The sequence below is a fragment of the Pan troglodytes genome, chromosome 4, assembly GCF_028858775.2.
Source record: "Pan troglodytes isolate AG18354 chromosome 4, NHGRI_mPanTro3-v2.0_pri, whole genome shotgun sequence".
In the NCBI taxonomy this organism is placed as follows: domain Eukaryota; kingdom Metazoa; phylum Chordata; class Mammalia; order Primates; family Hominidae; genus Pan; species Pan troglodytes.
The window spans coordinates 93398301-93470389 of record NC_072402.2 but is presented as its reverse complement, the minus strand read 5'-3'; the positions used below and the strand labels follow the sequence as shown (position 1 = coordinate 93470389).

At 34.8% G+C, this 72089-nt stretch overlaps 1 long non-coding RNA gene across 1 annotated transcript; it reads left to right on the top strand.

Moving 5' to 3' along the window:
• Positions 1-21760: 21760 nt before the first annotated feature.
• On the top strand, positions 21761-54916 carry LOC134810021 (uncharacterized). Its single transcript, XR_010157087.1, has 3 exons — positions 21761-21939; positions 39495-39605; positions 54810-54916. It is a non-coding gene; the product is annotated as an uncharacterized LOC134810021 (long non-coding RNA).
• Positions 54917-72089: the final 17173 nt, after the last annotated feature.

Below are 72089 nucleotides of genomic sequence, written 5' to 3'. Positions count from 1 at the left end.
GAGGCCGAGGTGGGCAGATCACGAGGTCAGGAGTTCAAGACCAACCTGGCCAACATGGTGAAATCCCATCTCTACTAAAAATACAAACATTAGCCAGGCATGGTGGTGTGCACCTGTAGTCCCAGCTACTCAGGAGACTGAGGCAGAAGAATTGCTTGAACCCAGGAGGCGGAGGTTGCAGTGAGCCGAAATCTCGCCACTGCACTCCAGCCTAGGCGACAGAGTGAGACTCCATCTCAAAAAAAAAAAAAAATCATTTAGCAAAGGATGAAACTTTGAGGAAATGAACATAATACAGGTATGCAGAAGAGGTAACAAAGCCCTTATAGAGAAGGTCATTGATGATAAAATAAAGCTTGTGTATGCATAGTTAAGATAAACTACAAATGAAAATAGAAAACTTAAAACAGCAGGGCAGCTACTGCAGATGATCAATGTTGCATGGAGCATAATTTTTTTCTGGTCTATTTTTTCAAATAGATTAATGAAACAAGACTATAATAAAACTACAAAGTTCGTACTCTTTATTGATGATTATGAAGATATTTTCACATATAGGCTTGAACAATCAAGCAAAGAGTAAACAAATACAGATTATTGAGAGCAACATCTTAATGTTTAATGCATAAGGCATTAAAACATATACACATTATATATTCTTCAGAACTCATTTTAAGTTTTTATTGTAATAAACTGGAAGAATTTTTTATTCTATCACATATGGATTTAAAAAAATCTCTATATGAAACATGGAATGAAGTATATTAATTTAAAACAGGCTGGTATGCTTGGCTGTGTCCTCACCCAAATCTCATCTTGAATTGTAGTTCCCAAAACTGGGAAACAAAGTGACTGACAAGGATCACCCTTTAATTAAAGTATAAATTCCATTAATACATTTGATAGCAATCAGTAAAACAGAAGAGCATTCTTTCTTGATATAATCACCCCACTTTTATACAATTATATTGCGTTTATCTTGCTTGTTTATATGCTGTTAGAATAGTGCAGGATGGTTTTTGGCTGAATTCTAATAAGGGTGATTTTTTTGTTTTTAATTTGTCTTTTTTGTCTTTTTAAGACCTCTAAATCAGAATCTGGCCTACAATATACTGATCTAGGAATAACAGTTTCATCGTAAGAGGAACTGTCAGAATAGGTATTAAAGCATGTACCTATAGTTACCTCTGGTAGCACATAACCAAATTAAATGAGGCCTATTGTAATATTCAAGTCAGCACACTGTAATTTAAAACAGAAAGTAAACAATAAATGTCTATTATCCAGATGAAACTAGAGAAGAAGAATCATTACTCTTGGTTGATAGTTTTGACTATTTTTAATTTAATGAGATGTAAAATATGAACCTATCTTTAAGAATATGTGAGATAACAGATTTGCATAACAAGTCTTGACAATTAAGAAAGTTACATGCATTCCTGATCGTTTTTTAATTCAAACTACATAAAGATATATTGTAATTAAAAATGCAGGATAATATATTTTATATTATAGCTACTGCAATTTAAAAAAACAAAGTTAATATAGAGGTTGCCTTTTCTTAATGAACTTGCACATTAAGTTCTAATTAATGGTATGCAATAGACAAGCTTTAAGTTAACATTTGAATGTTCTCTGTGCAGTAATACATCTAAAAGGAAGTTTAAGGGGGTTTTTTTGGTGGCTTTATTAACAGAAACCAAGTCCCATTCTTTCCCTTTATAGGATTAGAAATAGCAGTACCCATGGTTAGATTCCATTTCAAATTTCTATTCCAGCCATTCAATTTAATTTAAATTGAAAGCGATGATTAGGACAATAAAATTACCAACTTTGTGGCTCAGTTGTCTTTGGCTATCTCCTCAGCCAAGAAAATTAGATTGACTTAATGTGAAGATAAAACCATCAACACAAAATTAAACCTGGAATGTCAATCCATTGCCTCATATATGGTCTATATTAGTGTTTTCATTTACCAGTTTCTTCTATTTCTAGTTTTTAATTTATTCAAATAATAATCTTCAAATACATTTTATTTTAAAGGGGAAATCTAATGCCACATAATATTTAGCTTTGCTAAAATTTTTCAGAATGCATTGAATTTTCAGTAATATCCCAATTGCTTGAAGTTTTTAAAATTCATAATAGTGCAGGTAATTTAGTTTATGTATAATTTTCGTACTATATGAAGCACAAAGTGATTTACACATAAGACAGAAATTTAACAGAAGAACAGGGACCTAGGAGTTTCAGTTCCTCTGGTCCATTTTTGGAGCCATCCTTCTTTTCTATTCCACGCAGAATAGCATCATTGCTCCTATAATTTGATGGGCTTTAAGAAAACATTGTCTGAAGATCTAGAGATATCTTCTTCCACTAGTTTTATCAACATTGAAAAATGGTATTTTGTTTTCCTTGGACCATCTTGTCTTATTTCTTCATTAGTTCCAAAGTTGGGAGGAGAAGAAAAAGATATTTATCATTGGAATCAAACACCAATATTTTATTTTACCTTGGTGGAATTTAGGAGTATTTATTCTGCAATTCTATGCTTAATATCAAGAGAATTCTTGGGAAAAAATAGATGTTTATCTCATTTTTTACTTGAAAACTTGGAATCTAAAATAAAATTATTTTGGTTAACTTATACTTCTTTCCAAAAAAGGAAGAAGATCTTCAATAAAATGCCAAATGAACTTGGAAAAAAATCACGTTTTTTCTCATTTCATGTCAAAAAAATTAAATTAAACTTCAAGAGAAAAGGAATGCAATAGAACCATTCACACAATACTGAACAGGAATTAATAGTCCAATCTGGCTAATTACTTCTATTTTCAACTTTAAAGATACAATATGAACACAAATCTTTAAATAATTTAAGGAAAATATTAACTCAATTACTTGTTTTGGAAAAATATATCTGTGAAATCTCTGAAAACTTGCATTTGTTTTCTATTACTATGTATCCATATTGCCACAAACTTAGTATCTTAAAGATTATGTTTATTATCTCACACTTTTCCTGGTCCTTGAGTCTGGTCAAGCTTTGGTCTCTCACAAGTTAGGGTCTTGGAAGGCTACAATACAAATGTTATTTGAGAAATCTCAAATCAGTGTGGAGATTTCTGATGGTTGTGGTTATGTGGTCTTATTTCTGTGTTCTCTGTTCTGTTCCATTGGTCTTTGTGCCTGTTTTTATACCAATAGCTTGTTTTTGTTTTTGTTTTTGTTTTTGCTTTTGGTTACTGTAGCCGTGTAGTATACTTGGAAGTCAGGTACTGTGATGCCTCCAGCTTTGAATGTTTGCTTGGGATCGTTTTAGCTATGTGAACTTTATTTTTGGTCCTATATCAATTTGAGGATTTTTTTTCTAATTCTGTGCAAAACGACATTGATAGGAATTGCATAGAATTTTTAGACTGCTTTGGCCAGTATGACAATTTTAATTATATTGATTCTTCTGATCTATGAACATGAGATGTTTTTTCCATTCATTATGTCATCTATAATTTCTTTCATCTGTGTTTTAAAGTTTTTACTTGTAGAAACCTTTTACCTCCTTGGTTAAATATAGCCATAGGTATTTTTGTAGCTATTGTAAATTAGATTTACTTTTTGATTTGGTTCTCACATTGATCACTATTAATGCATAAAAAAGCTACTAATTTTTGTACATTGATTTTGTATATTAAAACTTTACTGGATAGTTCTCAAAGAACTAAAAATAGAACTACCATTCGATCCAGCCATACTACTTTTGAGAATTTACTCAAAGGAAACAAAATCATATGTCAAAAAGATATCTGTACTCACATGTTTATCACAGCACTATTCACAATAGCAAATATATCCATCAATGGATGATTGAATAAAGATATACATACATGTATATACTCATATATTTAATGGGATGATACTACTCAGCCATAAAAAAGAATAAAATCATGTATTTTACAGCAATGTAGATGGAACCAGAGGGCCGTTACGTTAAGTGACATAACTCAGAAAGTCAAATACCACATGTTCTCTCCTGTAAGTGGAAGCTAAATAATGTGTATGCATAGACATAGAACGTGGAATGATAGACATTGGAGGCTTGAAAGGGTGGGAGGCAGGTGAGGGTTGAGAAATTACTTAATGGGTAAAATGTACACTGTTCAGCCCAGATTTCATCACTACTCAATATATCCATGTAACAACATGGCATTTGTACCCCTTAAATTTATATAAATAAAAAAAACTGAGGAGGAAAAGAAGTCTATAAAAATGTTGGCCTGGGCTGTGTTCTCAACTGGAAGTTTAACTGGGGAAGGATCTGTTTCCTCACTCACATCATTGCTGGTAGCACTCAGTTTCTTTTAATCATAGGGCTGGGAGATTTTGTTCTTTGCTGGCTGTCAGATGGAGGCTAGTCTTAGCTACTAGAGGCAACCTGAGTTTGTTGCCATTTGAGGTTTTCCAGGACAGTGGCTTGCTTCCTCACAATCACCAACCATGATGATCTGTTCATCATTATACAAGTGTTACAATCTTATGTTACATCATCATAAATGCATAATGACAAATGTCATTTCAACTTGCAGATATATTATTTTTCAACACAAGTCACAGTTCCTGTCCATACTCAATCATGATGGATTATATCATGGTATAAATACCAAGGTGCGAATATCAGGAAGTTGGAATCATGGAAGACATAGTAGCTACAAAGCTGATTTTTCTTACTTTTACAAAAATTCTTCATTTGCTTTGAATCGTGATTTTATAATATGTAAATCCACTCAATGTGGAAAGTTTACTATTAAGTTTCTTAAGTTGATACAATAAGTATAACCATTTAATATTTAACATCCTCCCCCATACAATTATCCCTATTTATCTATTTTTCTGTCTTCGATTACTTTACAACCCTCATGATCTACTGTTATCTATTTAGACCCCAAACAAGCTTTCATGTATTTAATTTTTTAAACTGTGGTACTGATGTCGAAGGCTATTCAGTTAAATTATCTCCTCCCAACCACTCCTTCCATCATTCTATTACTTCCCATTAACACCCTTATAAGATCGAAAGACTGATAATCTTTGCGTGTTCAAACTGGGTTCAGGATTCTGTTTATGGGCAGAGGAATGAGACAGCCACCAAAAGGTGAAGGGGAAGAAGTGAACCACACTCAAGGAGAAAGGGTGGTGTACTTTTCTGGAGCTATATTTTGCTCAGGGCTATGTAGTATCCACCTAAATATTTCTTTTAAGTTGTGGGAAAAAATGTCTGCATGAATTGATTATGATTTATTCTTTCTTAACCCATTTACTATTTGCCCAGAGAATACTCTTGTCTCTAATCCTAATGTAAAATATTATACATTTCTATTGCATTAGGATTAAAGTTCTGTTTAGAAATAACTCCAAGAACAGTTTTTATATTTTATTTTCACATTGATAATCAGTCAGATTTGCTTCAGCCTCAAAGAGCATGTTTATGTAAAATTAAATGAGCACTGGCAATGAGCTGCATTTTTTATAAATGGGAATGGGTTAAAGATGTCAGTAGGCAATATTTTATACATATAAAATAATATATGTGAAATATATGTAAGTAATAAAGGAACACTTTTTAAGAAACCTAGAGGTCATATAGGAATCTCCCATTTCAACTCCTACTTTGAATCATTGATCAAGCCTGGCCTTTTTCAACTCATTGTTGATCTCAAGTGACATCACCTCTACCTTAATGAAAACTACTATAGTCTCTTGTTTTAGTCTATTCAGGCTGCTATAATAAAATAACATAAACTGGGTAGCATCTAAACAACAGAAACTTATTTCTCACAGTTCTAGAGGCTGAGAAGTTCAACTGAAGGTCCCAGCAGATTTGATGGCTGGTGAGGGCCCCACTTCCTGGCTCACAGATGCTGTCCTCTCATTGTAACCTTACATGGCAGAAAAGTGAGGATCTCTCTAGAGTCTCTTTTATGAGGCCACCAAATGTCATTCTTGAGGACTCTGCTTGTATGACCTAATAACCTCTCAAAAGTTTCACCTCCCAATACCAACACCTTAGGTTAGGATTCCACCAGATGAATTTGGAGTGGTGGGGTGCACAGGGGGACACAAGTATTCAGACCATACCATCTCCTTTTAAAATTGCTGCAAGACTGTACGAGCGTTTCTTCCTCCAGTGTTGTTAACTTCTTCCTATGCCCACCTACATGACAGCCAGATAAAATTAAACCTCCTCAGCATGTTTTACATAGATGTCTCCACCTATCCTACCTCTCCAGACTCTCCTCTGAGGCCACCTCCATCTCCAGCTTTCACTTTCATGACCATACTGAGCTTCATGTTTTCTTTGAATCCTGAATTTTACCTAGGATTCTCTTACAGGTTTCCTGATATGGCGAGGCCCTATTTATAGACTTAGAATTAATCTCCACCAAGATGTTTTTCTTTACATGTCAACTTTATGTTCTGTTTGTGGTGCAAGATATATAATCATTCACTGATATTTCTTGTTTACTCACTTGTCTTCCTCTTGATAACGTGTTCCTATAAGGGAGGGGTTTTATAACCAATTTCTTGTCATGTCTGGTAACTTTTACTTAAATCCTGCCATTGTGTATGATATGTTGTAGGTGCCTGATGATGTTAATTCTGTCAGAAAGCCTTCACTCTCTTGTCTGTTCAGCAAAAAGAATTGTGGCAAATGTCTTATTTCAATTAGAGATTGAGTCAGTTCATGGCTGGGTTTATAGTATTCACAAAGATTTGCCTAACTCTTTATTTCACTGCTTCTAGTGTTCATGGAACCCAACTAAGATCTTGCATTGTTTATTAGTGCCTAACCACTTTATGAATCATAAATGCCAATTTTGTCTCTTCAGGATTGTGAAATTCACAAGACAACATTCAGATTTTAGAGGCTTTTTTCCCTAGCTGCTGGTCTAGATTTCTGCCCAGTTAAATAATAACAATAATAATAATAATAATAATAATAAAAACAAAGAAAAAAAGACAAACACTCATACTCACTTTTCTGTGTCTCTTTTTATTGGGAACTTGACCATCCCATGGGCTCCCATGTCAAATACTAGGTGTCGTCTCTTCAGTCCAAAGCGCACAACTCTTTGTTGCTGTCTCTGCTTCTCAGCACTGCACCTTGGCTTGAGTTCTTGATCCTCTACTCTGTCCAAAGTTGGCAAATTCCATGAGAGAAAATGCATCTGTAGGATATTAGCGTGCTTTCTGTGTTTTATATTTATCAAGTCTTGCCTTGATTATTTGCCAGTTGTTTGCCTTGATATTTGCCAATTCCTTCAAACAGCTTTATTTGTACTTACTCATCTTTCCAGTGGATCTTGATGGAAGCATTCATTTGCATCAAATTCTTAACAACTAAAATATGATTGTGTATGTATGTGTGTGTGTTTAATGTGTAACATGAACAACATTAATCCAACATGTTTCACTCTCCGAGAATAATAATGGGCATTAATATCAAAGGAATCTATATACTAAAAAAAGAACATAATAATTTTAATGTGTTGAATTCAAAATTTGTCAGGTATATTTGAACTTAATTCTCTACAAATTTTCTTTGTTCACATATACTAAATATTTTCAGGGGCTAGCATTTGAAGAGAAAATTCAAAATTACTTACCAAGATAATTTTTATAAATTGAATATTTGTGTCTTTCTCCCCACATTTAATGTTGACATCTATTCACAAAAGTGATGATATTTGAAGGTGGGGTCTTTGGGAGGTAATTAGATCATGAGGCTAAAGCCTTCATGAATGAGATTAGTGTCCATATAAGAAACCAGAGAGCTAGCTTGCTTTTTTTTGTCCACCATGTAAAGATACAAAAAGTTGGCTGCCTGCAGCCTGGAAGTTGACCCTCCACAGAACCTGACCAAACTGACGTCCTCATCACAGACTTTTGGCCATGAGAATTGTGAGAAATAAATGTTTGTTGCTCAAAGCACCTAGTTTATGATACTTTGTTCTAGCACTTGGAATTAATACAATAACATTTGCCAAAATTACATCTCATCATATCATATGTTCTCTAGAAGCATTAATGCCGTCTCTTGTATGCACTGAATTATATACTGGCTACCTCTGTATTATTTAGCTTCTTGAAAGTACTGTCATATGGAGAGTTGTTTATCTTGATTAGATATAACTGAGTATTTTTGAATATTATTATTCCTAAAAATAGATTCTCCCATGAAATTTGATTTAGTTTTATTTTTTCTAAATTGAATAAATTTTCAAAATACTATGATGTTAGGGCAATTTGGATACCTGGAATTGTTGTTGAACCTTTTGACATCTTCACTCTGGAAAAGATACAGAAGGCATGAATTGATAAATTTAGCAATGAGACTTAAGCATAAACACTCATATTACGGAAGCTGATAATACTTGTGTTCAGATGTCAGAACATAGGGATTCAGGAGTGTCCAGTAGTGAGAGAGAAATTCTCAGATACAATTCTTCCTTGGTATCTGAGAATTTGTATCCTTGTATCTAACCATTTGATGTATCTGTAGTATGCCCCTTCATACACACTACCTCTGAGATAATAAACTGTATTCTTTTCCCTTCTTGATTTTTTAACTGCAGTATGCTTTCAAAATAAAATTTCATTTATTTTCTAAGAGAACTAATTGACTTCTTATTTAAGCAAATGAAAGACTTTATTACCATTTAAACTATTTCTTTAGGAGCAGAGTTGGAATACTATGCTCTTGCTTAATATAACCAGGATTCATATGTAACAATAATGATTGATAAATATATGCTATAATTTGCCAAGTCAAAATATTAAAAAGAAAAGTTAATTCTTTAAATGTTTCATATCATTTACTTTTTGTTTTAGATAATTAATATAATTATTTTCTTCTTATGGTATATTTAAGCTATCTGTTTTCACTAAATTAATAATTTTTAATTTATATCTTTAAAGGTTATATAAACTATAAGGACTATAAATGCATAAGAATATATGATTTTAAAAAGACTTTTCAAAATTTGGGTACAGATTTTAAAAATTAACTAGTAAGTGCCAATGCAGCACCTAAGTCAGCATCTGTAATTCTGACAGGCTGACATTAAAAAGAAATTAATCTTTTTCTGAAAGTCACTATTAATTTATAAAACATAAAGAAGCTAATTTACATGAATTGCTTTAAAATGTATTTATTTTTCTGATTTTACTTGGACTAATATATGAAATATATTTAATTTTTCATATAATTTAAAGACCTAAAAACATATTTTGTTTATTAGGTGGTCTTTACTACAATGATTTTAAGTATGAGTCATCTGAAATGCACAGAAAAACATGTAATTTTTCAGCCCATATTTACTAAAATATAAAATTGAATAGGAAGACATTTGTCTCATAAATGAGAGTATTGATTAGGGGTGGCAGTGTGTGTTATAAATTTATAATCAAAATCTAAGAGTTTTAGACTGCTGATTTTTACCCATTGGTGAGCACTGCAATTTGATGGAGCTCATCCAAAATTATTAAATAATAAAATAAAGCATAGCATAAAAGAGAGTAAAATAAAATGGAATACATCAAATATAGTAGAAATAAGTATTATTTTGGAATTTTTTTGTTTGAATTACATGTATATGTGTATTCATACATACATTCATATACATGTGTATAGTTTACATCACAATATTAATAATATAGTTTACTGTTTGTTAGGTCAAAACATTTGAAAAACAAAGTGACAGAATTTTTATTATTTCAAAAAATGCAAGTTTATCTTTCTTTGCACTCTAATTTAATTGCACTTTCTATTTTAAAATGCTAATACTTTATTATTTTTAACACCTTGCACTAATTATGAATACACTTACATAGAATTAGTTTTGATAACTTATCCTGAACAAATTTTAAGTATACATGAATAATTTTTAGGTCATGGATTTGGTATGACATTTATTCCATTGTACCTTCGTATAGGCAGATTATATCTCTACATTCATCATATGTGTTTGCCATTTGATTGTCGCATGCGATGAAACTGGAACAGACTTCATGCCATCCCTTCTGAGAGGGCGCTTTAAATGAGCTTGGAGGATTTGGGTCAACTTCTTAGAGTCTAGGAAAGCATAGTGGAGCCACACACAACCAGAACCTAGCAGAGTCACCGGCAACAGCTGAATGAGAAACAAATTTTCATTTCTGTAAGCTAACACATGTGTGTGTTATTTCTGTATTGAAACCTGACTAAACAGAAATTTCTACCAGGAATACAATTTGCCTGTAATATCAATGCTGGTAGTGAGTGTTGAATGCTGGTAGAATGCTGGTAGTGAGTGTTGACTGATTCATTTTTTAATTGATGCATAATATTTTTACATATTTATGGGATACATGTGATAATTTATAGCATACATACAATGTGTGATGGTCAAATTAGGGTCATAGGACTATCCACCACCTCAAGCATTTATCATTTCTTTGTGTTGGGGACATTCCAAATCTTCTCTTTTAGCTATTTTAAAGTATTATAAATGATTGTTAACTAGAGACCCTGCTGAGCTATTAAACACTAGAACTTATTCCTTTTATTTAACTGTATTTTTGAACCTACTAACGAACCTCTCTTTACTTTATGTGATGAAGTGCTATAAAAATATGAGCTCAAATAGTAATTGGCCTAATTGCAGGGAAGAATTAAAAGAAAAGTAGACATAAGTACTAGAAATTCTGGATATTTTGTGATTAGAAAAATAATTGATTCTCATACATTATTTGTAAATATTTGTATTTATTTTTTTATTTTTTGATTTCTAACTTTTATTTTAAGTTCAGGGATACATGTGCAGGATGTGCAGGTTTGTTACATAGGTAAACACATAAGTAAACACATACCATGGTGGCTTGTTGCACAGATCATCATATCACCTAGGAATTCAGCCCAGCATCCTTTGGCTATTCTTCCACATGCTGTCCCTCTCCCCTTCCACCCTGCCATGGACAGACCCTAATGTGTGCTGTTCCCCCGCAAAGTGTCCATGTGTTTTCACTGTCCAGCTCCCACTTATAAGTGAGAACATGTGATGTTTAGTTTTCTGTTTCTATGTTAGTTTGCTGATGATAATAGCTCCCAGCTCCATTCATGTCCCTGCGAAAGACAAGATTTTTTTCCTTTTTATGGCTGCATAGTATTCCATTGTAACTGCCCTGTGGTTCATTTTGCCTTCTGCTTAGGCAGAGCCGATCTCTCAAGTCAGGTGAATTGCAATAGAGAAGGAGTAATTCACACAGAGCTAGCTATACCGGAGACCAGAGTTTTGTTGTTACTCAAATGAGTCTCCCTAAGCATTCAAGGAACAGAATTTTTAAAGACAACTTAGTGGGTAGGGGAAGCCCATGAGCCAGGTGTGCTCATTGGTCAGGTCAGAGATGAAATCATTGGGAGTTGAAGCTGTCTTCTTGCAATAGGTCAATTCCTGGGTGGGGGTCTCAAGATCAGATGAGCCAGTTTATCCATGTGGGTGGTGCCAACTGATCTGTCAAGTGCAGAGTTTGCAAAATATCTCAAACGTTGATCTCAGGATCAGTTAAGGTAGGATCAGAATCTTGTAGTCTCCAGCTGCATGACTCCTAAACCATAATTTCTAATCTCATGGATAATGTTGGTGCTACAAAGGCAATCTAGTCCCCAGGCAAGAAGGAGGTCTGCTTTGGGAAAGAGCTGTTATTATCTTTGTTTTAAACTGTAAACTGTAAACTGAGTTTCTTCCAAAGGTAGTTCAGCCTACACCCAGGAATGAACAAAGACAGCTTGCAGGTTAGAAGCAAGATGGAGTTGGTTAAGTTAGATCTCTTTTACTGTCTCAGTTTTAATTTTGCAAAGGTGGTTTCACCATGCTGTATATGGACCATATTTTGTTTATCCAGTCTATTATTGATGGGGCATTTCAGTTGATTCCTTGTCTTTGCTATTGTGAATAGTGCTGCAATGAACCATACGTGTGCATGTATCTTCATAATAGAATAATGTGTATTCCTTGAGGTATATATCCAATAATGGGGTTGCTTGGTCAAATGGTATTTCTGTCTCTAGGTCTTTGAGGAATTGCCACACTGTCTTCCTTAATGATTGAACTAATTTACACTCTCCCCAATAGTGTAAACATCTTCCTTTTTCTGCACAACCTGGCCAGCAACTGTTGCTTTTTTGGCTTTTTAGTACAAGCCATTCTGACTGGTATGAGATGGTATCTCATTGTGGTTTTTGATTTGCATTTCTCTAATAATGAGTGATGTTGAGCTTTTTTTATGTTAGCCACGTGTTTGTCTTTTTTTTGAGAAGAGTCTTTTCATGTCCTTTGCCCACTTTTTAATGAGGCTATTTATTTGGGTCTTGTAAATTTGTTTAAATTCCTTGTAGATGCTGGATATTAGACCTTTGTCAGATGGATAGATTGCAAAAAATTTTTCTCATTGTGTAGGCTGTCTGTTTACGCTGATGATAGTTTCTTTGGCTGTGCAGAAGTTTCTTAGTTTAATTAGATCTCATTTGTCAATTTTTGCTTTTGTTGCAATTGCTTGTGTGTTTTCTTCATGAAATCTTTGCCTGGGCCTATGTCCTGAATGGTATTGCCTAGATTTTCCTCTGTGGTTTTTATAGTTTTGAGTTTTACAGTTAAGTCTTTAATTCATATTGAGTTGATTTTTGTATGTGGTGTAAGGATGGGGTCCAGTTTCAATTGTCTGCATATTTGCTAGCCAGTTTTCCCAGCACTGTTTATTAAATAGAAAATTATTTCCCTCTTTCCCCTTGCTTGTTTTTGTCAGGTTTGCCGAAGATCAGATTGTTGTACATGTGTGGTCTTATTTCTGGGTTACTTATTCTGTTCCATTGGTCTATGTGTCTGTTTTTGTACCAGTACCATGCTGTTTTGGTCACTGTAGCCTTGTAGTATAGTTTGAAATCAGGCAGTGCAATGCCTCCAGCTTTGTTCTTTTTGCTTAGAATTGTCATGGCTAATTGGGTTCTTCTTTGGTTCCATATGAATTTTAAAATGGTTTTTTTTCTAATTCTGTGAAGAATGTCAATGATAGTTTAATGAAAATAGTTTTGAATCTATAAATAGCTTTGGGCAGTATGGCCATTTTCACAATATTGATTTTTCCTATCTATGGCCATGGAATGTTTTTCTATTTGTTGGTGTCATCTCTCATTTCTTTGAGCAGTGGTTTGTAGTTCTCCTTGAAGAGGTCCTTCACTTCCCTGTTAGTCATACCTATGAAGACTAATTAAAATTATTAGTAATTAAGTGCTACTATTTACAAATGCCTATTAAGATCTAGAATGAAACTTAGACTCAGGAAAAACAAATTCAAAAGGCTGGCTAGTATCCCCTTTTCTAAGATACAAAATTACCTTACAGTGGTTCCCAGTAAATATTTCAGTTATACAAAATGAAACAGAGAAGTTAGAGCATTGCCATACTTCCACTGAAACCTGATAGGCTCAACATACTTTTTACCAAGTTGAAAGAAAAACAGAAAAAGTGTGCGACAAGATTCTCAAAAAGAATCATAGATATGACTAACAATGGAAGTGAAGGACCTCTTCAAGGAGAACTACAAAAATAATGTGCAAATAGGTATGACGATTGGCACATGGGGCTGCATGGAATAAAAAATTATAATAAATAATAATAAATTTCCAAAAATTTATTAATTTTTTAAAAAGTTAACATTTTGGCATTATTGTATATTTCACACTGCCATCAGATTAAGAATATCCGTGACCATTTCAGAAAAACATATCACTTTATTTTCATTCATTTCTACCTGCAAAAAGTTCACCTAAAAAGTTTGCTTAGCTTCCAGAAATAACATAGTCTCTCAAATTCAGATGTTACCAAGGAGATGAATGGAAGAACGATGGTCTCCCAGAGGCAGAAACAAGAGCCATAGAGAAAAATGAACAGAGTTATGTGCTCCCAGGGAGTGCAATGGGCTTAACAGGAAAACATTCTCTATCCACGAATAGGAGAAACTTACTATATTATCCCAGAGGGATTTCAGAATTGTTATGGACCAGTAAACAAGGTGTGCTTTTTCTCTTTTCTGAATGTGCTAATTTTGGCTATTCTGTATTATTGAATGTTGTGTTTGAGGAGAGTTATGTAACTTGTATTATTACTTGTTAGCCAGCTAGAGCAGGAAGAGCTGCATGTGGAACTGAGGCATATTAAAAATCTCTGGTCTTTGAGCCTCATATCATGATTGAATGAGACATTTTTTGGGTTAATTCCTGCAGAGAAGAAGATTGTATTTTCATATGGGAGATAAATGGATATTTAGAACTAATAGAGCGGAGTGGTATATTGTACAATTTTCTCCAATTGTCTTCATCTTCTCCTGTAAGAGTATTTTACATACCACCTTTGGCATACCCCTTGTTGACCTTCACTATGTGTCTGTCTTTTTCTAGGGGGTTATGTGTATTTCATATCTAAACTTTTCAATGCACCTCTGTGCATTTGTTCAGCCTTTTTTTCTTGCCTTCTGCAATCAGAACACCGTGTACTAGCTGGGAGCTGCTTCTTCAGCCTGAAATCTAGGATGTAAAACATAATGAGCAGAGCCAAATAGAGCCACTGCCAATTTGCAGAATCATGAGTGGGAGATGAGTGTCTGTGATTGTATCCACACAGACTATCTGTAATTGCAAAAAAAAAAAAAAAAACAGAAACAAAAACAAAACACTTTCTTATACATTACCCTATTGGTGATTTTTTGGGGGGTTCTCAGATTACATTGTATCTTTTGGTTTGTCTGTTTATTTTAGGCATAGTTCTTACTTAGATTTATAATTGTTTTATTCATTTGTGTATTTCTTATTTTAACTTTATCACCCGTTAGCTTCAATGCTCAATGAAGACATAGTCTGCTCTCGTTCTCACTGTGATCCTAAAATCTACACATTTACTGGTACATAGCAGATATACAAAAATATTTGTTAATGTAATACATAATTGAAAAAATCTTCCCTTTCATGGTAATATCTCTATATATGAAAACATGTGTATATGCACAACCCAGGTAGAAGTTAGCAGTGTATTGAAACAACTCTTCAATGTGAGTCTTGCATTTCATTTAAATTTGAATGTGTTTAAACTTTATTTCCACATTTAGAGTTTAAGATCTTTAATGGTAGTGGCTATTCCTCACAGTGCTAACATTATTAGCATTCCTGCACCCACATAACTTTGGAACAGTTTTTAAAACATTACTTATTGCTTTTACTCTGAAAATAAAGCTGGGGAATCTCTCTGATACTGTATACCTGCAACTGTTTCTACAGGACTCATTTTCTTTTTAGTTGCCATTCCTAGAATTTCCACGGTATGAAAGTGGTGCATCTCACTGAAGTGATTACCAAGTGACATGAAGACGTATTTCATCTAGTCCCTGAAGTACTTTCTTCATTGCTTTAGTTGTTCCTTTGTTCTTTATCACTCAATGCCATTCTGACTCTTTACAGCTTCCAATCATTCCATTATGAAATTTGGAATACTTCTTTCACTAGGATTTTAGTCACTGTAGAGAAACAAGCTGGTAGAATAATGACTGGTTTTGCTCTTATATGACACCAAGCAATCATTTATGAACCACATCATGTCCATATAGCATATCAAATGTTTTTTTCTTTTATATATCTCAGCTAGGATTGGAAATACACATTTTTCTTTTTCTGATAGGATTCAGTTAAATATTCTAAATTTTCTCAAGATAAACTGGAGGTATATATATATGCACACACACGTATATATATATGTATACACACATACATATGTATATATGTATATGTGAATGTGTGTATATATGTGCATATATATGTATATACATATATGTATATCTGAATGTGTGTGCGTGTGTGTGTATATATATATATATATATATATATCTGAATAATAAAATAAACCACCATGCCTAATTTATATGTCTTTAGAGTTTCTGGCTTTGTACGCATCACTTTTTGTGGCCTTCGGAACAACTCTATAAGATAAATACAAGTAATCACATTTTAGATATAAGAACCCAAAGATTACAAAATATAACCCAGTTTTCCAAAATCACGGGTTTATATGTATTATAGCTATGACCCAAACTAGGAAATTATATATGAAATCCAGTGATCATTTCATAAGTTCACTTTGCAGCTCTCTTTGCATTATTCACTATGGATAAATATGCATGGGAATCATTACAGTAATCTTTTCTTAATAGTGGGGAAAGAAACCATTTTAATTAAGTAGAAAGAATTTGATGATTTTCTCTAGTAATTTACCTGGGATAGACTGTACTTTCATGAAAAAAATAAACTACTAGATGTTCCTTGATAAGGAAAGTTTGCTCATCCCATCCTAGTGGATCACATGTTTTGTTTCTATCAATGCAATATGTACAATAGTAAAATATCCCACTTATGGGAAGAAGCCTTACGGAGGCACTTTGTGCATCAGTCCTCTTACTCCCACCTCTGTGATCATGGAAGCCCGTGGCTGCTTGCAGCCCCATCAGCCTTGTTTCTTCGGTAATTTCAGCAAGGTGAGTCCTCAGCTGACACGGTATCGGTATGCCTCATGTATACTGTGTAAACTTTAATGTTTTAAGTTACTAAATTTAGAAATTGTTTTATTGTCATACCATAACTCAGCCAATCACGATGAACTGAGATCATACCTTAAAAAGTTAATAACAATGCATGTAAAACTTTTGATCATCAGAAAGATTCCCAAATCTCAAATAAATGCATCACTATAAAACTGAGTCTGATAAATTTAGATAGAGCCCGTGTTTCCAGTTCCTTCTTAAGCTGAATATTATATGGCACAGTGATTTGCACATAAAATATTAAAAGTTAATATTCTTTTTTGTTTAGATTAAATATGATAAAGCATGCCATTGTAATACATTTTGTGCATCATAATTTAGGAAATGGGTGTAGCTTCTAAGAATAATAGAAATAAGCAAATAATACAATGAGTAACAAAATGACAAAATTACACCCCAAGGACACTTCCTCACATGCTGTATGCATGTGAATGTATTCATGTGAATGTTTCCTAATTTGTCATTTGTAAATTTAGAAAAAGTATATCTCTAAACTTTGATCAAATAGGAAAACTTTTAGAAAAAATGTTCAATGAATTGTACTTTGCTAAAGCACTCATATTCAAACCTATTTGAATTAAATTTATGCAATGATGTAAAATGTTACAAGTTAGACTTTCAATATGTCTATTTACATAGAGGTGTTATGAACTTTAGATGCATATATTAGTTTTCAAGATTTCAATAACTATTAATAATTTAGGTTTTTAATTAAAAATATATTAGTGCCATTCAAAAAAATCAAAAAGATTTTTTTAAATCACAAACGTGCTCTATAAAATATGCATAACTTCTGTTCATTAAAAACATCAACATGTCTTCTCCATGAAAAAGGGTAATCAATCATTTTGCCAGGCTTTATCTTTGTAAATTTTCCCAAATGAGTTCAGTCAATTGAAGAATAATGAGTTACGTATTTACAGGCAATTTAAATCAACAAAATCTGTGTGGCTAAATTCCCCTCAATGAAAATAGTTGCAACACAAGACACTAGAAGTTGTATCACCTTTGGTACCTCTATTCATTAACCTCTGGTTGTTAGAGACAAATCAACATGATAGATGTGGTCTTTTTGACAGGGGGCTAGAGAATTCTGAAGACACAAACATCACTATTAAATCACGCTTCAATACGAGCATAGAAGAAGTAAATATTAATGGGCCTTTTGTGGCTAAGAAATTAACTTACTGTTAGACATTCCCTTTGTAGGAAAAAGGGAGATATATAGAAATTTCAAAAATCAACACTATAGGCAATTGCTTCTGAATTACAATTAAATGACATTACTATCTTGCATGCCAGTGTTAATTCCAGAGAGATTTGGAGCCACTGTACTAGTTAGGTGTGAAATGAGAAGTGTTTGCTTAATTTCTATCTGGGCCTGTGTTTCTCCCAGAAAGCAATGTGGATAAGTGTTTTGGATTTTGAGCTTGCTCTTTGGCTCCTTTGAGACTGCCTCATATAAATCTTTGTGTCAATTCCTTCAGTATTAAATGCAGAATTCTGCTGTGGTTTTTTTTCATTTTCATAATAAATCCCTTTGAAAAACTAATGAAAGTTTTTCTTCTTTCCCCAGACAAGTCAAAATATGCACACACCTCTGAGCGGGTAGTCTCAGTGGGTTCGCCAGCAATCCACAAAGTTCATCCATGTATCATTACAGAAATCCTGGAGTTAGTAGCTACAACTGGTTTTTAAACCTGTGCTAATAGTTGGTATAAAGTTTTATCCCTAGACCCAGGGATGCGTGGGATGTCCCTGAATTTTCATGCTTCTAGAACTGATGTGCAGAGTAGAGTGAGATGAATGAAAAATGGAATGACCACCATGAGTTTTTCTCTGGTTTTTAGAATTGTTCCCTGGAGTACTCCTGATCAAGAAGTTGCTGCTGCACTGGTAGTATGGTCTTGGCTCATGTGCCTACAGGGGCTCCCTGATGAGCGTGGCATATAAAGAACGTTAGTAGATGGAGAGGTGGCTTCCCTGAGCTGAAGTGGTCTGTACCTGCTTCAGATTCCTCTCTTTGGGGAAAATAAGAGGACCAGTAGGGTGGAGGGCTTCAGAGGCTGTGCTTGACAAAGGTGGGACCTCCCAACACAACTATTTCCTCTGGGTTGTTTCACCTTCTTTATATTCTTTAAGCTAACCAAGCTAGTGTAAGGAACATATGTCCTTGGAGAATCTTTTGGTCAATTCCAAATGTATGTCCAACTGGTATTGATTTCATGGCTCTGTAGTTACAAGAATGTATGCTCTCTAATATGTCTCTTTTGAAGTTTTCCAGTTATACTTTGGAACTTCTTTTTTATTTGTTCAAGTACATGCTAATAACATACTTTCTTATATTTCTAAAATAAATAAGATTACCCTGAAGTATTGTATTGGGGAAGTATCTATTATTTCCTAGGCTCACATTCCATTTTAATGAAATCTGTTTCTGCCAGAAACACATTGCAATACTGGAAAGTGTGAAGGTTGGTTGAAGGCAGAATAAATCTGATTTTCTTTTTTCTGGAATTTGCCTTCCAATATAAAGGGGGTATTTTCTGGAAGTGAGAGATGGAGAGAACTAGTCTTCATAAGTAGAAAGGCCAGAGTAGCCATTATAGATATGTGGCCAGCTATAGTTAGAAAGAAGTGTGAACCATGAATAACAGACAGAGGCTGAGTGAAAAGCAGATAATTAAGTGGGAGTATGGGAAGAAATTGTGATTTCAGTAGATAAATGTCACAAATCTTGTAACTCTGAGAGGTGCAGAGTAAAGGTGAGAACAAGAATGAGCGCCAGCTATTTCCCAGAAGTCTCCTTCCCTCCATACAGCTTCCTAATTTCCTCTTATTCTGATTATAAAGCATCTTTTCTGAGTCTATCTCTATTTCATGCATTTGAAAACAAATCATAGAAGAAAAAGAGCTCTTTTATTACAATCTTTTGTTTTGTGTTGACTTTCTTTAAAACCCATACCGAGAAGCCCATGTGAATTAACATGGTAGCTAAGGGAAATAATTTTAAGAAGACAAAAATGTTTTTTCAGAAGAATAAATGCCACCACGATCAACACTATGGTATAATAAGAGCCATAAATCTTTATTTTTCAGTTAATAAAGAGACATCATCTGGTTTTTAATTTCTTTGCTTCCTGTTGAATTATTGGTTTTATTTAATAAGCATACATTATAGAATGTTTTACTTGATGGTACTTATTTTGTTTTATGTTACATTGTAATTATTTGTTGTTTGTCTTTCTAAATTGACAGTATGTTTCTCATGAATAAGATAATCTCATTTATTTTGGTGTATATAGAACTACCTCAGGGTGTTCAAATAGAAGGTGTTTATTCCATGTTTATTGAAGCAATAAGTTAGTCATCATATTTATAAATACGCAAATTCATTTTATATATTATCTTGTTTCAAGGAGTTTCATTTCAATACCTTTTTATATGAAAGAAAAAATAAGTAGATTATTATCTATAAGATATGAGTGTGAAGAGATGAAATGAGGAAGAAAATACATTACTGGGAAATTGTTTTTGTTGGCAACCAACATGAAACTTTGGTACTTATACTTACATTTTATTCTCCACAGGAGATGGTATATTTCTTGTCTTCCTCCACATAGTTCAGCAAACAATGAAATTTGTGTCAATCATATCTTAGTTGGAGGCATTTTTGAAGTAGTGTATGAGCAATATTCTGATAAATCAAGAATACCTCCAGGTTAACTATTTTATGTGTATACCCTAAAAGAAATGTGGAAAACACAACCTTTTTTAAAAGTCATGATTAATGTTAACAGGTTAACAAGAAGGCTGCATAGTGTCAATCTTTTACTACTGCAAAAATTGAAGGAAATTGAAGAAAATAAGATATTTTCAAGTGTTGACCTGTAAAAAATACTTTCAGAAGAGGAGATTGTGTTGATTCTTACATGTCAACAATGTATTTTGTAACTATTTAATAACAGAAAAATTTCATTCATAAAAAAATGAGTTGTAATAGAAAGATAAGTAATTATCAATGTCATTCTTCATTGTTTTGTCAGTTTATATTATATTCATTCTATTCGATTCTATTCTTTCTATTATATTCTATTCTATTTCACCATTATTATATATCCTGTAGCTTAATAAACTTATCTAGTGCTGTGCCTCAAAAGCCAAGAAGGTTAGAACAAACAACAACAACAACACAAACTTACAAAAACCAGGTAAGTATATTGTTGAAATTCAGGACCAATTTATAATATATCAAAATCCAATATAATTATTTTACAATCAGAATACAAAGTGACTATGTATACAAGAATTGTGTGACACTTATTTAATCTACAGATATTTGACTCTTCAGTTACTCTCACAGAATGCGCTTCTAAATAACATGAAGGCCAGACCAGTGGCTTTATATTCTTAATACTCAATCTGTTCTCTGTTTCTCATATTGTTTTTTGCCCCAGGAGGAAAACCAATGCTTAATAAAAGCATGTTTAGCTCTGTGTAACCAGCTTTGGGAGAAGAAAAAGCAATTATGTGTAGTATTTGCCAATATCCACAGTGTAAATATTCTCACCATTATGGGTCAAATTGTATTTCCTTTCAAAGATATGTTGGAGCCCATTCCCCCAGTACCTCAGAATGTGAGCTTATTTGTAGATAGTGTGTTTGGGGCAATCATCAAGTTAAAATGAGGTCATTTGAGTAGGCCATAATTCAATATGAATGCTGTCCTTATTTAAAAAAAAAGAAAATTTTGACACAGAAACAGATACATACACAGAGAAACACCATGTAATGTTTGGAATTATGGTGCCATAAGACAAGGAATTACAGGAAGCTAGGAATGAGGAAGAGAACTAATCCTTCCTAGAAGCTTCAGATGGAGGGTTGCTCTGCTAGCACTGTGATCTCAGCCTCCAGAACTGTGAGATCATCAATTTCTGTTGTTTACATCACTCGATTTGTGTTACTTGTGACACCAGCCTTAGGAAATAAATATACTCACTATTGTTGATTTCAAGCTACCACTATGATGTCAACTGGCTTACAAAATTTCTGAAAATTTAAATATTGTCTCTCACAAGCCGTTACGAGTCAGCTCTAGCACAGTTTCAGACCATTACTATTTGTTAATCGTAATTTTGTCTTTGTTTTAGCCAATTTCATGGTTATTGTTTTAAGGTTTTCTTTTAAAAAGTGATGTCATGGAAAGAAATTTTAAAAAGCACTGGGTGGGAAAGTAAGAGAAGTCTTTCCGAAGAATGTGAGGTGAGTAGAAATTAAATGATTTGCTGTGTTGGTTAGACAGAGATGTCAAAAGAGGAAACACAGGAAAAGAATTGCTATGTAGTTGTCAGCTATCACATAAACTAAAGAAAACAGCAATCTAAAATAAATTGAAACCTTTTATTGGTACATTATAATTAAACATATTTATGGGGTACAATCGTTCAGCAAACCATGCCTCTATTTATTGTTTTGCTTTGATCATATCCCCCATCTTTCAATTTTTCAAGCTTATCTATTTAAGTTTGTATTATGTTTACTTTTATCTTTCTTTTTAACTATCCTTTTATACATCTCATTTATGCATATGTGTAAATAAACACGTCATATTTGAATATGTAACATTTATAAATGCTATTATACCTGCTATTTTTAATCATCAACATCTATGTTTTTGATCATCAAAATCCCCATTTCTATTATCAATATTAACAACATCGTGTATATGTGTGATATAATTATATATATATTTATAAATATATATATACTCTTCCCAACAGTGTTAAAATGAAATACTAAAATTTATTCACAAAGTGCTATAATTACATAACAGATAAAGAGAAGAGATACTGTGAGGATAAGTAAATTTTCCAAGACCAAATATATAACAAGTGTTGGATTCTAGCACGTGCATTCTAGATAAGCACAGTATGTAGCATCCCATTTTCACTATAACCTGGTAGATTTATTTCTTTGAATCTGATTCCCAGGCATGAGATTACTCAGTTTAACATTTGGTGTATTTATAACTTAAATAGTGATAGATGGCTTTCCAAAGTTATTTATCATATTTCTTCCTCCTTTTTCCTTATCTCTGCAAGAGCTTAGCATTTTTTTTCATTTTTACCATTTTGATAAGTGATAAAATATATTTTATTTTTTCATGAATTTGCATTTTTCAGATTTAGGAACATGAGTAATTTACCGTATCATTAGATATTTGGTTTATTTTATTCTAAATTTCCTACACAATTATTCACTCATTTTTCATTTAGCTCGAATATCTTATTAGAATCCATCTTCATATACCTAATATATTTTTCAATTTATCATATTCTTTTCATTTACTTTAGAAAATTCTAGATGTACATTAAATATGCAATCAAAAGTTTATCTCAATTTTAATGCACCAAATTTGTTTATCAAACTCATCACATCCATAATTCAGAATAAGTAAAGAAATATTTCTAATAATTTTGAAGTTCCCTGTTTCCCGTTATCTGGTTGCATTTACCCACCCTCAGTAATAAGTACTATCTTGTATTCTCTACTAATCAGAGCTTCATTTTCTTTACAGTCACCAAATATGTATGTATTCTTAAACTTTTCATTTAATTTTAAAAGTTGTAAAAATTTACATGGGTAAGTTTGAGTATTTCCTTGGTTAACTAGTGTTTTCCACTTAACATATGATGTGTTATTATGCTCAGGATTTTATGAATATTCAACTAGTGTTTTCCACTTAACATATTAGGTGTCATTATGCTCAGGATTTTATGAATATTTACAATTTATTTACCTACTCAAATGACAAAGGACAGTGTTATTGGTTAAAGTGCCTAGTTCTTATCAATAATATTGCTGTGAATATTCTAACAGTTTGCTCCTGTGTGCTATGTGTGTCTTCAATTTTGCTAAAGACAAAATTGTCTTCAAGAATTGTTACTTTTTCCCTTCTGTGAAATTCCTGCCTATCCTTTTGTCGGCTGATACATTTATTTAGTCATATTTTACGTTTTTAATGAGTGTAATCTATAATAGCTTTTATTTTTGAATTTTTATTTTTTTGAGACAAAGGGTCTTGCTATGTTGTCTAGGCTATTCTAAATCTTCTAGGCTCAAATGATCTTCCCACCTAAGCCTCCAAGTAGCTGGGACTACAGGTTTGTGGCACCAGGCCCAGCTCAATTTTTTATTTTAAAAATTATATTAAATGCTCAAATATCTAATTTCATGTTTCCATATAGATTTATTTTGGCCTTTTCCCAGATATTAATTATATTTAACTTAATTTTTTTCACTTTGTTTACTATATTTTCTTGGGTGTTACATCTTCTCTGTATTCAGTTTTAAGCAACTCCTTTTGATATTAGTCTTAATGAAGTCTATTAATTGAACATGACTTTTTTTCATTTGCTAAGAGCTCTGGTCTCTGTGCTGGTTAGAGCTGGCTGTAGGTAGCTTTCTCTGTTGACTTTTAAGGAGAGTAGGTAAGGCACCAACTCTGTATGGTGGGGCACTTCACATCATTCTGTATCATATTTCAATCACTCCAGTCCCAATACTAAAAACTGGCAGATACTCTTTCTTTCTGTTTCAGTTTTTGTTTTTTGCCAACCATTTTTTAAAATGTAAATCATATCTCAATTTCTTCATGAAGTTATTCCTAATTAAAGCAGCTAGCATAAATCTCTCTCCGCCAAGCACATCCAAAGTACATGGCCTCTCCCAGCTTGTAATACCATGCTGCCTTGTATTATTATTAGTGTTTCTACTCTCAATGCCTTATTTTCCGATTTATTAAAAGTTTATCCAACACCTAAAATCATTTCACAAAAATTCTCATTTCAGTTATGTTGTTATTGGTGTCGGTGGTGGTGACTTAACATCGCCAGTTTTCCCTGTATAAAGCTTTGTATCACCTCCACAGGTAAATAGAAAATATCGGTGGCTCCATTGTGATTAAATTCCAACTCGTTTTTTGCTGACGTTGTGTGTTGTTCCTTATAAAAAACAGGAACACATTATACGATTTATGTCATTTTCATTTAACTAGAAAAGTTATATTTTGAGGAAAGTTACCAAGTATCTTCCATGTTCTTTCACTTTCATTTTATGAAATATTTAATTTCCTTCTAGCTATTAATTAAGATTGATTATCAAGGTAAGAATGTAATCAATTCTAATTTTCAATTTAGGAACGACTCACTTTTTAAAATTATTATTATACTTTAAGTTTTAGGGTACATGTGCACAATGTGCAGGTTAGTTACATATGTATACATGTGCCATGTTGGTGTGCTGCACCCATTAACTCGTCATTTAACATTAGGTATATCTCCTAATGCTATCCCTCCGCTCGCCCCCTACCCCACAACAGTCCCCAGTGTATGATGTTCCCCTTGCTGTGTCCATGTGTTCTCATTGTTCAATTCCCACCTATGAGTGAGAACATGCAGTGTTTGGTTTTTTGTCCTTGCGATAGTTTGCTGAGAATGATGGTTTCCAGCTTCATCCATGTCCTTGCAAAGGATGTGAACTCATCATTTTTTATGGCTGCATAGTATTCCATGGTGTATATGTGCCACATTTTCTTAATCCAGTCTATCATTGTTGGACATTTGGGTTGGTTCCAAGTCTTTGCTATTGTGAATAGTGCCTCAATAAACATACGTGTGCATGTGTCTTTATAGCAGCATGATTTATAATCCTTTGGGTATATACCCAGTAACGGGATTGCTAGGTCAAATGGTATTTCTAGTTCTAGATCCCCAAGGAATTGCCACACTGACTTCCACAATGGTTGAGCTAGTTTACAGTCCCACCAACAGTGTAAAAGTGTTCCTATTTCTCCACATCCTCTCCAGCACCTGTTGTTTCCTGACTTTTTAATGATTGCCATTCTAACTGGTGTGAGATGGTATTTCATTGTGGTTTTGATTTGCATTTCTCTGACGGCCAGGGAACGACTCACTATTAACAATAAAATGTATCCAAATGTTAAGAATAAGTAGCAAAAATGGCTGGTTGAAAATGTACATTATCAAGGCCAGGCACGGTGGCTCACACCTGTAATCCCAGCAGTTTGGGAGACCAAGGTGGGCAGATCACGAGGTCAGGAGTTTGAGACCAGCCTGGCCAACATGGTGAAACCCTGTCCTTATTAAATATACAAAAAAATTTTAGCCAGGCACGGTGACACATGCCTATAATCCCAGCTACTCGGGAGGCTGAGGCAGAAGAATCTCTTGAACCCCAGAGGCAGAGTTTGCAATGAGCCGAGATCGTGCCACTACACTCCAGCCTAGGCAACAAGAGCAAGACTCCATAAAAAGAAAGAAAGAGAAAGAAAGAAAGAAAGAAAGAAAGAAAGAAAGAAAGAAAGAAAGAAAGAAAGAAAAAGAAAGAAAGAAAGAAAAAGCAGGAAGGAAGGAAGGAGGAAGGAAGGCAAGTGCACATAATTCATTTATCTTTCCTTGATCAATTTGTAGAGTTATCATGTAGTTAGGAAACCAAGATGTTTTGTGAAGTATCTCTCAAATGTAGACAAATTTGCTTTTTGACTAGCACAATGGCTTAATTCAATTTTATTATTAATATATACTGAGTTAATAGTAACTCAATATAACTCAATTAAAATATATCCAATGTTAAGTTATGACTAAAAATAATCTAAATGATAAATGATTTTGAAATCTCTTTTAGATTCTCTTTAGAGTCTCAAAAATAATCTAAATGAGAAGTAATTTCCAAATACATTTTCATTCTTAGGAAAGATTTTTTTCTTTCAAATTACTGTCCTGAAAGGAAAAATTAGAAAGCAGAAATGTGGGTTTAATGATGTCTTAAGACATTTTATATCTTATATTCCTTTAATCTGGTTTTGATTATGTTAAGAATCAAATAAGTTCACCAATAAACATGAACTCTTGATTGTAGGAGAGCTAAGCATAAAGTAAACTCATCTACCAATTACCAAGAAGGAATATATTAGAACAAAATAATAATAAAACAATAATAAACAAATCAGAAAAGTTTTGACCTCATAGTTTTCCACATTATTAAGTCTGTCTTAAATAGAATAGCTCTGTTGTCTCTTATTGAATACATGGTTGACTGACTTTATTTTTATCTTCAAGTAGATGTGGCTTTTTGATTATAAATAACCTGAAGCTTTGGAAGAAGTAATAACTTGACTTTTCTTCAGAGTCTCACTTCATTGCACTCATTTCCTTTTGCTTGGCCTTAAGATGAGGAGCTTAGACTTGGATAGAAAATGTTTTCGTTTTATTGTATTATAGTTTCTCCTATCTTTAATTTCAAGAACTGATGTAATTTTTTAAAAATGTCTTATCTTTGTCTGCTAGAGATATTAGATAGCATAAGTGCTCCATTCACAATTAAGAACTTAGTTTCTCGGCCTTGCAGTCTTCAGGCATTATAAATCCACATGTTTCCTTACCATTAGAGTAGGAATTCTCTCTAGCCTTATTTTCAGATTACCTTACATTTTTCACAAATTCCTGGAAAGACCTCTAGTTCCTATTATTTATGCCTTCTTACAGATTGGGAAAAAAGTGCTCTCTGTATTATTATGGGAGGAAAGGAATTGCCTCTTTGGACAAACTGCAAAGGATACTTCTTCCTGGCATGTCCTAATACATACTCTTACTAAACTATGCCTATGCTGGAATTTACCCCAAATTTACCACCTTGGCTAGGCGCTAAGGTGCATTGAATCACATACAAACTGGTCTAGTCTTCCCAACATTACGTATTTTATACTGTAGCTTTCAAAGAAAAATCTTTCTGTATGCTAATTTTAAACTGGCTACTCTATGGCTATGGAGTGCTGGAGTTAAGTCAATAATTCAGTGCCAAGTACTCAGACATTTTTATCCACCTCATATTATTTCACTAAATAATTCACAGTGATTACCTTAAGATCTTGAATGATGCCCTTCTCACTCATATACTTGCTAACAAAATAGACAAAGATACTTTAAGTTTAGGAAAATTGTGACTTCTTGTTTAAGGAAACAAATTTTATTGATTCTGCCATGCTTAGCAGACAGTCATGCAGCTGCTAAGACTATCAGGTAAGAGTCTCTGCCATCCAAAATAAAATTGCCACTTCAGAAAACATCCTGGATATAGCATTCTTTCAAATTCTCAACGAACTCTAGGTGAATTATAATAAGAGACAAAAAGGAAAAGAGAAGACATATTACTATGTACGGCTGGAAAGTGACCAGAAATCATCATTATTCTATAAATTAAAGGGAGATGCAAATGTCTTCATATCTTCCATCTTTATTTTACCAGACATTTAGAGAGCATTGTGTGGGAAATCATATATTTGATTGGCCAAATGGTAGCCTGAGCAGGAAATGGGGCCAAGGGCTTTATTCCCAGCCTGTGCCCGAGGTTGCTTACAACTGATTAAGGCTCATCCTAAGTTCCAATTTGTTTCCACACCATGACTCTCTGCTGCCATGTAACAATTTCCTTTCCTTTCCTTTTCAGTACCAGGGGATCTGACACCTACAGTCCTATAAATAGTGACTGATTTACTGTAGTATCCAGTAATCCTTTGAGGGACTTTGTGTACAGACATGAATAAGTCTGTCATCCACATTCTTGGAAAGCTCAGGATATGTTGAATCAAAATACTATAATATTCATTTAAATATTGGGATACCCCAAATAACATGTTTTTTTCTTTCTATTACTAAATAAAGGAAATGGGAAACAAATATTGGAGTGAAGAGAAGGAATTGTTTTCTAAACGCAATGAGAAAATGACTTTATTCGTGACTTTGTACGATTTTCTCTTCTTCAATAGTGTTGTTAGGTGATGCTTTAGCTTATAATGACACAAAAAATAATTTGATATTTAAATAATGTATTTTTTATCCTTAAGAGAAATGTGAGGACTTGTGTTTGTAGTAATGTATAAAATACTGGCTAGGATTACATATATTACCAATGTATTTGGTAATTTGTCACCTGACATTGGTTTATGAATATTGAGGAACTTTGAACTATTGAACCTTTGAAATGTATACTTTTTAGACATAATAACTTTAATATGTACTCTTACACTGAACCTATTTAAAGCTACTTTAGTCATTTAGAGCTGCTTGAATTGTGCACTCATACCAAGTTCATATGCATTCTAAATGATTTCAACCTACGTATAATGTGGTAAGTGGCTCTGAGATCAACTAAAAATTTACCATCCTAAGTCTGAGAATAGGAATATTTTATATATTGGCTGTAAGGAAAGTACTCTCTTTTAGTTGTATGGAAAAGATATCCAATATTCAGAAATTTTACTCCAAGTTCCCAAGCTACACTTTTAAAATGTAGCTTCTGACATCTCTCACTTCTTCCTAAATATATACTGTACATGATTTCCAGAGTCAGGTATTATAAGCAATAATATTTTTACTCTTTATATATCTATGATGTATGCTACAATATTAAAACTCTTTAATATTTCTTATCTTAACATTTTTTAAGAAATAAAATTCTTATTGGGGAAAAATATCATTGACAATAAGTTTTCCTTTATGTGGGTTCAGTATTTCCAATATACTTCTTTGTCAACTATAAAATATACTTTGGAGTATTTTTTATGTTAATTCACTCATTATGTATTTATTTGTTCATTATTTACTCAAATTCTACTACTTAGAATAATTCCATTCTCATGGAATTATATCTTTCCTATGCCAAAAGGAGTAGGAACAGAAAGGTCTGGATAAAATGAATGATCACATTTGTCGCTTTCTTGTTTTTCATGGGAATAAGTGATCCTGCCCCAGGCTGATAACCGGTCTATGCATCATGCTTGTCCCCTTTGTAGTCTAATGCTCTTCTACCTGGTCATTTATTTTGGAGTGCCTCCAGGCCTTTTATCTTTATTTTCCTGTACATTATTCGTTTCTCTTTGGTCTTAGTTGGGTATTCCCAAGCAGATCATCAGACAAAGATTCAAATGAACGTATTCTGGGGGTCATCCCAGGAAACCTCAAATAAAGGCAGAGGATTGCTGACATGAAAAGTGAGGTAGAGGAAGCCCATAGCAATGTGTCATCAAGGAAGTTACTGGTGCTTAATCCTGCACACAAAACGGTAATAGGCAACTTAAAATATATACAATATGGTTTGGATCTGTGTCCCCACCCAAATCTCAGGTTGAAATGTAATCCCTAATTTGGAGATGGGGCTTCATAAGAGGCAATTGGATGATGAGGGTGGATTTCCCCCTTTGGTGCTGTTCTCATGATAGAGTTCTCACTGAGATCTGGTTGTTTAACTGTATGTAGCACCTCACCTCTCTCTGTCTGTCCCTCCTGCTCTGGCCATGTTAGACATGCTTGCTTTCTCTTCGCCTTCCATTATGATTGTAAGTTTCCTGAGGCCTCCCTAGAAGCGGAAACCACTATGCTTCCTGTACATCCTGCAGAACCATGAGCCAATTAAACTTCTTTTCTCTATAAATTACCCAGTCTCACATATTTCTCTATAGCAGTGTGAGAATGACTTAATACATGTACCTTGGAGTTTTCCCAACCAATAAGTGAGGATGGTGGGGGCCTTTCCCATCAGTGTTAGGTTGAGGTATGGCCCCAAAATGTTATCTTCTAGCATTTCTGACCTGCTGTGTGCATTGCTAAAGCAGATTTCTGACACCAAAGGAAGCCTGAAGTTAAAGAAATGCAGATGCTAGCATGTGAAAGTCAGTGCAATGAATGCTAAGGACCAAAGTGATGGGAGCAGGGCGCCACCTGTAATGGCTACATATGCCTTTTATTAACAAAACATGTATTTGCTACACATATGTTATTTTGGAAAAAGGAAAAATTAATTGCAGACAAAAATAATATAACAAAACTTAAATGTATTTGAAGGTTTTTCTTATATTACTTTCTTAAATTATCTGTGGGTTGAGATTTTTTAACCACTATTATTTATTTGAAGACATTATGGTAAATTTTGTTATATATTAACATATGTAATTGGCTAACTGATCTCTGCTAGTTGAATGACAAAAAGTAGATTTGAAGCCTTGGAGACAATTTTATGATATGTGACATAGTCTAGTCTTTTTTTTCTTTTTAATCAAGATTATTTCTCTGCTGTATCTTTATAATAAGATTTGTTGGCATTCACTCTGCCTCTAGCCTATATATTTTCAAACCACTCCCATTAATTGCTCAAACATTTCACACAATTTCATTATTCAGTATAAAGCTTATATCATATGGACCGTGTGACAATTCAGGAAATAAAAATAATGAGTTCCAAAATATATTGTATAGCCTATGGAAGCTTCTGATCATTCTAGTTGAAATTAAAAGACAAATAAGTAGGTTTTTCATCTGACCGAAAGCACAAACAGAACCAGATGATGTGTACATTGTATGAAATGACTGTTTTGACAAAATATCTAATAATGATTTAAATATAAATTTATATTACTCAAATGTCACAAAATAGAATTTCCATGTGTATTTATTTTCTCTAAGATTATTCTAATGATTTTCTTCATACGAGTCTATGCATTAAAGTATTTTGTTGCAGGCAATGGAAAATTACTTGAAAAATAATAAGATGGAAAAATGTTAGGTATTTTACAGAGTCAGAGAAAGACTGGAGAGCCAAGCTTAGTACAAAGCATTAGGCAGCTCCAGGGCAATTCATAAAAACATGTTCAGCAACCTCAATTAGCAAGCCTCCATCACAAGTAATGAATTCTTGTTTTATTTGCTTCATCAATGGATTATGTATTTCTAGATTAAAAGTTTCAGAACCATGGTCAGATTGATCTAATTCCTAATTTAAGTTGTTCACCTTTTTTTTTTTTTTTTTTTTGAGTTGGAGTCTCGCTCTGTCACCAGGTTGGAGTGCAGTGGCGTGATCTCGGCTCACTGCAAGCTCCACCTTCCGGGTTCAACAGATTGTCCTGCCTCGGCCTCCTGAGTAACTTGGACTACAGATGCGTGCCACTATGCCCGGCTAATTTTTGTACTTTTAGTAGGATGGGTTTTCGCCATGTTGGCCAGTATGGTCTCAATCTCTTGACCTTGTGATCGGCCTGCCGCGCTTTCCCAAAGTGCTGGGATTACAGGCATGAGCCACTGCTCCCGGCCTGTTCACCTCTTATCTATGTGAAGGCATTAATGTGCTAGTCAACGGGGAAGATATGCTGCCTTGAAGGAAATCAGACTAGTTTTTCAAAATATGACACAATGGACACTGGATTACACCAAAAACATGGAAGTTTTATTATACGGAAAGAGAACGTGAATTATCTTCCTGAAATATAGAACTGAGCCAATTAAATCTAAAAACTCCAACTTTTAAGTAATAGCCTTGGAGAAAAGGGACAAATTTAGAAGTAGGTTCTTTTGTGGTAACGGACTGAGGTTAAAAGGGGATCATGATAAATATCTAAACAACTGCTCAAGATGTGAGCTATCATGACTGATAGCCACTGTAATGGATTGCATCTATAATTCTGTCATGATACTGAGAATTAGAATCCTAAAGCTTTGGCTTTCTCTTCACCCAGAAAATGGTTGTTACCCCATGTATTATAAATCAGGCTCATTCTATTGAGGGAAATGTCCAGATCATGAAAATCATCTACATGGAGGCGGGAAAAAGGGTTATAGAAGCAAAGATGGAGGAAATAAATTCTGTGCTTTTGTTCCATTTTCACGCTTTTCCTTTTATTCATGTACATAATGAAACAAAATTTCTTTTAAAATTGCCAATGAAAAATAATTCAATTTAAAATTTCAAATATTCATACAAAAGTCTTCAGATAAATGTGGTAAACTGTAAAAATGGCCACAAATTATCCATGTCCTTGCACCCAGCCTCTTGCAATGTAAAGCTACAGATCCTCTTCTCAAGACTAGGGAGCTATTTCTCTAACCATTGCGACTAGGTGTAACTTCCTTGGACTAATGAGAAATTAGCCAGCATGAAACAAACAGGGGTTTGGAAAGCATCTGTACATCGAACATTTTCTTTTACTGCTCTTGGAAACTGTTAACAATATGTGAGCATCTCTTGGCTCTCCTGATGGATAATAAAAGAAACCTAGCCTATTCTTCCTCCAGTATGACTGGAGGAAGAATAATTTGGATTATGTGGTCATGGAATCTATGATGCAAAAACGCTAGAGCTAGAATTTAATTCAAGAGAAAATGAGAGGCCAGGCGTGGTGACTCACGCCTGTAATCCCAGCTCTTTGGGAGGCCAAGGCTGGTGGATCACGAGGTCAGGAGATCGAGACCATCCTGGCTAACACGGTGAAACCCCGTCTCTACTAAAAATGCAAAAAAATTAGCCGGGCGTGGTGGCACCCACCTGTAGTCCCAGCTACTCTGGAGGCTGAGACAGGAGAATGCATGAACCCGGGAGGCGGAGCTTGCAGTGAGCCGAGATTGCACCACTGCACTCCACCCTGGGCGAGAGAGTGAGACTCTGTCAAAAAAATAAAAAATAAAAATAAAGAAAGAAAAAGAAAAAACAAAAAAGAAAATGAGAAAATTATTCTCCCAACAAATAAAATAGTAACGAAAAAGGCTTCAAGGTAAAATGAGTTTAGCGTATGTATCAGCTTGCTATGGTTACCATAACAAAGTACCACAAATTGGGTGGCTAAAATAAAGGAAATGTATTGTCATGCAGTTCTGGGGGCTGGAAACCTATGAACAAGGTGTTTGCAAGGTTGCTTCCTGCAGAGAGCTGAGGAAGAATTAGTTCCCTGACTCTCCCCAGCTTCTGGTGGCTTGATAGAAATCTTGGTATTTCTTGGCTTGTAGAAGCATCATCTTGATCTCTGCCTTTATCTTCACATGGCATTCTCCTGTGTGTGTCCAAATTTTCATGTTTTTTAAGGACATTAGTCATATTGGGTTAAGGGCTATTATGACCAATATACCCCAGAATGATGTCCCCTTACTTAACTAATTACATCTGCTATAAGGCTATTTTTTTATTTTTAATTTTTAAATAAGGTCATGTTCTGAGATTCTAGGGATTAGGACTTTGTTACATGAATTTTTGGGTGGACACAAACCCATAACAGGAGATAGAACAGTTAGATTTGCTAAATGACAAACCATCCAAAAACTTTTGCTTTAAATAATATTTATTTCACCCATGATTTTGTGAGCTGGCAGTTAGAGCTGGAATCAGTTGGTGGCTTAGGTGGACTCACCGGTGCATTTGTGTTCAGCGAAGGATTAACCAAGCAACGCTGCTTCTGAAGGTCGGCACTTTGTTGGTGGAGGCGACAGGTGCAGTTAGGCTAGGTTTCTTTTATTATTCGACTTTTATTGTCTTTATCATACTTATTTCTCTCTAAAGTTACCTATAATCCTGATTTACTTAATTTTGAATCTTCTCCACTAAAATGTAAGCCCCATGGGAGGAGACCTCTTTATTGTCTTTTTATTACTAGCCTCACAAAACTTAACATACAACAGTTTCTTAATAAATATTAATTATGCACATACCTCCCTTGAATTAATAAATAACATTTATTAATTAATAAATATCAATTAATTAACAGTTTCTTAATAAATATTACTTATATATAGATACACCAGAGAGCATTTAAAACTATTTCACAATTAAAATTTTAACCTATATAAGACATTTTCCTTCAAATAAACTCTTGAAAGCAGAATTTATTTGAAATAGAGTATGACTGCTTACTTAGAAAGCCATGTAGAAATTACACATAATCTATTAGTAAGATAGAAGTATCAATGTTTGGGATTTTTTAATTTTCTCATCTCTTAGAGATAATTCTGTCTTCAACATTGAGAGTCATGAGTACAGCCTCTAGAATAATTAAAAATTCCAGTTGTTGGGATTTAAAGGGAAGGAGTCAGTAATTAACAAAATTGTTTCTAGGTAAAGGAAATTCCAGGCATAGATTAGACCTTAGCCACAGAACTGGAAAGAATAAAAATTAAGAGCAAGATTAATCCTTTGTATTCTCCATCCTCACTAAGGCTAAATGAGAGACATCCTAAGGAATGGGAAAGGGAGATAGTGGGTGACCCTAGAGAAAGGATGGTAGAAGTAAGATAGTAGACACTGGAGGATAACGTTGAAAGGAGAAGAGTTAGAATTTGCAAGCTTGACAACACCGTCTGGGGATATGTCCTAATAGCAGGAGATTTTCACTTCTATGAATACTACACATTGCCCACACAGATAACCAGTTCTTCTTGACACAGGCATCTGATTGTTGCTTGCAAGAATCCCATCAATCTTTCAAGTAAAAGTCACTTTATAAATCTGACCCTATGTCAAAATCTCCCCTTTGCAATGACTTAGGACATTTCATCATCTTGCAAAGACAAAGTGGGTCTCTGGACATCCAGAAGAGTTGCAGAATAGAAGCTGAAACTTCCAAACCTGGTCTCCAATGTCATGGACTAATAAGAGTGGATTAAGGTGGACAGATAAAAATAAACAAACATTCATCACTACATCTCTTGCATATGCATATTAACTACTTGGATAATGCTACGAAGAAGATGCTATTTCACATAGATACTGATTCTTTCAGTACAGAAGATCGGAGTTACATGCATAGGTATGGCATAACCATCCATTCTGTTTCTTCAAATTATGTAATCCTCCCTTGAAGCAGTTCTGTACAGAGACCTTAATGAAAATAATTTACCCTAATTATAGGGATTTGAGCCCCTTCAGAGATACAAGACATTATGCAGAATCATAGCTACTCTCTTTATATATTTTTCCACGTTAGCTGGAAATAAAATGCATTTTGGTTAAAAATAATCTAACCTAAAAAGTTGTAGCCATATGTTACCTTAGAAACTTTAAAGAATTACCACCCAAAATGAATTCAGTACCCTGAATCCATCATGCTTGAACTATCTCAATTTTTAAAGAAGGTATTTATGTTGAAATTGCATAGCATGATGACTATTTTAGTTGGTTTCCCAGAACAAAGGTATCACATACCTAAAACCTCCTTCTCTTGAATCCATACACACAAAAAGCAATTAAAAATCATATGTGTATGTGAGGGGAGATATGTACATTAGCTGTTAAAACTTAAGTAAATATCTGTATCTATATATAAGATGCACAGAATCAATATACATATATAAAAGTCAGTGTGTATACCACACACACTATATAATTTCATCTTATAGCTTTCACAACAGATTTAATAATTTTATTATCTATTTTGGGAGAAAACATTATAGAATCAATTGGTTTACCCTGATTTTACTTTAGTATGGTATAAAAAATAAGAATAAGTTACAGGGCATTATAGAGTAAAGGACTAATAAACGATAGAGACCAAACAACTCTACCTTCTTGAATACTACAGTCCTAATAGTAGAAATATTACTAGTAATCACCAGCATTTGATTATTTATTGTTATACTTACGCTGTACTGTATACTCTCAAGTAGAAATTTTAAAATATATGTAGGTGTTCTAATATTTACTCATTTCACACAGCTTTATTGCATATAGTCTCAGGGATATTATATTATTTTGGAAATAGTTGAGAGTATAATTGATAATTTTAGAGAGCTGCTTAAGCCAGCATGCAAATTTCAAAGCATGTTTGTAGTTCGTATAACAAGCAATATGTAAGGAGTCATTGGTACTCATATTTCCTAAAGGAACATTTGCTTAAGCCGTTGGAAATTTAGACCTAGTTAATTTCAAACCAAGTCAGATAAGCCGTCTTTCTTGCGTGTGTACATGCAAGTGTGTCTTGTAAAACATCACACTTGAAAACATTCCCTGTTGCTGTTTTAGGAAACAACAGCACGTTTTCTCATTTTTCTGTAGAAAGTTTCTTCTCTACTTCAGTTTCTGCATTTCTAATGTCTTCATCTATCTGTTTCCGCTCATATCAAAAGTAATTACAAGTAAAGTGACACACATAAACACATATATATGACATACATATACAGATACAGCTGTAAATACACATACAGATATTTTTAAGAGCATTCCTGTGGATTGTGGCGTTTGTGAAGGAAAAAATAGATCAGTATCAAATCTACGGAAGTCATATATTCTAAACCTGAATAAAGGCTTATTGTGGCAAATATTAAAAATGGTAACCAAACTGATATTTCCAGATCTTCAGCATATAGCTTAAAAATTGGTACGTATCTACCACTTACCAGGATGCACTCAGCTCAAAACAACTTAAAAAAATTCAGTCATCTCCAACTCCTTATAGCTCATAACATTTATAAAATATATTCTATCTAACGTCTACAAGAATGATTATATTCACCATCTGTATAATGGTAAATAGTAGGAAAAAGCAGTTAAGATTTATTGACCACTCCATTCCAAACAGGTAAGAGACACTATCAGGACTCATACACGCAGTGCAAACTTACTTTGCTAATGTATGTAAACAACATGTAGATCCGACAAAGTTGGTAGGCAGGTGGGGGGGTCATACATAGAGGCAAGAATAACAAGTACAAGTCTGTCTTTTATAGTATCATAACAGTATAAGCTTTAGATAATATTTCTTGCTTAAGACATTTCAGTGATTCCTCATTGTCTACTTACTTTTAAATATCTACAGGTGGCTTGTATATTTACCCTTGTAAAAATCACTTTCACCAAGACAACAGTCATATCTGAATTCAGTCAACCTATACCTGAATTAGGTATAAGAAATAGAGAATTGAGAAAGATTTTGATATAGAACAAGTTTCAGAATTAGGGTTTCTATACGTGGTCACTGTTTTGCTATGTTGCAGGAGGAAAGACAGCAGTTCAGGGCAAGATCAAGGTTCCAGGTTCTGTAAGTGGGTGCATGGTAATTCTGGGTGCCAATGCATCTCTTGCAACAGGAGGTGCATAATTTAGGGGAAAATGCATTGCTTTTAAATTTGTGCACATGTAAAATTAACATTTCTATGAGATGCCTGGTTGGAAAAGGAGGATCCTAATAGATGATATTAATTGACATATTTGTTGTGCTGTGTCCTTCTACCACTACAAGCATCACCATCATCACTACAAACACAGCAGCAGAAGTAGTAAAATTATATTTAAATATTAAGCATCTTCACAGAGTTTAAATAGAATTTAAAAATCTGGTGATGAGCAGTAGCTGCTTGCATAGCCCTTTGGCCTCTGAGTCCAGAAACTAAACTATAGTCAGGAAAGGAAATCCTGTAAGAGGATGTAGTGCAATGATAGAACAGGAAATTCCACATTCAGGCAGGTTCTGGATGGAATTTTGTCTGTTGAGAGGAGGCTGAACAAGACAGGGAGGATTACCACCATGCCTGCAGCTGGTAACTCCACAGCTGCATGCTTACCTGAGGTGGCTGGAGGGCTGTCCCTGCGAACCTGAGCAAGCATTACAGTGTTCTAGTAACTGGGTCTTTATATGACTTTGGACTGGTAGGCAAGAACTCCCAATATAAAATATGGTTCAACAAGGATTGGTGGCATGCAACTGTAGTCCTAGCTACTTGGAAGGCTGAGGCAGGAGGGCCTCTTGAGCCTAGGATTTCAAGATTAGACTGGTCAACATCGTGAGAACCTGTCTCAAAAAAAGAAACAAACAAACAAACAAACAAACAAAAAAACCCCAAAACCAAAACCAAAAACAAACAAATAAAAAACATCTGGCTGAAAAAGGGGTTTGTTGGGGGCAACCACCGGATGGAAAAGTAAGTGAGAAGATACATCTCCCACTCAGAAAAAAGTTTGCAAATGTCATTTTTCAAAATAAAAGAAAAAAATAGACAAAAACACAAATAAGAGAAATTATTTAATTAAAAATGAAATCTAAGCTGGACATGGTGGCTCATGCCTTGTAATCTCAGCACTTTGGGAGGCTAAGGAGGGCAGATCACTTGAAGTCAGGAATTTGAGACCAGCCTGGTCAACATGGTGAAACCGCATCTCTATTAAAAATACAAAAATTAGCCTGGTGTAGTGCACCTGTAATCCCAGCTAATCAGGGGACTGAGGAACAAGAATCACTTGAACCTGGGAAGCAGAGGTTGCATTGAGCCGAGATCTGCCACTGCACTCAGCCTGGGTGACAGAGGGAGACTGTCTCAAAAAAAAAGGAAGTCTAAGACATATTCATAAAGACTTCAGTTTATTGCAGGATATATAAAGAGATAATAGAATAATAACATCCATAAACAGGAACAGTAGGTCAAAAAACAAAATTGTATATTAACCAAGAAGTAGATATGAAAAAATGGTCAGAAGCACTGGAATAAATATTTTATTGAAACCAGACACTCAATATATGGGCTATATTATCTTGGTTACCATTTCCTAAAATACGATTCTCTTATACATTAGAGACTGACATTGAAGCAATAAAAAATTAAGTGCAATATTCAACAACATGTAACCAAAGGGGCAGGGGCAGGAGTCTAACTCAGGTGTCACAGATGCAGAGACTGATGTGATTTCCAAAGCTCTGTTACCTTCCCATGGCATAAAATTAATTTGCATTTACAGAACTAGAGCTTATAATTGCAGTCACCATATGTGTGTGTATGTGTGTATGTACACGCAAATACACACACACACATATATATATAAATATATAAGTATATATATTGGTTCATAAAGTCTAGAAAATGTATAAAAATACTGACAAGGGTTATCAGTCTCTAGTCTCATAATATCTATTCAAAACCTTGTTAAACATGCAATAGGAAATAGGGATCAGCTTGCACTTTTTCAACATTCAAAATGTTTCGAGCTTTTCTTTATTCCAGGCACTGAGTTCAAGTCCAGAGAAAGATGTTCTGCAAAATAGATCCAGTTTTTTGTGGGCCCACAGTCTCAGGAAGAGGAAAGATACTAATAAAGATAGAGTCATAAATGTGGTAAGTATTGTGCAAAATGTAAAAGGCAACACAATGTATCAGAACTTATTTGAATTAACTCTAGGTTTTGTGGTAGAAAATGCTCTATTTTAATGCATTTAAGGTGACATGGTAAATATGAGTTCATAGGCTGGTAGGAGGTAGAACCAAAATAACTTTGATTAATAGTGTCTCTGGAAGTTTATCAATAATGTAAGAATTTTAGAACATATCCAGCTTCCTTAGCATGAAAAGTAGAAGGTTTCTCCGAAGGGCAAGAGATAATTAAAATTGTCTCGTCAGGTTAAGTTCAGGGAAGTATTGCCAGCAGTTATAGTTCAAAAGAAACTATGAATAATACACCATCTTTTCTGAAATTGAGGGAAAAATGGTGAAGGGGCAAAAGTCAGAGTATTGTGAACAAACATGTGGATGGACTGTCTTCTGAGTAAGGTCAGCATCATGAATTTTTAAAAGAGGTTTCAACCACTAGTTATCAGTAGGAAAGAGTGTTATTATTAATGCAAAGGGGTACTGTGTTTGTTGTTTTAAACATGGGCTCTGTAAAAGTGTTGGAAGTGCAACACAGTACCTTCTACGAACAAAAACATGTAAGGCAACTGAACCTAAAGGGACTATAGCAAATCAACTTGAACAGGAAAGTGAGAGTATCAAAATAGGTCCTGTTGATACTCTTAAAAAACACTCTTGGAAGGGAAAATTATTGGTTATAGCTCAATAGTGTGATGGTGTCACAGACTGGAAAGATAAAAATGCAAGGATAAAGAAGGGAGCTATATAATTTCAGCAGTCATTATCTTTCGTTAGAAAATTGCAACGGTGGCTTTTAAATAAAAGGAAATTGGCCATTAATGAATGGCGTAAATGATTCCATGTCTAAACAAATCTTTTCCAAAGAAATCTCAGAGAGATTTTTAAGAGAACAAATATTATCTTATACAGAAATGATTTTGTGAAAAAAATGTTTTTGCCAAATATCATACATGTTATACATTCTCTTTATCAACCTTCACTCTCGTCCTTATTCAGTCTCTCCCCTCCCCATTTCATGGGCACACATGTGCATGCACATTCAAAATTCAATTTTTTATAGTAGTTTAATTACATCCTTGTAAGATTTTCTCAGTACCATCTTTTCTTAAGGAGCGTTCCTTAAAAGACTACTTCCCATTTTTAAGCAGTCACGCTATTTTTATACAATCTGTAGTTTTCAAATAGTATACATACGGCATTAAGAAATTCATGTTTTCACAAAACGAAAGTATTTGACTTGTGCTTTCTAACTTAAAGTTATCTCAAAACCAGCCTAGTAGGCAGATTAATGGCCCTGCTGAAATGCCCAGGTCTCCATCCCCAGAACCTGTGGGTATGCTAGGTTGCAGGGCAAAAGGAAATGAAGGTTGCTAATCTGCTGACCTTAAAATAAGGAGATTATCATGAATTATCCTGGTGGGTCTGATATAATCACAACAGTTCTTATAAGTGGCAAAGAGAGGCAGAAGTGTTAGATTCAGAAAAGACATGAAGCCAGAAGCATAGGTCAGAGCGATGATGCCCTGTGAGAAGCAACCTAGCCACCTTGGTTGACTTTGAAGATGAAGGAAGAGAGCCATCTAGGAATGCAGGCAGTCTCTAAACTCTAGAAGAAAGGGCTTCTCCTGTAAACCCTCTAAAAAGCAACAAAGCTCTGCCAGTACTTGGTGTCTCAGTCCATTCTAACACCTGTAACAGAATACCATAGACCAGATGGCTTATGAATAACTGAAATGTATTTCACTCAGTTCTGGGAGCTGGAAAGTCCTAGATCAAGGCAGATTTGATTTCTGGGAAGGACCCATCTTCTGGCTGTGCCTTGCATAATAAAAGGGGCTATAGGGATCTATCCCTTTAGGGCCTCTTTTATAAAGGCACTAATCCCATTCATGGAGGCTCTGACCTCATGACCTACTCGCCTCTTAAAGGCACAAACTCCTAATATCGTTACATTGTGGGTCAGGTGTTCAACTTAAGAATTTCGAGAGGACACAAATGTTTAGACCATAGCACCTGCATTTTAGCCTAGTGATATTTCTAACCTACAGAACTACAAGATAACAAATTTGTGTTGTTTTAGGCCACTACATTTGTGGTAATTTGTTCCAGCAGTAATAGGGAGCTAATGCAATTGCCTACAGTCTTCCAACATCCTCTTAATCAAAAATACTCAGACATAAGAAGAGAATCTTACTATGATATCCTCCTTGACTTTGCATTTATTACATTTACAATTAAGAATAAGCAAAAGGTAGATTCAAACATATTTAAAAATACAATGTATTTTAGACATGTATTCACAATGATGCTCTTATTAAAAGCCTGTAAGAAACGGGGTGAGGTGACTCATGCCTGTAATCCTACTATTTTGGGAGGCTGAGGCTGGCAGGTGGCTTGAGCTCAGGAGTTTGAGACCAGCCAGGGCAATATGACAAAACGTCGTCTCTACAAAAAAATACAAAAAGTAGTCGAGTGTGGTGGTGCACATCTGTAGTTCCAGCTACTCAGGAGGCTGAGGCAGGAGGATTGTTTGGGCCTGAAAGGCCAAGGATGTAGGGAGCCCTGCTTGTGCCACTGCACTCCAGCCTACGTGACAAAGTGAGACTCTGTCTCAAAAAAAAAGCCTATAAGGGTTATGACACGTGTCCTTAAATATATCAACTTTAATGATACTTTAAATTGGGTAATTTGCCTGCAACTATTTTAAATATTAGCGATTTTATATAAGCCTCCATGTATGTAACAGATGTATTGCTTAGACTGGATACTCAAAGTGTTAAAAAGTAATGGTTTAAGAAAAAGAAATCGTAAAAATAAATCCAACCTGAAATCAGTACTATGCCAATATCTCAACGATCATGTGGGAATTTTAATCTCAGTCATTATAGCAGTTTACTTTCCGTTCCAATTTTATATAAGGATATTAGAGGTCTAACATACATTTACAGTATAATGAACAACAATGTTGCTGCTGATATGATCATTGTTCAGAACCTCAGGGACCACTGTAAAGGTCTAAAATGCATTGACCCATTTGTGGTCATACCATTTTCTCTCACACTCAGGAGAATCTGCCATTTCATTTTCAGTTTTTTATTTCATCAAATATTAAATTGCACTCAATATTTAAAAATTTTAAAATGTATATTGTTTGTATATTCTTTGTGCTAGAAATTGAGAACTGGTTAAACTGAACTAAATCCCTTTTCTCAGAAGGTTTACTCTGTGTTCTTTCGTTGAAAACTAAGAGTTAACATTGTGCTTTGTTTTTTGTTGTGTGTGTGTGTGTGTTGTGAGTGTGTGTTGTTTTTCCCCTGCTAAGAATAGGGGAGTGACTGAGGAGCTGGCCAACAGAACTGAAATTAAGATCTAAATGAATTATTATACCACCACTGGAAAACATGCTATTATATTTTAAAAATCAAATAATTTCAGTAATATGAGTGTACCTTGGTGACTGTCAGCCTTTGAGAGATAGGATCTGTTAAACACAAATAAAGACACAGATAGAAATGATTCATGCTATAATGTTTATTTGCTGCCTGTAAAACCTTGTAAACTAGAAATAAAATACTTTATATTTTTTGTCACAATAACATCATTAAACATTTTGAACAGATACAGGTTAAAATCATACATTTTATTACATATGAAACAATATGGATGGGTTATGAGTTTCAAAGGTAAAACCATATCATTAAATAATTATTACGATGGGCAGTATCTTAAATGACCCCCAGTGATCCCTGTTTCCTGGAATCCATGCCTTTGTGCAGCAGCCACCTCTACAGTGTGGAATGTATGTATTTGAGTCACTTTTGGAGAATATAACACCACAGAAATGATGGGATGTCACTTCTGAAGTTAGATTATAAAAAGTTTCTGGCTTTCATCCTAGGCATTCTTATTTATATAGAGAATGCAAGAGGGAGTACTCAAAGACATAAATGGTGGTGAACACTGTTCTAGGTTTTAATAAAGAGATTAATGTTGCATTGGATAAAAGATACATTCACATCTAGACATATGTTATTGTAATTGCAATTGCTGAGAAGAAAAATAGGATGTTTAATTTTACAAAGAAAAAAGAAATGTAGGAAAGTAGAAATTATGTCAGCCTAACAAAGGTCAGGAAAAGAGACAAAAAATAAATTTTGTAAATGCAAAATGAAATTATAAAAATAATGACAAGTATATCAAGCAACACAACAAATAAAAAGTTATATATTTTAAGTCTACTATACATTGTGAGTGTGTGTGTGTGTGTGTGTATATTTAATTTGCTTTATGTCAACAATCAGATTGGCTTAAACACTTATAAAAGTAACAACTCAAAATTATATTCTACTGAACCTTATTCTACTGAATAAGGTATATTCACTTATACCTCAAAATCATAGTTTAGAAACTAAAAAAGGGTAACAGTACAAAATCTTTTATATACTAGTCTAATCCCAATTTTTTTTAAAAAAGTATAACTATAAACTTGAAAAGATAAAAAGGATTAATAAAAATAAAACTTCGGAATATATATGAAAATTCTTTTTTTTTTTTTAATTTTTTTTTATTATACTTTAAGTTTTAGGGTACATGTGCACATTGTGCAGGTTAGTTACATATGTATACATGTGTCATGCTGGTGCACTGCACCCACTAACTCGTCATCTAGCATTAGGTATATCTCCCAATGCTATCCCTCCCCCCTCCCCCCTCCCCACCACAGTCCCCAGAGTATGATATTCCCCTTCCTGTGTCCATGTGATCTCATTGTTCAATTCCCACCTATGAGTGAGAATATGCAGTGTTTGGTTTTTTGTTCTTGCGATAGTTTACTGAGAATGATGGTTTCCAATTTCATCCATGTCCCTACAAAGGATATGAACTCATCATTTTTTATGGCTGCATAGTATTCCATGGTGTATATGTGCCACATTTTCTTAATCCAGTCTATCATTGTTGGACATTTGGGTTGGTTCCAAGTCTTTGCTATTGTGAATAATGCCGCAATAAACATACGTGTGCATGTGTCTTTATAGCAGCATGATTTATAGTCCTTTGGGTATATACCCAGTAATGGGATGCCTGGGTCAAATGGTATTTCCAGTTCTAGATCCCTGAGGAATCGCCACACTGACTTCCACAATGGTTGAACTAGTTTACAGTCCCACCAACAGTGTAAAAGTGTTCCTATTTCTCCACATGCTCTCCAGCACCTGTTGTTTCCTGACTTTTTAATGATTGCCATTCTAACTGGTGTGAGATGGTATCTCATTGTGGTTTTGATTTGCATTTCTCTGAGGGCCAATGATGATGAGCATTTTTTCATGTGTTTTTTGGCTGCATAAATGTCTTCTTTTGAGAAGTGTCTGTTCATGTCCTTCGCCCACTTTTTGATGGGGTTGTTTGTTTTTTCCTTGTAAATTTGTTTGAGTTCATTGTAGATTCTGGATATTAGCCCTTTGTCAGATGAGTAGGTTGCAAAAATTTTCTCCCATTTTGTAGGTTGCCTGTTCACTCTGATGGTAGTTTCTTTTGCTGTGCAGAAGCTCTTTAGTTTAATGAGATCCCATTTGTCAATTTTGGCTTTTGTTGCCATTGCTTTTGGTATTTTAGACATGAAGTCCTTGCCCATGCCTATGTCCTGAATGGTAATGCCTAGGTTTTCTTCTAGGGTTTTTATGGTTTTAGGTCTAACGTTTAAGTCTTTAATCCATCTTGAATTGATTTTTGTATAAGGTGTAAGGAAGGGATCCAGTTTCAGCTTTCTACATATGGCTAGACAGTTTTCCCAGCACCATTTATTAAATAGGGAATCCTTTCCCCATTGCTTGTTTTTCTCAGGTCTGTCAAAGATCAGATAGTTGTAGATATGCGGCGTTATTTCTGAGGGCTCTGTTCTGTTCCATTGATCTATATCTCTGTTTTGGTACCAGTACCATGCTGTTTTGGTTACTGTAGCCTTGTAGTATAGTTTGAAGTCAGGTAGTGTGATGCCTCCAGCTTTGTTCTTTTGGCTTAGGATTGACTTGGCGATGCAGGCTCTTTTTTGGTTCCATATGAACTTTAAAGTAGTTTTTTCCAATTCTGTGAAGAAAGTCATTGTAGCTTGATGGGGATGGCATTGAATCTGTAAATTACCTTGGGCAGTATGGCCATTTTCACGATATTGATTCTTCCTACCCATGAGCATGGAACGTTCTTCCATTTGTTTGTATCCTCTTTTATTTCCTTGAGGAGTGGTTTGTAGTTCTCCTTGAAGAGGTCCTTCACATCCCTTGTAAGTTGGATTCCTAGGTATTTTATTCTCTTTGAAGCAATTGTGAATGGGAGTTCACTCATGATTTGGCTCTCTGTTTGTCTGTTGTTGGTGTATAAGAATGCTTGTGAATTTTGTACATTGATTTTGTATCCTGAGACTTTGCTGAAGTTGCTTATCAGCTTAAGGAGATTTTGGGCTGAGACAATGGGGTTTTCTAGATATACAATCATGTCGTCTGCAAACAGGGACAATTTGACTTCCTCTTTTCCTAATTGAATACCCTTTATTTCCTTCTCCTGCCTCATTGCCCTGGCCAGAACTTCCAACACTATGCTGAATAGGAGTGGTGAGAGAGGCATCCCTGTCTTGTGCCAGGTTTCAAAGGGAATGCTTCCAGTTTTTGCCCATTCAGTATGATATTGGCTGTGGGTTTGTCATAGATAGCTCTTATTATTTTGAAATACATCCCATCAATACCTAATTTATTGAGAGTTTTTAGCATGAAGGGTTGTTGAATTTTGTCAAAGGCTTTTTCTGCATCTATTGAGATAATCATGTGGTTTTTGTCTTTGTTTCTGTCTATATGCTGGATTACATTTATTGATTTGCATATATTGAACCAGCCTTGCATCCCAGGGATGGAGCCCACTTGATCGTGGTGGATAAGCTTTTTGATGTGCTGCTGGATTCAGTTTGCCAGTATTTTATTGAGGATTTTTGCATCAATGTTCATCAAGGATATTGGTCTAAAATTCTCTTTTTTTGTTGTGTCTCTGCCTGGCTTTGGTATCAGAATGATGCTGGCCTCATAAAATGAGTTAGGGAGGATTCCCTCTTTTTCTATTGATTGGAATAGTTTCAGAAGGAATGGTACCAGTTCCTCCTTGTACCTCTGGTAGAATTCGGCTGTGAATCCGTCTGGTCCTGGACTCTTTTTGGTTGGTAAGCTAATGATTATTGCCACAATTTCAGCTCCTGTTATTGGTCTATTCAGAGATTCAACTTCTTCCTGGTTTAGTCTTGGGAGAGTGTATGTGTCCAGGAATTTATCCATTTCTTCTAGATTTTCTAGTTTATTTGTGTAGAGGTGTTTGTAATATTCTCTGATGGTGGTTTGTATTTCTGTGGGATCGGTGGTGATATCACCTTTATCATTTTTTATTGCGTCTATTTGATTCTTCTCTCTTTTCTTCTTTATTAGTCTTGCTAGCGGTCTATCAATTTTGTTGATCCTTTCAAAAAACCAGCTCCTGGATTCATTAATTTTTTGAAGGGTTTTTTGTGTCTCTATTTCCTTCAGTTCTGCTCTGATTTTAGTTATTTCTTGCCTTCTGCTAGCTTTTGAATGTGTTTGCTCTTGCTTTTCTAGTTCTTTTAATTGTGATGTTAGGGTGTCAATTTTGGATCTTTCCTGCTTTCTCTTGTGGGCATTTAGTGCTATAAATTTCCCTCTACACACTGCTTTAAATGTGTCCCAGAGATTCTGGTATGTTGTGTCTTTGTTCTCGTTGGTTTCAAAGAACATCTTTATTTCTGCCTTCATTTCGTTATGTACCCAGTAGTCATTCAGGAGCAGGTTGTTCAGTTTCCACGTAGTTGAGCGGTTTTGAGTGAGATTCTTAATCCTCAGTTCTAGTTTGATTGCACTGTGGTCTGAGAGATAGTTTGTTATAATTTCTGTTCTTTTACATTTGCTGAGGAGAGCTTTACTTCCAACTATGTGGTCAATTTTGGAATAGGTGTGGTGTGGTGCTGAAAAAAATGTATATTCTGTTGATTTGGGGTGGAGAGTTCTGTAGATGTCTATTAGGTCCGCTTGGTGCAGAGCTGAGTTCAATTCCTGGGTATCCTTGTTGACTTTCTGTCTCGCTGATCTGTCTAATGTTGACAGTGGGGTGTTAAAGTCTCCCATTATTAATGTGTGGGAGTCTAAGTCTCTTTGTAGGTCACTCAGGACTTGCTTTATGAATCTCGGTGCTCCTGTATTGGGTGCATATATATTTAGGATAGTTAGCTCTTCTTGTTGAATTGATCCCTTTACCATTAAGTAATGGCCTTCTTTGTCTCTTTTGATCTTTGTTGGTTTAAAGTCTGTTTTATCAGAGACTAGGATTGCAACCTCTGCCTTTTTTTGTTTTCCATTGGCTTGGTAGATCTTCCTCCATCCTTTTATTTTGAGCCTATGTGTGTCTCTGCATGTGAGATGGGTTTCCTGAATACAGCACACTGATGGGTCTTGACTCTTTATCCAATTTGCCACCCTGTGTCTTTTAATTGGAGCATTTAGTCCATTTACATTTAAAGTTAATATTGTTATGTGTGAATTTGATCCTGTCATTATGATGTTAGCTGGTTATTTTGCTCGTTAGTTGATGCAGTTTCTTCCTAGTCTCGATGGTCTTTACATTTTGGCATGATTTTACAGCAGCTGGTACCGGTTGTTCCTTTCCATGTTTAGTGCTTCCTTCAGGAGCTCTTTTAGGGCAGGCCTGGTGGTGACAAAATCTCTCAGCATTTGCTTGTCTGTAAAGTATTTTATTTCTCCTTCACTTCTGATGCTTAGTTTGGCTGGATATGAAATTCGGGGTTGAAAATTCTTTTCTTTAAGAATGTTGAATATTGGCCCCCACTCTCTTCTGGCTTGTAGGGTTTCTGCTGAGAGATCCGTTGTTAGTCTGATGGGCTTCCCTTTGTGGGTAACCCGACCTTTCTCTCTGGCTGCCCTTAACATTTTTTCCTTCATTTCAACTTTGGTGAATCTGACAATTATGTGTCTTGGAGTTGCTCTTCTTGAGCAGTATCTTTGTGGCGTTCTCTGTATTTCCTGAATCTGAATGTTGGCCTGCCTTGCTAGATTGGGGAAGTTCTCCTGGATAATATCCTGCAGAGTGTTTTCCAACTTGGTTCCATTCTCCCCATCACTTTCAGGTACACCAATCAGACGTAGATTTGGTCTTTTCACATAGTCCCATATTTCTTGGAGGCTTTGCTCATTTCTTTTTATTCTTTTTTCTCTAAACTTCCCTTCTCGCTTCATTTCATTCGTTTCATCTTCCATTGCTGATACCCTTTCTTCCAGTTGATCGCATCGGCTCCTGAGGCTTCTACATTCTTCACGTAGTTCTCGAGCCTTGGTTTTCAGCTCCATCAGCTCCTTTAAGCACTTCTCTGTATTGGTTATTCTAGTTATACATTCTTCTAAATTTTTTTCAAAGTTTTCAACTTCTTTGCCTTTGGTTTGAATGTCCTCCCGTAGCTCAGAGTAATTTGATCGTCTGAAGCCTTCTCTCAGCTCGTCAAAGTCATTCTCCATCCAGCTTTGTTTCGTTGCTGGTGAGGAACTGCGTTCGTTTGGAGGAGGAGAGGCGCTCTGCTTTTTAGAGTTTCCAGTTTTTCTGTTCTGTTTTTTCCCCATCTTTGTGGTTTTATCTACTTTTGGTCTTTGATGATGGTGATGTACAGATGGGTTTTTGGTGTGGATGTCCTTTCTGTTTGTTAGTTTTCCTTCTAACAGAGAGGACCCTCAGCTGCAGGTCTGTTGGAATACCCTGCCGTGTGAGGTGTCAGTGTGCCCCTGCTGGGGGGTGCCTCCCAGTTAGGCTGCTTGGGGGTCAGGGGTCAGGGACCCACTTGAGGAGGCAGTCTGCCCGTTCTCAGATCTCCAGCTGCGTGCTGGGAGAACCACTGCTCTCTTCAAAGCTGTCAGACAGGGACATTTAAGTCTGCAGAGGTTACTGCTGTCTTTTTGTTTGTCTGTGCCCTGCCCCCAGAGGTGGAGCCTACAGAGGCAGGCAGGCCTCCTTGAGCTGTGGTGGGCTCCACCCAGTTCGAGCTTCCCGGCTGCTTTGTTTACCTAATCAAGCCTGAGCAATGGCGGGCGCCCCTCCCCCAGCCTCGCTGCTGCCTTGCAGTTTGATCTCAGACTGCTGTGCTAGCAATCAGCGAGACTCCGTAGGCATAGGACCCTCCGAGCCAGGTGCGGGATATAGTCTCGTGGTGCGCCGTTTTTTAAGCCCGTCGGGAAAGCGCAGTATTCGGGTGGGAGTGACCCAATTTTCCAGGTGCCGTCCGTCAGCCCTTTCTTTGACTCAGAAAGGGAACTCCCTGACCCCTTGCGCTTCCCACGTGAGGCAATGCCTCGCCCTGCTTCGGCTCGCGCACGGTGCGCGCACCCACTGACCTGCGCCCACTGTCTGGCACTCCCTAGTGAGATGAACCCGGTACCTCAGATGGAAATGCAGAGATTACCCGTCTTCTGCGTCGCTCACGCTGGGAGCTGTAGACCGGAGCTGTTCCTATTCGGCCATCTTGGCTCCTCCAAGAATTCTTATGAAGGTAACTATAGTTCTCCAATATAAGGTAACTATAGTTCTCCAATATAAGGTAACTATAGCTCTCCAATAAAAGAGATAGTAATGTGGTGTGTGTGTGTGTGTGTGTGTGTGTGTTGTATGTGTATAATGGTTAATACTGAGTATCAACTTGATTGTACTGAAGGATGCAATGTATTGTTTCTGGGTGTGTCTGTGAAGGTGTTGCCAAAGGAGATTAACGTTTGTGTCAGTGGACTGGGAGAGGCAGACCTACCCTCAATCTGAGTGGGCACCATCTAATCAGCTGCCAATGCAGCTGGAATAAAAACAGGCAGAGGAAAGTGGAAGGACCAGACTGGCTGAGTCTTCCAGGCTTCATCTTTCTCCCGTGTTGGATGCTTCCTGTCCTCAAACATCGAGCTCTGAGTTTTTCAGCTTTTGGACTCTTCAGCCTACACCAGTGGTTTTCCAGGGGCTCTCAGCCCTTCAGCCACAAACTAACAGCGGCACTCTTGGCTTCCCTACTTTTGAGGTTTTGGGACTCCGACTGGCTTTCTTGCTTCTCATCTTGCAGATGGACTACTGTGGGACTTCACTTTGTGATCATGTGAGTCAATACTCCTTAATAAACGCCCCTACATTTATATATCAATTCTATTATTTATTTCCCTGTAGAGAACCCTGATTAGTACAATGTGTAAGTGTAGAGTCTGGAGGGGAGGGGAACACTCACAATGAATCTGCAATAATGAATTTAAAAATGTCTAAGACACATTATAAGAGAAAAATATGTAAAAGAGAAAAATGAGAGAGCAAGAGAAAGAAGGAGTAGGGGATATTGGCAGAGAAAATCACAGGAAAATTTCATGACTCAAAAGAAAAACACAATAAGAGGAGATACCTTCAATTGGTAGGAAAAGAGGAGTTTTAGATTTTCTTCTCAATAGGATTCTGAATTGTGTAAATTTTATAATATGTATGCATCAATTTTACATTGCCTAACAATGAAAAAAGATTTTAAAATGGAAAACAAAGTTGCAAATTTTGTCTAATGCATCAAGGAATAGTTGTATAAAATTTTAAAAATCGCATGAGTTGAAAGACATGATTAGCAGGATTTACATTTGCACATGAACAACAGGAAATTAGAAGATGGTAGAAATTTAAAAGATGTGATGTTCACTTAGGTAAATATTCTTATCATAACAGTTTGTAAGGTTTTACCATACTTACATAATTAACTTACATGAAGAGGCAGAGGTGGAAATGAGTTTGCTCAGGTGGGCGTTTTCATCCAAAGCTGAAGACATTATTAGGCATAAACACACACACACAGCTTCTCATTTGGAGGATCGTTTCAAGTTAATTTGGTTTATGGCTATGCTTTAGAGAAATGACAATTTTCAAATAGAGATTAGATGCACTATAATAAGTCCTTTACTGTAATTTAATACTTTCTAGAAGGATTTGATTCCCCATTTGGTTCATCTGCTAGTTCTATTTATCAAGGTGTGTGCAAGATTGTTGTAAACAAGTTACAATCACCCCCTCTGAATGAACTTTCAAGGAGACATTTCGGAATATTTATAGGTACATAAATGCTGTGAAGGACACAACTTCGCATCGTCTCTTCTCTGCCACCTCACTTGGCAGATCTTATAAAAGGATCCCACGTCGATATGCCTATTAGTGGAACTGCTTATAAACTTTATGGAGTAATACTAAACATCAAACAATACAGAAATCTAAGGTTAGCATTGGACAGAACTATTCAGTACTCAATTTGAGGTAGGAAGAATATTATCAACTATTGTATTTCAAAGCATTCAGAATATTTGATGTCTAATAATAACATCCAAATGAGAAAGCACTGGGTGAGAGCACATGAATTTGTCTTCCTCTGTCACCTCTCTTCTTTGCTAGACATCTGCAGGTTTTATTTAGTCTGTGTTCCACATTATTTAAAGTGGTTTTGTTGATCTTAATGAGTGAATCTAATGTTCTGCCTTAATAAGAAATTCATTACTTATGAAATACCCATAATAGCTTTTGACAGAGTAAGAAAATAAAATTACATAATGCTGACTTGTGAATGAGCTTTAAGGTAAAGAGAAGAAAAAAGATGGAGAGATGATGTCCAGATGAAGTTATTTTAGAAATATTTTATTTGAAATACCCACAGAGAACCGAATGTAAACAAGGAAGATCGGACTTGGAAGATATACCTGCTTGGGGTTAATTTAAATCAGACATATATGTTATTATTCTCCACCTTCTTTAGTGGCTCCCAAATAACCTAATGTAACATATTGTAGGGTCATTCTGATTAAGCTAGTATTGTATACTTGGCAAAAAAAAAAAAAAACAAAACAAACAAAAACGCTACTAATTTTAAAGACTGAAAATCGGCCTATTATATATTATAAAGACATTGTGACCTTTTTAAAAAGTAAGACTTAAGGGAGAGAAAAATGAAAATTAAATGTTTCTATTCAGAATATTTTCCCACAGCTTGGGAAATCATACTTTATTCCATTTAGTTGGGAAGAGGCAAGCACTTTTTAAAATTTAACTCTTCAGATCATGTTCAACTTTAAATATGTTCTTTTATCCTGCACCCCTGGGCTCCAGGTTCTTTGACATGCAGCTCTTCTGCAAATGTCTGTCCTGAAAATGAATTATCTTCTTTTTCATTTAATTTCCCTAGAGCAATTGTTATGGGGGGAAGGAGAGGAAAAAGTCACAGGAACACTGAGTGTAGAAGAAACATAATGAGAAACCATGGCGGAGGGAAGGGAGCAGGGATGAACAGTGAGAACACATGGACACAGGAAGGGGAACATCACACACTGGGGCCTGTTGTGGGGTGTGGGGAGCGGGGAGGGATAGCATTAGGAGATATACCTAATGTTAAATGACGAGTTAATGGGTGCAGCACACCAACATGGCACATGTATACATATGTAACTAACCTGCACGTTGTGCACATGTACACTAAAACTTAAAGTATAATAAAAAAAAAGGGGTCAGAACTAAAATTAGAGACTGGGGGTGATTTCTCCCACTGCACTTTTCCAGGGTAAAACTTTGCAAATGTCTCATATGACAAAGCAAACAATTAACAGTGTATTTGACATAAGGATCCAGACATTTTACCATATATATTAGGAAAAGTGATAGGGAGAAATGTGAAAACTCCTCTTCAAGAAATATTATTTTTTGTCTGTTTACTCCACCTGGAGATAATCAAAATAATAGCGGTATCTTTACATTGTGGAGTAAAAGTGAAAGCAAGCATAGGGTTATGGTTATGCAGATAACAAAATACATAATAAAATGTACAATGTGGTAAATGTAGAGTCGACAGAAAGGGAGACTATTCAATTCTAATTTGTATCTCCATTTTTAAATTAATAAAAGAAATTATATTCTACATATAAAGGAATAAATGCAACATGAGTGACAGAATTGCAACTTGTGAGTCCAGCAGCCTCCTGTGTATTTTTTGTGAGTGGCTGTGTGTGGTGTACTCTTAAGAGTGACTGGATGTGGTTGAACAGATATGCAATGAATGGGACAACATCTGTGAATAAACCTTGTAGTTAATATATTTGTTGAACTTAGCATTCTTTGTTCACAGTTGTCCTAATTGTTCATGGATAAAATATAATCTTTCTAACCCTAAGGTAATTGGTATGGGAAATCCATAGGGCCTGAGATCTGTAACGACACTACATACTGATTTCTCCTTTTCACAGGAACAAATGAGACTGGTAAATCATGACTACTGTCAATGATCTGCTGATCCTCTACTTTCAGGGGTCTCCTTTCTGCCTAGCATCACTAACAGTTAAAATGGTTAGAGCAATGAGTTGCAAAAATAAGAATTTAAGTCTTAAGTACCAACTCTCAGGACTCTACTGAAGTCCCTTTCTAGTTCTAATGTCAAGAGGCCATTGTGGTAATTATTGACAATTTATGATATTAACATATCACTGTAACTGATACGTGATGAGTGGATGAGTTTACTAAGCAATCTTACTTGGCATGTGGGTGTAAATTTAATATACTCCCTGTAGTTAAATGAGTTGCTACTATTTTATTGTCAGTTTCACTTTGCCTCAACAATGATTGTTTTTGAACAAGGTATGCCCAGCACACTGCTGCTCTCCATATCCCTTCTGAGGGACTGAAGGATATTACCTAAAGTTCTTTGTTTTTTAAGTTTTGTATTATTTTGTTTTGCAAGGAGCATCTTTTTTTTTTGCTCTTTTTCATACTTGTGGGTTGCAAAAATACGTATCTATGTATTTTCAAAGGTGTGATGTAATTGTAAATTACATTGTAAATTGTAAATGATTATCTTCATGAATTTCAAACTGATGCCACCGTACAATAACATGGCCAAAAATTTTCTCAAACTGTGGGAATGGTCACCCCATATTCTCTCAAGGGACTTAGTTGCTGATTTGAAAATTAATCTTCTATTAGCTTTTTTTCTAGTATCACCTTGATCATAGCTCTCAGTCTCAAGAACTTTCAAAAAATTAAAAACAAACGAAAAATAAAAGACAAACAAAAATCCCTTTTCTCCCTTAGACAAAACACTGAAGGAGTGCAGAAAATGTCTGGAGATTATTAAGAACAGCTGCTGAAAGAGAAGAGTAGATTTGTGAAATCCACTTGCTTGGTCTGTATCTCTTGGTGTCCCGATTTCAATCCCAATGTAATAAAGGGTAAATAATTGTATTCTCTTCCAGAGAGGGGCCTTCAAAGATCTTAGGGATATTATAATAGGAACTATAAACTGGTGGGACAGATGATTTCTGAAAAATCATTGACAATGGACAAAGCAGTACGAAGTAGAGAATGATGGAATTAAATCACCGTCTTTGATTCAACAAATGACAGATTGATAGGTGTGGCAAAATTTTGTAAAGGATGGTCTTATAAATGGTTTGTGAGTCCATACAATGTATTAGCTAATGGTTAAAATATCTATTGGTCGTACTCTAGAATTCATGAAAAATTTATTCAGTATTTAAAAATGCAGACAGAGATTGTAAAGTATATTTTTAGTGGCTATTTAAAACATATCTTTGTTTTAATTCATAGATAAAAAAGAAGAAATATTTGTTCAATGATTGAGAAGTTAGGATGAACACATGTGTTTTAAATATACATTCCTGAAAATTTATGATTTTTTTTCATTAGGTAACATAATTTTACTGCCTTGTAGTAAATAATGTTATAAATAGTAAAGAATATAGAAAAATACTGAAAGGGCAGAATAGTTAAAAAGAGTTTTTGTCGTCAAATAGTAAACCATAACTTTAAACCATTTTAACATAACAGTATAGGATTTTAATAGCAATAGAAAATAATTTCTGGAAGCTAAATGAAGAATGCAAAATTATATCCTAGTTTGTATAGGAATTTAAGCTATGACAGAGAGGTATTTCATTTCTATGGAAATAGTATTGTTGCTGAAAAAATATGCTATGCATTTGGAAAAATACATTTAGAATTTAACTTTATATTATGGAAAAAGAATGTAAATTATATAAAGGTAAAGTATTTTAAAAGAATCAAAAGCCAGTAAATGCTAGTGAGATAAATGCACACATTAGGAATAATGACACTTAGAAAAAGACAGGAAATGCAGAAGCAATACACAATATATAATATTTGACTATCCAAATTTTACATTTTTAATTTAAAATTATACCATTACACAGCTTTAAAACAAAAAGATTAGCAAATGTTTAACAAAGATAAATTTGTGATATTTATATTGCCCAAGCATCTGCCACTATTTAGTAAGAAAAATACCAAGTTCGGTTAAAAAAAAAAAAACAAAAACAAAACAAAAAACAACAACAAAAAACTTTGGCATGATGTGAATTCACAGAAGAATCTATCTAAACGAGATCTGCAAGCTGCCATAGCTTGAAGGGAAAATAATCAGTGTTAGAGGTTGTTCAAGAAATTGAAGAAAAATAACAATGAAATATATTTCTTGTCATAAGAAAAAATTAAATATGTAACACCCAGTGCTTTCAGGAATGTAAGGACTATGGCATTGTAATACATTGTTGTTAAAAATGCACACTGGTAGAGTAATTTTAAAGCAATTTGATAATAGGAATTAAAATAAATATATTTTATATAGACAATATATATAAATAACAAATAATACTTTATTTTTATTTTTATAAAGTATATTATTTAGTTAAAAATCTTACTTTATATAAGTATCTAGAGATAAAATAATTATTTTATAAAATAATATAACGATGATTTTTGAGTCTTTCATAACACCAGAAAACTGGGAACTTCTGTAATATCTATCAATAGAAAAAATGGTTAAATAAAAAATGGTGCATTTTAAAGAAAAATACTATGCAAGTATTTAATATTTTATATATATATATAATCTAAACACAAGCAACAAAATAAGACAAATAGAGCATTATTAAACAAAAAAGCTTCTGCATAGAAAGAAAAATAATCAAAAGAATGAATATACAATTAATTTATAAGAAACTCATTCAACTTCAGAATAACGAAATAAAAATAAGAACAAAAAACCCATTATAAAGTGGCCAAAGGACAAGAATAGACATTTTTCAAAAGACATACAAATGGCCAAAAAGCATATGAAAAGATGCTCAATATCACTAATTATTAGAGAAATGCAAATTAAAATCACAATGAGATATCATCTTACACTGGTCTAAATGGCTATTATTAAAATGAAAACAAACAAACAGGTATTGGTGAGACTGCAGAGAATAGAGAACGCTTATTCCCTATGTAAATTAGTACAACCTCTATGAAAAACAGTATGAAGATTTCTCAAATAACTAGAAATATAATTACCCTTCAATGTAGCAATCCCACCACTGGGTATCTACCCAGAAGAAATCATTATATCAAAAAGATACCTGTACTTGTATGTTTATTGCATCATTATTTGCAATGGTAAAGATATGGAATTAACCTAAGTGACCATTAATGGATGATTAGATAAAGAAAATGTGTCTTAGTAATAGAACGATTTATATTCCTTTGGGTATATACCCAATAATGGGATTGCTGGGTTGAATGGTATGTCTTTCTTTAGGTCTTTGAGGAATCTCTACACTGTCTTCCACAATGGTTGAACTAACTTACACTCCCATCAACAGTGTATAATCGTTCCTTTTTCTCCAAAACCTTGCCAGCATCTGTTGTTTTTTTAACTTTTTTTTTTTTTTTTTTTTTTTTTGACACTGAGTCTCACTCTGTCACCCAGGCTGGAGTGCAGTGGTGCAATCTCTGCTCACTGCAACCTCCGCCTCCCAAGTTCAAGTGATTCTCCGGCCTCAGCCTCCTAAGTAGCTGGGATTACAGGCATGCGCCACCATGCCCGGTTAATTTTTTTTTAAATTTTTGTTTTAGTTTTAGTAGAGACGAAGTTTCACCACGTTGGTCAGGCTGGTCTCAAACTCCTGGCCTCATGATCTGCCCACCTCTACCTCCCAAAGTGCTGGGATTACAGGCGTGAGCCACCATGCCTGGCTGTTTTTTTACTTTTCACTGATAGTCATTCTGACTGGTGTGAGAGGGTATCTCATTGTGGTTTTGATTTGCATTCCTCTAATGATCAGTGATGTTGAGCTTTTTTCATATGATTGTTGGCTGCATGTAAAAACACATGCATGTGCATGTTCAATGCAGCATTATTTGCAATAGCAAAGACATAGAGTCAACCTACATGCCCATCAATGATAGACTGGATTAAAAAAATGTGGTACATATACACCAGGGAATACTATGCACCCACTAAAAAGAATGATATCATGTCCTTTGCAGGGACATGGATATAGCTGGAGGCCATTATCTGTAGCAAGTTAACACAGAAACAGAGAACCTAATACCACATGTTCTCACTTATAAGTAGGAGCTAAATGATGAGAAAACGTGGACACATAGAGGAGAACACACACACTGAGGCCTTTTGGACTTTTGCAGGATGAAGGGTGGGAGGAGGGAGAGGACCAGGGAAAATAACTAACAGGTACTAGGATTAGTACCTCGGTGACAAAATAATCTGTACAACAAACCCCTAAGACACAAGTTTACCTATGTAACAAACCTGTATATGTACCCCTGAAATTAAAATACAAGTTAAAAATAATTTTAAAAAGAAAATATGATATATATACACATATATGTATATACACACATACACACAGACACACACAATGGGATACTATTTACCCATAAAAAAAGAATTAAATAATATATTTTTTAGAAACATGGATGTAACTGTAGGCCATTTTCTTAAGTGAAACTAGGAAACAGACAAATACCTCATGTTTCTAGCTATAAGTGTGAGCTAAATAATATGTATGCATGGACATGGGGTGTAGAATAATAGACGTTGGAAACTCAAAAGGGTAAGAGGGTAGGAGTGGGGTGAGGGATGATAAATTACTGAACCAGTACAATGTACATTATTTGGATGGTAGTTATACTAAAATCTCAAGATGTCACCACTGCTTAGTATATTTATGTAACAAAACTGCATTTGTAGACCTTGTATTTCTACCAATAAAAAATAATAAATTAAAAAAATAGAATGTGTACATTGACAAGACTAAAAATTGACATTGACAATTGAAAAGTTTTACTATATATGATCAAACACCACATAATTTTTGTACATTTCTGCTATTTCAATGCAGTTTCAGATTATACTTTCAAAGCTAGGTAAAAATTGAAAACAAATTTGTAATGTGTTTATGTCTTCAGAGAGGATGGAAGGATTTCATTGTAGCACTCCTTTGAGTCTTAACATTTTTCAATACAATGAACACAATTGTAGAAGTCCATATATCAATTCTGCCCCAGTGCTTGAAAGGTAATTAATATCTTGTTGAAGGTATTAAACCTATACAAATAGAATCCAGGAACATATAAACAAAATTTTATAGAGAAGTTTTAAATTATATTTTAATATTGGAGAGCTACATGGCCAGATCAGAGTGTTGGATCCATACCGTAGGTAGAGAGAGAGGGAGCTGGAGCTGGAGCCTGAGGATCCTCAGAGAGTAAACGCCCTGAAGGAGGAATTCTTTGTAGACTTGTTGAAATCAAATGTTTGTGGAGGGCCCCTTTTTCAAATTTCATGGCTGCTTTCATTGGAAACCTCCAACATGACCAAGTTCATCTTCCACGTCAGTGGTAAACTCAGACTGAACACAGCAATAGGCTGCTCTCAGCACATATGTATCTGTCCAGTGGTTTTCCCGAAATTGTGATCCTGCTCCCCATCATTTCTGGCAAACCTTTGTATCCAAATGTTGAGACTTAGAAGTTGGAGACGTTTGTGAGTTTCTGCTTCATGGGTATTTCTTTTAATTCACAGAAAGATCTTCACCTTCACTAATAGTAAAACCTGTTCTTTCTAATTTTGACCTTCACTAACACATTTCTGATGTGTAAGAGTATACCATTCTTTGTCTGATTTGCAATGCTGATGTTACTTTATTTCCTACATGCTTATTGTCATTTCAATAAAAATGAAGCTGGAGGAGGGCCTATTAGAGAGTTTATATTCAAATGTTACCCAGGAGTTACCGTAGTCAAACTTCTCTGAATATTTGTACTAGAGAAATAACATAATTTTGTGGTCAAATATTTTAACTCTTTTTGCAGCACAGAGGTATTGCCTTAGGATATTATCCAGGATACTTTCTATATCCCTTCTATAATTCAAGTAAAGTACAGTAAACAAACACTTATTAGATAATTAAGAATGAAAACAAAGTAGGTAATATCTTCTGTTTCTCATTGTGTTAGGTTAATGCATACTTTGGATGATCAAAGGGAAAACTGATTGGATTATTTTAATGTAATAAAAGCTGCTTCTAAATATATGTTGTTTGTGTATACGTGTGTGTATATGTGTGTATGTATGTGTTGTTTGTGTTTGTGTTTTTTTTGTGTATATATATATATATATATATATATATATCCTGACTAAAGGAATTATATGGGATGACAATATTTATAGACTATTAGAATTGGAATGAATCTTATCAATCATTAGGGCAGACCATTCTCCCACATCAGTGAAACCTTTTATATTATCTTTGACGTTTAAGCACCAGGTTTTCCTTTAAGATAATATAATTATCAGGAGGTATGATTTCAAGAAGCATACATTTCTAATGTTAAAGAGCATTTAAAGATATCTAATGTTAAGGTATCTTCCTCCTTTTTAAATTTTTCCATTTGTCCTAACTCATCTCTTTAAATACATGTGAAGTTCATTTGTTCCCTTAGTTGAATATTACTGTATTGCAGTATATTTCAAGTTTTCACTTTTTTATCTAAGAATTCCTTAAAAGGACTAAATGTGTTTATCTGTGTCTCATGCAACATGTTTAAGAGTACAATATTGATCCTCAGAAATACCATATATATCTTCACCTTTATGTATTTTATGTTTTATTAAAACTATGATGCTCAGATTTGGAAGTGCAATGAATCTTTAAACTATGCATGGTCCTCAAGACAACCTCAAGTTTGGGAGAGTGGAGGATAGGTGTGTGAGAAGCTGAATAATAACTCTTTAAAAGATATTCACAGCCCAATCCCTCCAAACTGTTAATGTTACCTTATATGGCAAAAAATAACTTTGCAAATGCTATTATATTAAATTGAGGATTTGAAGATGAGGGAGATTCTCCTGGATTATACAGGAGTGCCTTAACTAAAACCTCAAGCACTCTTATAGAAAGGAGGTAAATTGATATTTGACTGAAGCATAGAAAGAAGCCATGTGACAGAAATGGAAAGAAGCAGAGTGAGGGAGAGGAGATGCTATGCCACAGAATGATGAACCAGATTCTGCCTTGCTCTGTCAAATTTATTTGTTGAAGTCCTAACTCCAAGAACCTCAGCAAGTGACTGTATTTGGAGATTGAAGCTTTAAAGATTAATTAGGTTATAATGGGTTTGTTAAAGTGAGCCCTAATTTAATATGTGTAGCATCTTTATAAGAGAGGTTAGGGCATAAGGAGAGAGAGGTTTGACAGGTGCATGCCCCGAGGAACAGCCAAGTGAGAATAAAATGAGAGGGCAACTAATTACGTAGAGGTCAAGGACAGAGGCCTCATATGAAATCACACCTGCTAACATCTTGATCTTTATATTTGGACTTTGGAATTGTGAGACAATAAATTTCCATTATTTAAGCCACCCAACCTCTATTATTTTGTTATGGCAGCCCAAGAAGACTAGTATATACTGGCTTTGAAGTTACGGAAAGAGGCCAAGGGGCACAAAGAAAGTAGCTTCAGATGTTGGAAAAAACAAACAAGTGGATTCTATCCTATAGCTCTGGAGAGCCTGCCCAAACTCTCCAACACCTTCATTTCTTCTCAGTGATACTCCAGAACTGGGAGAGAATAAATTTCTGCTATTTCAAGCCAGGAATTTGTTTACAGCACCCACAGGAAACTAATACAGGTAATAAGCTGGAGTAATAGACAGGTCGGGATCTGGGAGGGAAAAACAGGCCTGAAAGAATGAGTTCCCATGGAAGATAGCCAAAACAATGTTAGTTTACTAAAATAATATTAACTTGAAACACAATATGAACATTATCTCCACAAGCTGGACCGATCATATTTAATGGCATAAGATGTTTTATCGACAGTTGATGATTGAATATTGAAAATTATAAAGCAATTTTTAGGGGTGGATGCAATTTGAAGTAATATCTATGCCTGTTGCTAAGGTTTGAGTTCAGGGACAATGCCGTAAGGAAAGGGATTTAGCAAATGCTGTGAGATTTCAGAAGCTTGTAAGTCCAGGCTGGGATTCTGGCATGAATCTGCCCTCCAGGCTAATAACTGGCATTCAAATACAAAATCACATCAGAGCCTCCTGCATAGACAAATTTACAGCATACCGACAGCACAAATACAGGTTTTAAAATGTCAAGACTATGTAATCCCAGCACTTTGGGAGGCTGAGGTGGGCAGATCACGAGGTCAGGAGATCGAGACCATCCTGGCTAACATGGTGAAACCCTGTCTCTACTAAAAGTACAAAAAATTAGCCAGGCATGGTGGCGGACACCTGTAGTCCCAGCTACTCGGGAGGCTGAGGCAGGAGAATGGCGTGAACCTGGGAGGCAGAGCTTGCAGTGAGCCGAGATTGCGCCACTGCACTGTAGCTTGGGCCACAAAGAGAGACTCTGTCTCAAAAAAAAAAAGGTCAAGACTAAGCCTAAATAAAGAATGTCCCACTCTTATATTTCTATCCAAGTGTGATATGGTGAGTTGGACTCAGAACCCTAATGGACTGATCATTCAACCTTAAGACTCCTGGCCCACAGCTGATAGAGCTGGGAGAGGGCACTGGTGGTCCTGAGAAAAGGAGACTATGACTTCTCATTATGATAGGGTACTCGTGCATTCAGGACACGTGACCGTTCGTCAGCTCATGTCTCACATTGCTGAGCTATCTTAAGCTTGATTTTTCATACCAACTACTGTTGGCATGTGCCGCATCCACGAATTGACTTTTTGATACTCCAAGGCTTGAATTGATATTATTACTCTAATAGTAATTTGTGTTCTTCGATGATATTTCAGGATTTCCATTTTTCAGGGTCATATTTCACTTCCCTTCACTTTTGAAGTTTAGTGGGACCATGAAATTTGCGCTAACAAATGAGATGTTAGCAGAAGCACTGCAGTAGTCACTTGGTTTCCACGGGGTATGGGTTACAGGATCGCTATGGAGACCAGTCTATGTTTGCTCAAGTCTCTGATGTAAAATATCTAATACAATGTAAATGTGATGTAAATAATATGCTGTATATTTCATTTTTGTTATTTTTAATTGTTGTATTGTTATGTTTTATTGTGATTTTTTTGCCTAATATTTTCAATCTGCAGTTGGTTGAATCCGTGATACATAACTCATGGATATGTAGGGCCAACTTACGTTCTCCAGATGGAAGCTTGAGGAGCCATCTTTGAGTTTCCATGGTTTCATTTTCCTGCCTAGGAAATCATGGGTGCGTGGAGTGTTATGCCCTCTGAGACTTGGTCCTGTAGGAAGAAATGGGTAGAACAGAGCAACCTAAGCTAATCTCATTGGACATGTGTAAGCAGAGAAAAAAATGTATATGCATATATTTTTTAAGATACTGATATCTTGAGCTTGTTTATTACAGCAGAATAACAACTTAAATAATCCAAACTACTTTTTAAATTTTGGATTTAGGCTATAATTCTGCTTTAATGAAAGTATTTTAACTTGTAATCACGTAATGACTCATTTTTTCACTCAGTCATAGAAAATGTCATATTTCATATGCACATTTTTCTATTTCAATTACATCGTATTTCATGGAACTACTTTAAAGCATATACAGTTTATATTGCCAAATATGCATTGAACGTGAGCATATCTTCATATTTTTAATGTACTCCAAAATTAAAGGAGAAACATTTCTTTATTGAAATCAGTAATATTATATCTTTATAAGTGCTTTGCACCTATTCACTTCCTATAAGAAAAATAAAATATTAGCATTATTTAAATAACTTGTTTTTAGTGGGAGATAAAGCTTTTGCAAAATTACTTTTTACTTCATGTGTTATATCATACAAAAAGAAAATCAAAATAAATAATTTCTGATCTTCAAATCTCTCTCTATTTCCCTCTTTCTTTCCCGTTCTCTTCCTCTCTCTTTCCCCACTCGCTCTCTGTCTCTTCATACACAGACATACAAGCATGAGCACACGTACATACACACAGGGACACACATACTCATGTGTGCATTGATATGGATCAATTCCTATACTTAATCCTGATAAAATGGAGTCATAATAGCAAGGTTGATCAACATCCACATACTCATGTGTGCATTGATATGGATCAATTCCTATACTTAATCCTGATAAAATGGAGTCATAATAGCAAGGTTGATCAACATCTTGCTCACTATTTGATTCCAACCTATTGGCTAGTGCTTAGAGCAAGACGAAGAAAAGGAGGAGGGAGAAATGGAGGGGAAAATTTGAGAAAGAGTAGGAGGCTTTTGAATCTAGTTTGAATTCGACAAGCTAGAATTCAGAAGAAAGCAGGGTGAGAAAAATATGGATAACGTGCTCAAGAGAAGTGCATCTGATACACTCACACATATACACACCCACCCACATATATATATTCATAATATTTTACTACTCTAAGTTTATTCAACTGTTGCTGGATTCAAATTACACAGCCTTTTAAATGACACTCAAGTCTCTGATATTTCCTGGAATCTACTACAGTGTGGCAAATTGGATTTTATAAATAACTTAATCTTTTTTATTCATTCACATTAAGATGTTTTGAATAAAGTGAAATTAGAGGAAGGCCATCCTATCAATTTTTACCCCAACATAATTCAAGCATTGAATGCAAAAGAAACCAAATAAAAGATGAAGGCTAAATGTTTAAAAGATGGGACTATTTCTGGATTTTGTAGTCATTATGACCTCCGTTTTCTAAACATACACATAAACCTATTAATATCTTCTAATTCTGGCTATAGTAGCATAAATAATAAACATTTAACAATTAAATGGTAACATAAGTAATGTAGTACATTGAATAATTACTTGAAGAAATACATGTAATGCCAAACATCCAACAATATAAAGATACCAAATCTTTCTTTGCTTTAGAGTTATTTTTAACATATTTGAAAGTAAACATTATTTTCTTTCTTTCTTTCTTTTTTTTTTTTTTTTTAAGATGGAGTCTCGCTCTGTCATCCAGGCTGGAGTGCAGTGGCGCAATCTTGGCTCACTGCAACCTCAGTCTCCTGGGTTCAAGCAATTCTATGCTTCAGCCTCTTGAGTAGCCGGGATTACAGGTGCCTGTCACCATACCTGGCTAATTTTTGTAAGTAGAGACAAGGTTTCACCATCTTGGCCAGGCTGGCCTTGAACTCCTGACCTTGTGATCCACCTGTCTCAGACTCCCAAAGTGCTAGGATTACAGGCATAAGCCACTGTGCCTGGCCGAAAGTAAACATTTTCTTTAATTCAAGAAGACATAATTATTCAGCACATATAATTTTGTAATGAGCTAAAAGCTGATAATGTCTATTGGGTACTCTGCTCAGTAGCTAGGTGATGAGATCATTTGTACCCCAAATCTCAGCATCATGCAATATACCCAGGTAACAAACCTGCACATGAACTCCCTGAATCTAAATTAAAAGATAAGAAAATAAGAAAAGTAAAACTAGAAGTTAATCATGTAGAAGAAAGGCTTTATGTACCAAATATGTACTTAATATGCTTTATGTACTAAACCTTCAGCCTGGAATCACTGAGTGGGAACTATTATCATGACAGTACAAAGCACTAAATACAAAAGAATATTTCTTTCGTAACAACATAACTGGAAATTCAAAGCAAAATTCTAGTTCTTCTTTTTTAAAGTATCAAATCACAGCATTGTATTTATCTGAAAGAAAAATGTTCTCAGTCTCATATACTGAAGCTCAATTTAAACTGTGACATATTTATGTACTTGTGTGCACATGTCACGCTTTATGTACTTAATGATTTCAAGTCATGCTTTAATCTGAACTAAATATTTATTTTAAAAAGTATATTCTTAAAAACTAAAATATTACACTTTGGGAGGCTGAGGTGGGCAGATCACCTGATGTCAGGAATTCAAGACCAGTCGGACCAACATGGCGAAACCCCATCGCTTCTCAACATACAAAAAAAATTAGCCAGGCATAGTGCCACGTGCCTGTAGTCCCAGCTACATGGGAGGCTGAGGCAGGAAAATCGCTAGAACCCAGGAGGAGGCAGAAGTTGCAGTGAGCCAAGACTGCACCACTGCAGTCCAGCCTGGGTGACAGAGTGAGACTCCGTCTCAAAAAATAATGATAATAATATAATACAATAAAATAACATTATAATTATACATTTAAATAATCAATTATAAATCTAAATTTAAGATTTATAAAATAGTTTTATATTCATCTCCGAATAAGAATATGATAGTAGATTTACTGAAATTGAGAAAAGATAGCCTGCTAGGCATACAGTTCCCCAACGTGTTTTTCCCTTAAAATTATATCTGGGAGCTATTTCAAAAACGTTGCATAGAGATCTTCCTTATTCTGTCTTAGAAGCAAATTTAGTGGTTCATTGTTTGAATATGCTGCACAATATCAATGTTATAAGTCTTCTTTATCTTAAGCTTTATGTTTTACATCCACCTTGATAGGAAAATTGCTACTCCTCCTTTTTTTAATCTGCAGTTTTACAATATAATGTTGTTCATATTTAATATATCATTGCTCATACTTTCATTTTCAAATTTGATGTTAGTTTGTCTTAGGCCCACTTTTATATAGGACGAGATTTAAGATTTGTCTTATTCAAATCTGAACCTAAATTTTGTAGGTGCTCTGGTCTGAATATGTGCCCCAAAATTCATGTGTTGGAACTGAAACCACAATTTGATAGCACTAAGAAGGGAGGCCTTTTGGGGGTGATTAGATCATGAGGGCAGAGCTGGCTCTTTTTTTTTTTTTTTTTTTTTTTTTTTTGTGCTCTTTTTGCCCAGGCTGGAGTGCAGTGGCGTGATCTCGGCTCACTGCTGCAACCTCTGCCTCCCGGGTTCAAGGGATTCTCCTACCTCAGCCTCCCAAGTAGCTGGGATTACAGCCATGCGCCACCAAGCCCAGCCGATTTTTTGTATTTTTAGTAGAGATGGGTTTTCACCATGTTGGTCAGCTGGTCTCAAACTCCAGACCTCAGGTGATCCACCTGCCTCGACCTCCCAAAGTGCTGAGATTACAGGCGTGAGCCACTACTCCCTGCTAGCTAGCTCTTTTGCCCTTCCACCTCCTACTGTGAGGACACCTATGAGTAATGAGCTTTCACCTGACACTCATCAGCCTCCAAAATTGTGAGAAATAAATTGTTATTATTTATAAATTATCCAATCTGTGGTACTTTGTTATAGCAGCAGAAATGTACTGACAGTGTATTAAATACATTTATATTTATTTATATGATAATATGTTTGATCTTAGTTCTTTTTATACTTGTATGTTATTTTTTAACTTTCATTTTGTGCTTTGTTGTCCAGTAGTAAACTGTATAATTATGCCTTATATAGTACCTTTGTCTATTAGGATTAAGCTCTTTATATTTATTTCCTGATAGGAGAAAGGAGCAAATGTTTCTTCCAATTAAATTATTTATCATAGAACTTCCCTTACAGTGTTTAATATGTTGATATTATAATATTTGATTTTTCAACATGCAGTAATGTTCTTTGATTTCTAGCTATTAACAGACCCAAGCAACACATGTTTATTTTCTATTCCCCCTCCTGATTTTACTAGTTGCATCATTTCTTAGGAGTCATTGCATCCAGGGGCTATTCTATTCTGTCACTCAAGGATACCTGTTTGTTTTAGCATTATTTCCAAAGGCAAATATATTCAATACTTACATCATTATTCCTCATGAAACCAAAGGTGAAAAATTATCTTGAAAATTTAATCAAATCCATTAATATATAAAGAATCATGATCAAGCGCAGTTTATCACAGGAATGTGAGGTTGATATAACACCTGAAAATTAATCAATGTCGTTCACTATTTAAAAAAATTATCAAAAGCTCACATGGTTACTTATTTAGCTGTAGAAGATTCATTTAACACAATCTAACATTCATTCAGGATAAAAAATAAAAAGCTCTTAGTGAACTAAAACTAGAAAGAAACCTCCTCAGCCTGACAAAAGGCATCTGTGTAGAATAAAAATCCATAGCTAATATTATACTTACTAGTGAAAAAGTGAAGGCTTTTCAAATATTTAAGAATAAGACATGAGTGTCTCTCATCTCTCTTTACACTTATAATCGACATCATACTGGAGATTGTAGCCAGTACAATAATCAAAAAAAATAAATAAATAAAAGCCCCTCACAATGTATATGAAGTAGCAAAACTGTCTTTATTTCCACACAACATAACCATTGTCGTAGGAAATCCAATGGCATCTCTAAAGATGACTAGATGTAAGGAATTAGTGTGGCAAAGTTGTCAGATGAAAATACAAAATTTATATAGAAATTTTAGCAAGATGTAATCAAATCTAAATGAAAAAACAACGTATAAAAGCAAAAGAAAAATTGGAAATACTTGAGTAAATTCCTACAAAATATGGAAAATGACTACTTTGTACTAAAAATTACAAAACATTGGTGAAAAAAATTAGTGACCTAAATAGAATGTAGAGATATATTGAGGGGACTCGGTATGGCTATGGTGTCAGTTCTCCCTTAATTAATCTGTAGATTCAACTCAATTCCATACAAAAATTCCAGAAGACATTTTTGTATCTTTTTTTATTCATTGGCAAATTAATTATAAAGTTAAAATGAGCTATGAAGAACCTGTGATACCCAAAACAACTTTTTGTATCCTTGGACAGTTTTGTCATCTTTACAATGGACATTATAAGAGTAATATTTCCCTCAAAAACAATTCAAGAACTTTGCATCAAACATACTCTCATCGGAGAGATTTTCTTACTAATTTTCTATATTGAATGTTTGTCCATATTCCAATTAACCCTTAGCACATTACCTTATCACAGAACTCAAAGAATAAACAAAGAACATTGTTCTCTTAGCACCCAATGAACAGTGCTACTGATTTCCAGGAGAGGTGCTATGACTCTCTCAGAATGTTTGAGCTCAAAACTACATTCCCATTAGATACTAGACCACTATCAACTGCAGCAGAAGAGAATTGCAGTAGGCCCTCTGTGTCCATGGGTTCTCCATCTGGGCATTCAATCAACCAAAGATAAAAAATGTTTGAAAAAAAAAAACAAAATAAAACAATACAATTGAATGCAATACAATGTATTGCAAATTTTAAAATACAGTATAATAACTATTTAAATAACATTTAGATCCCATTAGATATTATAAGTAATCTAGAGAGGATTTAAAGTATATAGAAGGATTAGCATAGGTTATATGCAAATACTACACCATTTTATATAAGGAACTTGGGAATCTGCAGATTTTGGTATAAATGTGAGTCCTGGAACCAATCCTGAGTAGATACTGAGGCATAACTGTATCTCCTATTCAATATCAGATAATACAAGGTATGTAAATAATAATAGAAGACATGCAGTCCTTCAAGGAGAATGAGATTCATCCATGTTTAGTAGTAGAATGCCATCTTTAGTTTTAGGCTAAACATTTGCAATTTGTACAGGATATAAAAAGTATCCTTTTAAGTGCAACCAGTTGTTATAAAATTAGTCAAATGCTAGGTATTGTTTAAGGATTCATTACAAAAATCAAGACTTATCAAATAATGAGGAAAATAGTGAAAGCATAGTATAGTTCATTAACTTTACAGGAGAAATGGTGACCTAAAAAGTTTAAATTATAAACCCCATTTATATAAATATATATTTTCAATGCCATTCTGGAAGGTCAAAAATAATGTATAATGAATTAAGTATGTTTAGCTTAGTACAATTATTTGAAAAGTATTGCAAATGAAAGGGATGGGGTGAATGAGAGGGTTCATTTAGGAATTAGTTGAACATGACACAGTGAAATGATGTCATGAACTGAGGAAAAATGCAGATCTTGGGACAAAAAGGAGAAATTAAGGTGTTGGGAATTACTGGAGGAAAGCGTAGGGCTTCGAGGACCCACAGAGGAAGGACACTCAATGTTCTCTTTAAGCACATCGCCTTGGATGGTAATATCGCTTACTAAAAAACAAAGGGAAAATTGGCTTCACCATAGGGAAATATGTCTATTCTGGTCACAACAGTGGTAAAATTTACAAATAAGATATTCATGAAGCAGTCAAAGTAAGACAGAGAGCTCTAAACTGCAGATATATATACAAATATATATATACCTAAATTATGAGTACATAATTAATTTATGCATTTAAAATCACCAGATTAGATTTTATAATGAGGATACTTGTATCCAAGAAGAAAAGAAGTACGCTAAAATCATAATCCGGATGTACACCGTATTGCATTAGAGGGACAGAAAGGGCGATTACAATTCAGAAAAACAGGAATGCTGGGAAAGAATACCGAAGCACAAGGAAAAAGAAAAATACAAGTGGTAAGAAATCACAGAAAAACAAGAGGAGAGAATAGTAAAGAGAGAATCATGTCAAATGTGGTGGACACTTTAATGAACATAAGAAATAAAAGTTAGCATTAAGATTTATCAGTGAGGAAGTTATTGGTGGCCTAAGTTAGGATTGCCTCAGTGCAGTGGTGGAGGCAACTGTTGGTCAGGTTGGAGTGATCTGGGGGAATGAATATGTAGTGAGTACATGCCACCCTTCTAACTTGGCGTTAACGGAGAGAAGAGAGACGGGGGTGACTGAATGAGATGCAATGTAATCAGTAAATTTTTTTTCTGTTGCAATTTTGATACTAGAGTAGAGCCAGGATCATGATGGTATTTAAGATGAGGAGGGTAATTTATAGGGAAATAGAGAACATAGGATATAAAACAAAAGTCGATTAGCCTAAAACCAAGATAGAAGCATTTCCATAAAACAGAAACGTAGGCAAGGCTGCATGCTGATAAGAAAAAAATTGTGGGGAAAGTGGGGGTAAATGAGAAGACAGCTATTTTACTGGTGAAGTGATAGGTGGGAAATACATGTGTAGATAGGATGGAAAAGGAACACAGAAGAGCAGAATCCGGCTCCAGGCGATGATGAAAGCTTTCAACTTTGATATTACTGGGGCTTGGTATATTGATGAGAGGTACTAAGGAAGAGTAGAGGAAGTGGGTACATAGAAGAAAAGAAAGAATCATTTGAAGCCAAGCCAGAGAGAATAGAACATCTCTTGTAGAATTTTTTTTAAAAAAGTGAGAATTCGAAGTGTCATTCAAATATAATGTGCCTATTTTATTCTCTACTAATTTTTGTTATCTCATTAGCTATAGCCAGCCTTATGAGGCAATATAAGTGGTTTTTAAGGTAGTGAATGGCATTAGTTTCCATTTTAAACTAAAATGTTTCCAATGTCAGGGTTTTCTTAATTTGTTAGAATTCCTGTTATTTCTCCAGGCACTGCTCGTAGATAAATGCATAATTGAAAAATGAATACCACTAGAAATAAAGCAAACAACGTATCTCCCACAAAACTGAAACCATGGATACCCGCCTAAGCCTTTCACCACTAACATTTGTATATCTTTTTGGTATTATCCCATAAACCATAAGGAAGCATTAAGGAAAGATATTGAACTTGCAGCCCTACTAATAATTACCTTTTCTATGAACAAATTATTCAAGCACTTTTATTTTTACTTTTCTAGCTTGTAAAATCGTATCTACTTGGCAAAGTTACTATGAAAATAAAATAAAATAGAAAAATATATGTAGGGCTACTGGCAGAGTGGATCATCAAAAGCAAATTTTCTTATCATACTTTTATAGAAACAACTTGAGTTAAACTGAGTTTTTTTGGTTGTTATTGTTTAAGAAACTGTCTAGGTCTAATATTTTATTATTGAAAATAATAACATAGAGAAAAAAGAAAAAGAAGAAAAATATTAGGTAATAAATGAATGTCTTTTATCTCCCTCTGCAATGTTTCACAGCCACAATTCCTTTAATGGAATACAATCAAAGAAATAAAATTAGCGATTTGAAATGTTGGCAATGTTACTTTACGTATGAGAAGCTTCAGGGATGAGAGCATTACGTGACAATGGTGGTGCAGAGCTTTTTTTTTTTTTTCTAAGGAAAATCAATC